This window comes from Aegilops tauschii, chromosome 3 (assembly GCF_002575655.3).
Source record: "Aegilops tauschii subsp. strangulata cultivar AL8/78 chromosome 3, Aet v6.0, whole genome shotgun sequence".
NCBI lineage: Eukaryota > Viridiplantae > Streptophyta > Magnoliopsida > Poales > Poaceae > Aegilops > Aegilops tauschii.
In genome coordinates, this window is record NC_053037.3 from 108,606,856 (window position 1) to 108,678,944 (window position 72,089).

Sequence of the window (72,089 nt, forward strand, 5' to 3'; positions counted from 1 at the left end):
GAGTATCGACTCATCCCCAGTTGATTCATGTATTTCACAATAGTCTTCAAAATACTATTTGATCTTCCGAAAATCCTTAGGAGCCTATTGCTCTTGAAATTCTTGTTTGCTTGCATTATGGTTAATCCCATAAGTCTCGTAATCTTATTGGCATCTCTTGTCATTATCATTTTGAGTCCGTTGATTCAATTTATTGCGAATGCTCGCAATCCTCAATCATATCCTAGAATTCATCCTTCCGGCTCAGACGTCATTTTAAACGTGAGCTGGATCTCGACCTATCAAATTGCCATCGATTGTACCCCTAAGCCTACTCAACTTATCCATCCTAGATCAGAGCGTTGCTTCTGACCCCCTGATTTGGAAATCATAATTCTTTTGCATTTGAACTTTGAGTTAGTCAGTTGTTTCTATAATCAGATCTCCTTGCATTCTTCTTCCTCTGGTTGAGTACCGATGCTCACATCAGATCCCTTGTGGACCATCGGTTCCTTTGTTGGATTTTATCCGACAGTGTCCTTCATATTGAATAACCTTGTGAGCCTTTCCATGGGTATATAATGCCTTTGGTAAATTGTATCATCTGCTTTTGAACAATGCTCTTCTTTCGAGCTTGTGATATTTACTCCGAAGTTTGTGGTATATGTTCCTAAGATGCCCTGATGGGTTGAACCTATGCCTTCCTTAATCTGTGTGAACCCGAAAGTTTTCCAAGGTTCATACTCCTCTGGTAATTCACCAGGTCGGTCTTCGCACTCAAGTTATTTTTAATAGAGCAGTGAATGAAAGGTTATGCATTGCAGAAGTGGGAGTCGACCTTGAAATTTGTGTTCATGCCCATGGACACGATGTAGATCTTATCATTAAAAGCTTCTCTTAAATTAATTATTACCTTGGTATAAGTTCATCTTATATCTGGGATCTTGCCTTTTGCAATCGTGGTTCCGACCATGTTCTCCTTTAAACACCATTTCTCGTGCAAGTTTAAGCACTTGACTTCTGCAGAGCAATACCCAATCCAACCTCTATTTTAATCTGTCGTCGAGTATTACCCCCCTGGTATCTCGAGATTATCACGGAACTGCATAACCTCTTATGAGTTCTCCATCAAGTATTACATTCTCATTGATTCCAATTTTGCACGGGCTCCGAGTTATTAAACACTCAAGGACATCGATAACTGAATCGAGTCCGCATCACGATTAAACAACTCTTAGTAATCTCCTTTGCTTACGAGTTCGTACTCGATCACGACATCCCTAGCCTGCTCGGCTATGTCATTATCGTGCCGATTTTAACTGTGCTACCTAGTCCTTCCCAGCGCACAAATTTCGACAGTGAGCTAATCTTGCGTCGATCTTCCTCGTCATATCACTTCTCCTTGAACAGCAAACTTGATTTCGAGTTTGTGTCCTACCCGTGGTTCCAATAACCTTTCGCTTTCATCATTCCTTTGACTTGATGTCATCGTCGATCAATTACATCTTCTTGAAAACCTCTCGACAAAATTGTCGTGATCATTGTCAACAGTTTGACTTCTTCCAAGTTGTGTGTCGAAATTCAGGATGAGAAATACCATCCTTGCCCCTCGATGAATTGTGTTATCATCGACAACATTCTTGCCTCCCCCCAACACAAACTTGTTCATGTTTTGTGTTATACCTTGAGATCCTTGCTATCCAGCATTTGTTCTTCTTTACTTTGGAGTATTACCATCTTTTATATCAAGAATGTCGTGATAATTTCACCACCTCTTATGACATCTTGATACAGGTGATACTTCTTGCCATATCCATTCATTCCTTGGTCCCCGTGTTGTTCCTAACCGGAAAACCGACAATTGAACTATGGTATGCGACTTCAAAATTTCTAGCAACCTTATTGCTTTGAAGTTAATGGTCAACATTTCATTCTTAGACCATTGGTTATCGAATCGCCATTCTAACATTGTTTGTGCTACCTAAGTCCGTATTTCGGGTGCACCGTCAACCAATGTTCAATCGTGTATGTTTCCTCGAGCATACCTCATTATATCATTTGAACTGACAAAAGTTGTCTCCTTGTACACATAATTGTGGAAATCCATCTTTTGGAAATCTCAATGGAATGTCGCTGAGTCCATCAGCCACCTCCTAACCCTCTCCTAGGTTTAATGATGAACCCTTGTTCGGAACTCGCTTCCATAGTTCATCTCCCGAGAATCTTCGATGTCGTTTCGACAATTTGTGTTGCACCTTTCTTCTCAGGCATCCTGAATCTGAGTTATCCTAACACCGATCAGATCTGAATCTCGGTCAGATATGATGGTTGGAACATATTTCCAAGAGTTATAACGTTGGTCTTTATACAACCCGGTAAGGTGGTGTCTTTGCTTAGCACCCCTAGCCAGAGGACCTTTTGTTATAATTTCCTTTTTAGCAAGGTTAACCATTCTTCCATGAGGAAATTGAAAGACTTATTCTATATGTTGTTCCTGATGAATCCTTTTTGTATCCAAGTCCGACCTTTGCTTGAAGACCATGTCAATGCTATCTCGAAGCATGTCTGTGTTACTCCGATCTTCAATAAAAACATTTGCAGCACAATGCTAAATGTTTCTTGCTCAATTCTCCAAACACCGCTGTATGGGTAATGTCATGAAATTTCCCTCCCCTTACCTAAAGGATTTTCTACATTATATCCTGTCGTGGATATCATGTTCTGCTTGCCCTTGGGAAGGATATACCCCTGAAAGGCATGTTTAAACACATTTTTCTTTCCATTGTTCTGTTTAATTTGATAATCATATTTTCCTTTCCATTGTTTGGTTTAACCTTTCTTGTGGTCTATATGATCTAAGCAGTAATATTCTCCTGCTTATGTAAACACCTCGGTGTACAATTCTGTCAGCAAGCCCCTGTTACTATTGTTGATGAAATTTAGGTAGCCACCGATGGATGAGAACCTTGCCTATTGGTCCACCTCGTTAAACGAGCAGGAAAATGGTTCTCTTTGTCCCTCGCCCTTGGTACCAACGTTGTTGCCAACATAACTGACAGGCTACCCTCTGACATGTCTTGCTATCATGACCGTGTAAGATGCCAACGGCCTTCCTACTTTTAACCACATGGTGGGCCCATAACCCACAGTTCCACAGGATCAAAACCTGACTCTCCTGTACCCCCATGTTGCCAAAGTTATTCCTCGTGCTTGATTTCGTATATAATTCATGGGTCATCTTCCTAGTAATATACTTTGGTATCAGACGCAATACTTATTCTCGTTGCTCTGGACCCCTTCACACTTTGTTCACGCATCGAACAATTGCCTACCCGCTTAAACTTCTCATAGTACCTCCTTACTTTGCTCTCCAAATTTTCTTAATTTTCAGTTCGAGAGTTACTTTCCGCCACCTTCCCTCGATGTTAGCTACCAGGTAGTCAACCTTGCAGAGGTCCGTTCTTCCGGAATAACCACCCTTTATTCTTTCGAAAGTACGATGGAGTTCCCGAAGAAAGGATGACGACTTGATCATGGTGACTTGAAGCAGAGAAATGAAGACATCAACGAAAGGGATCAACCTCTTCGAAAGGGCAACCAAGACCAAGAAGAATCGTTAGAATTTCAAAACCTAGTCTTTCCCCTTTACTCCGCCTCTTAAATCTCGGGACGAGATTTCTTGTAGTGGAGGAGAATTGTGACGCCCGGATAATTAAGCTACAGTGAACCTCTGCTAATGATGCCACGTCACCTCGGTTACTGTTGATAATCTCGCGTTAGTTCAGAACCGGTTTGAATTCAAATTCAAAATTAAGCAAACAATAAAAGTTTTCAAATGTCAAAACTAAGATGTTCGGAGTGAACCAAATAAATCATAAGCAATTATGGTGGAGGACCCATGTCTAAATAAAATATTTAAATACACAATAGTAGATAAAATAGCGGCAAAATAATTATTTAAATGCTTTTAAATACTAAGCAAATATTAAACTAGTTCATTTGGTCACCAAGCTTGTTGAGGTAGTGGCATATGTTATTATGCTAATTTAGGAGTAGGGGTTATATTTTTGTAGAACTATTTGCTAACAAAAAGGAAACACAAAAGAAGAATAAATGAAAACTAACAAAAAATTAAAAAGGAGACAAAGACTCCCCCCCCCCCCACTGGTCCGACCGGCCCAACTGGCAACTAGGCCACCAGGCCGGCCCGCACCGTCGCCCAGCCTACATCCCCCCTCGGTCCACCCCGCAAACCCTAACCCTCCACTCTCCCCACGATCCCCCCACTTCCCCCGATCCCATCTCCATCTCTCGATCTGGATCGGGCCGAACCCGGCGCCCCAACGCGCCGGAGGCGTCCCCGACTCCACGCCGGGCTGCCCCGTCACTGAACCTCCTCCCCGTCGCCGCCCGTCGCTCGATGGACGCCTCGCCTTCCTCCCTGAAGCCCCACTCGCTGGACCGCCTCGTCCCCACCGACGCCGCCCTCGACCTCTTCGTCCCCGACGTCGTTGGTCTCGCTATTGCGGGCTCCGGCCACCCCCAAGCCGCCTCGAGCCCACTGCCCCCTCCCTACAGCTTCGCGGTGAGCCGCCGTGCCGGTTGCGCCTCCCCTCTCCTCCCCCCTCTGTGCTCTCATACTCCGCCGCGGTCACCGCTCGCGCCGTGCGACCCGGCCACGCCCGATGCACGTACCCGCGCACCGCCGTCCTCCCGATAGCAGCGTCCGCCGTGCCCCCCTTGCGCGCCCACCTCTAGCCGCTGTCGCTGCCGTGACCGTTGTTGTCCCCTGCTGCGCCACTCTGCCTGCTGCTTCCGCCGCTGCTGCTCGCCCCACCTGCCGTGCGCGAGCCCCGCCCCGTGCTCTGCTGCACCCTATCCTGCTGGTCGGGGCTACCAACTCCGCCCGCCGTGGCCTTCGCGCCCCGTTGCGGCAAGCCCTGCCGTGGCCGCCGGCCAGCCAGCACGCGCCCGGGTCCGGCGACCCAACGCCCACAGCCCCGTTCGGTTGCCCCAGCCGGGTCCTGGCACCCGAGACCCGCAAAGGCCCCTGGGGCCTATGACAAACGGGGCCCAGCCCAGAACGTTTTAATAAAAAAAGAAAATGAAAATAAAAATGAATTAATTAAATTAATAATTAATTAATTAGTGAATTAATTAAGATAATTAATTCGATTTAATTAATCTAATTAATTAGTTAGTTTGATTAAATAGTAATTAGATTAGCTAAACCCTAATTAACCTAAACAGTATATGACAGGTGGGTCCCGCACGTCAGTTTGACCCAGTCAACGCCCTGTTGACTGCTGACATCATGATGACGTCAGCATACACTATTCTGGATAATGTTGGATTTAAATAAATAATTAAAATCAGAAAATGATTAAATCTTTAGAAAATCATATAAATTAAACCGTAGCTCAGATGAAAATACTTTCTACATGAAAGTTGCTCAGAACAACGAGACGAATCCGGATACGCAGCCCGTTCGCCCGCCACACATACGTAGCATAGCAAACCTGTAACATTTCACCTCCGGTTCACCTGTCCGAAAACGCGAAACACTGGGGATACTTTCCCGGATGTTTCCCCCCTTCGTCGGTATCACCTCCTACCGCGTTAGGGCATACCTAGCACCGCGTTTTGCCTCCTTATGTTTTGTGATGCTTTTTTTGCTCCGTATTTACTGTTTCTTCCCCCTCTCCTTCTCCGATAGACTACGAGACCGACGCTGCTGCTGCCCAGTTCGACTACGGAGTTGACGACCCCTCCTTCTTGCCAGAGCAACCAGGCAAGCCCCCCCCTGATCACCAGATATCGGATATTCTTCTCTATACAGCTTGCATTAGAGTAGTGTAGCATGTTACTGCTTTCGGTTAATCCTATTCTGCTGCATAGCCTGTCATTGTTGCTACAGTTGTTACCCTTACCTGCTACCCTACTGCTTAGTATAGGATGGTAGTGTTCCATCAGTGGCCCTACACTCTTGTCCATCTGCCATGCTATACTATCGGGCCGTGATCACTAGGGAGGTGATCACGGGTATATGCTATATACTTTATATACATGACACATGTGGTGACTAAAGTCGGGTCGGCTCGTTGAGTACCCACAAGTGATTCTGATGAGGGGGCTGAAAGGACAGGTGGCTCCATCCCGGTAGAGGTGGGCTTGGGTTCCTAACGGCCCCCGACTGTTACTTTATGGCAGAGCGACAGGGCAGGTTGAGACCACCTAGGAGAGAGGTGGGCCTGGCCCTGGTCGGCGTTCGCAGATACTTAACACGCTTAACGAGATCTTGGTATTTGATCTGAGTCTGGCCATTTGGTCTATACGCACTAACCAACTACGCGGGAACAGTTATGGGCACTCGACGTCGTGGTATCAGCCGAAGCTCTTCTTGACGTCAGCGACGGAGCGGCGCGCGCTGGATTGGACTGGAATGCCTGCTAGGCTAGGTCTGCTTCCGGCCGCGTACGCAACGTGCAGGTGTGCAATGGGCGATGGGCCCAGACCCCTGCGCGCATAGGATTTAGACCGGCGTGTTGACCTCTCTGTTGAGCCTAGGTGGGGTTGCGTTGTGTTGATCTTCCGCGGCCGGGCATGACCCAGAAAAGTGTGTCCGGCCAAATGGGATCGAGCGTGTTGGGTTATGTGGTGCACCCCTGCAGGGAAGTTTATCTATTCGAATAGCCGTGTCCCTCGGTAAAAGGACGACCCGGAGTTGTACCTTGACCTTATGACAACTAGAACTGGATACTTAATAAAACACACCCTTCCAAGTGCCAGATACAACCCGGTGATCGCTCTCTAACAGGGCGACGAGGAGGGGATCGCCGGGTAGGATTATGCTAGGCGATGCTACTTGGAGGACTTCAATCTACTCTTGTCACGACCGGATTTTCAGGATATAATTTCCCAGAAAAATCGGCCTTTGTGCTCACCAGCCCCAGGATTACTGTTAGCTGATGAGGCACCAACTTGATACAAGAATTCCAAGCAAGGTACAAAAATATGTAGTACAAGACCATTGTGGCCTAGGAGTACAACATTTGGTTTCTAATGGTTGAGGACGGAAGCGGTTGGATACATCTGCGTCTATGGGACTCCATTTCCCACAAGAACAGCTGACCGGGATAACTCCTATCTTCGCATGGCTGCTATCGTCGCTGCGCAAGCACCGGGGCCGTCATCGCGATGCTTATCTCCAAGCAAGGAATCTGGCCAAGACAATAGCCAGGGACAAGCCAATGAGTACGTTTGAATGTACTCGCAAACATTAAGAACACGGGCATAATATAACAGGAGATAATCATACTCCGAAACATTTATGATGGTAAGTCTGCCACGAAAAGTCTGCGCTGCTCGCATGCAGAGATAATATGAACATGCAGTACGTGGGTGAGTACTATGAAAGTACTCGCAAGGTAGTTCGAACATAAGATGTAACAAATGTAAACACGATGCATGAGAACAGATTAACAAGTGCAATCAGACATAGAGATAATGATGCATGGGGAAACAAAAGAGAAATCGGGCGGTAGTCCTCCCGAAATCCCAAAGTAAAATACTGAGGGCCAAGCGAGTGTCTGAATGACTCCTCGAGAGGAAAATGCAAGAGTAACCATGCCGCAGTCGGGCGTCTGAGCGACACCACATAAAGGGCTTATAAAAGATAAATAAACAACAAGCATGCCACAGTCGGGCGTCTGAGCGACACCACATAAAGGGCTTATAAAAGATAAATAAACAACAAGCATACCACAGTCGGGCGTCTGAGAGACACCACATAAAGGGCTTATAAATGAATAATCACAGTGAATATCCAGGAGGTAGAACCATCCCAGGGATACTCAATAAAATACATAATGTAAATGGTTAGTCCATAATAATAACAAAATTAAAACATGATCCTCAGATGTCACAGGTCATAAACACAAATCTAGTCTAGCCGTTTCTCCATCCGAAGACCGTCACTGAGTTCTAGCTAATTCGTTCTCCATCCGAATACCTTTACTATGATCCAGCTAGCCGTGTCTCCATCCGAAAACCATCACTGAGTTCTAGCTAAACCGTTCTCCATCCGAATACCGTTACTAGATTCAACTCAGACTGTGGTCCTTACCTATGAACATGGCTATCCAACGGGATATATCCTCTGCAGAGGGAGTACTACTTTCCCACAAGTAAAGGATTTATTTAGTCCATCGGGACTAATTCCGCCTACGGCCTTTTAATTGAAAACACACCTGACCTGCACACACCAGCTTAACTCACCGATGTCTGGAATCACCCACGACACCTGCCAAGCAAAACTCTAAGTGGGGAGGCTACAACCTCGACGTAGCATGGGATCAAATTTATATTCGCGCGCTCTAAGGGGTGCCCCCCCCTCTCGGTCCCAACCGGAAACACCCATGCCCCCGGACCAAGTGGCATGCCTACCGGAGGCCTCCGGTATCTTCCACTATGGCCTCTCTGTACGGTGTGTGCTATGGTAAGGGGTTGACAACTTACTGAACCATACCCCACCTGCGACAGGGACAAGTGGTGGTACCAACAAATAAGGAAGCTATTGATCAAGACTCGATCTACGACCGACTCAGGAGGTCCAAGCATTCTCCAACAATATTACCATTAACCGAATAAACTCACCACTCATCAAGCCTCACCGTATCATACCGGACATACTCGTCTCAACGAGGAACTAGGGACAAGCTCGTGTCTACCCAAGACCACGACTTTCCCGGCTTCCTTCCGGCATACATGAGAAGCTCACGAGGATGATCCAAAACACTAGCGTATCCATTGCTGACCACAAAATATCTCCATAAAGTACTCATGCACGAGACTTTATCGTTACATAAAGATAACGCATACTCCAAGCCAAATGGTGTTGTAATCGCATCAGACCACAACAAAATATTATGCCAGAGTTCAGAAATGCTTGCCTTCAAGAGTATGCAAAGGATGCACTTTTTGAAAGCTCTCCCTTTTCTCCAAAATCCTATTTTGAGAAATATCCAAATAACAAATATTTCAAACACAGTACAAAAAGTTGTCTCAAATATTTTTGAAATAAATCTTAAAATAAACTAGGTGGAATTTGAGAGAGGTAGGAAAAAGAATCAACTCATTTGGAGTTTTATTTTAAAAGTTATAGCTGGTCAAAGTCTGGTCAAAACTCTGTTTTTAAATAAAACCAGAAAAGAAAACGTTTCGAGGGGAATACGCTTTCGCAGTAGAGGAGACGTACTCGGGACTTATGCGCCTTCACTTAAAACAGAGAAGACGGCGCGCGGGTCACTGACAGTGGGTCCAGAGGGCCCACTGGTCAGGTTTGACCGTTCCTCCCTCTCCCTCCTCTTCTCTGCCCGACGGGAGCGGGACTCCGGCGACGAACGGCGGCTCCTCGAGGGCATCTGAGGGCAGGGATGGACTGGCCAGACCGAGGCGGTCCCCTTGGTGGTCGCTGGGTCGTCGGAGGTGGAAGGAGTCGCCGGCGGCGAGCTCCGCGGCGGAGGGGGCTACGGTGGTGAAGTGGTTTTTGGGCTCCGGTGGTCTCCGATCGAGGTTGGGTAGTTGGGCAGCTCCGCAAGGACAAGGGGAAGTTATTGGTGGCGCTGGTTGGGCAAGAGAGTGGCTGGCTGCGACGTATTACACCGGAGTTCGGCGGCGGCCGAACTGGCCGGAGTTGGTGAAGACGGTCTTCTACTGTCAATCCACTGCTAGGGAAGCTCTACGGGGAGTGTCTGAGGTCGCCTGAGGTCTTGAACGAGTTCGGGGACCCTTTAAATAGGTGCTCGAGGTTGGACCGCGGTGGCTGAGAATAAGATCGCCGGCGACAGCCGTGCTGTAGCTGCAGGGCGACGTGGCGGCGACGAGCGCGTGCCGACGAGCTTCGGGATAAGACCGGGCTGTTCACGGGGGCAGCTGGCGCGCTGGTGTGGTTTGGGCAGCGCCGACCATGGCAGAGGCTCGCTGCCGAAGCCGGCGTGCCGCCAAACGCTCTGCCAGCGGCGCTGTAGGGCGCCAGGGTTGGCGTGGGGAGTGGGCGAGGCTAGTGCGCTGCTCAGCAGGTGAGCAGGGGCCAGGGACGGGTCGCGTCGAGTGCGGCAGTGCGGCGCGGCGGCTCAGTGCGCGCGCGTGCAAAACGTGCGCTCTGGGCGCGCCCAGAGCACACACGGAACCTGCTCGACGAAATGCCAGGGCTGTCTAGAGCGCGAGGGTGGGGTTGGCAATTAACAGGACTAGGATAGAGGCAACTAGGAGTTCAGTGGACAAGGTTGCTGGGTCATTGGAGCAAGTTCATAGTGCAAACTAGAAGACATGCCCCAAGCTGACTGTGCACACCAAGTGCTCGACAGAATGCCAAATGCACTTAGGCAACTCTTGGAGTGGCCAAAGTCTCCAGATCAGGGTCTCTTTAGATGCAGAAGATGGTGGCAAGATTACTTGGGCAAGACCAGAAACTTGTTAGTGCAAGTTTTGCAAAACTCCAGTTTTGTACAGAAAGAAAAAGGGTTTTTTTGCATGCACTTCAAAACCTCCAATGAGTCCACTCTTCTGGACTTAAGGGTTTTGAAGGGAGGGCTACAAGTAGGAAAAAGCTCAGGGTCACTAGAGCAAAATAAAATAAGGTTGCAGTTCAAATCACCAAACTGGGCCAGAATGAAAAAGAGGTTGATCCACTCAAATCTTTCAAAGATCATCATTGGGTTTTTGCATAAAACTTAACTATATGCATCTACTAACATCACCAGACACTTGGAAGAATTTTTAAAGAAATATTTAAATGGGTTGTAGTGCAAAAGTGCCTACTGGACCAGATTGGAAAAGTTGGTGTAGAGCTCAAAATCTCCAATGGCCAAAAGGTATTTTTGCATAAAAGTGATGTGGAAACATCACATGACATCCCCAAATTTTGGTGGAAATTTTAAAGGCATTTATCAAATGGTTGGAGTGCAAAACAGGCTCCAAATTCAAAAGAAATCATTTTAAAAGAATAAAGCTCTGAGAAAACAAATCTGGCAATTAAATCCACTGATAAAGAATTGTTTTTATTATAGAGAGTATTCAAGTCCAACAATACTCTCTGAAGGTTTTTCCACTAGAGGCAAACATCACAAAGGGTAAATCTTGACAAAATGGAAAAGTTTTATTTCCTGGCAAAAAATTTAATAAATAAAACAAGGTCAAAAATTTTGGGAGTGTCACAACTCTCTTCTACATGCTGCAAGATGGAGGTGGCCAGAAGCGTAGTCTTCGACAGGACTAGCTATCCCCCTCTTATTCTGGCATTCTGCAGTTCAGTCCACTGTTATGGCCCTTTACACATATACCCATGCATATGTAGTGTAGCTCCTTGCTTGCGAGTACTTTGGATGAGTACTCACGGTTGCTTCTCTCCCTCTTTTCCCCCTTTCCTTTCTACCTGGTTGTCGCAACCAGATGCTGGAGTCCAGGAGCCAGACGCCACCATCGACGACGACTCCTACGACACTGGAGGTGCCTACTATGACGTGCAGCCCGCTGACGACGACCAGGAGTAGTTAGGAGGATCCCAGGCAGGAGGCCTGCGCCTCTTTCAATCTGTATCCCAGTTTGTGCTAGCCTTCTTAAGGCAAACTTGTTTAACTTATGTCTGTACTCAGATATTGTTGCTTCCGCTGACTCGTCTATGATCGAGCACTTGTATTCGAGCCCTCGAGGCCCCTGGCTTGTATTATGATGCTTGTATGACTTATTTATGTTGTAGAGTTGTGTTGTGATATCTTCCCGTGAGTCCCTGATCTTGATCGTACACATTTGCGTGCATGATTAGTGTACGGTCAAATCGGGGGAGTCACATGCTCCTAGGGGGATACATTGGTAGGAAAAGACCATCGCTCATCCCCGACCGCCACTCATAAGGATGACAATCAAAGAACACCTCATGTTTCAAATTTGGTACACAACGGTTACCATACGTGCATGCTACGGGACTTGCAAACTTCAACACAAGTATTTCTCAAATTCACAACTACTCAACTAGCACAACTTTAATATCACTATCTCCATATCTCAAAACAATCATCAAGTATCAAACTTCTCTTAGTATTCAATGAACTCATATGAAAGTTTTTATTATACCCATCTTGAATGCCTATCATATTAGGACTAGTTTCATAACCAAAGCAAATTACCATGCTGTTTAAGACTCTCAAAATAATATAAGTGAAGCTTGAGAGTTCATCTATTTCTACAAATTAAACCACCACCGTGCTTTAAAAAGATATAAGTGAAGCACTAGAGCAACAACAAACTACTCTGAAAGATATAAGTGAAGATCAATGAGTAGTTGAATAATTATGTAACTATGTGAAGACTCTCTAACATTTAAGAATTTAAGATCTTGGTATTTTATTCAAACAGCAAGCAAAACAAAAGAAATAAAATGACGCTTCAAGCAAAACACATATCATGTGGTGAATAAAAATATAGCTCCAAGTAAAGTTACCGATGAACGAAGACAAAAGAGGGGATGCCATCCAGGGCATCCCCAAACTTAGGCTCTTGGTTGTCCTTGAATATTACCTTGGGGTTCCTTGGGCATCCCCAAGCTTAGGCTCTTGTCACTCCTTATTCCATAGTCCATCGAATCTTTACCTAAAACTTAAAAACTTCACAACACAAAACTTAATAGAAAACTCGTAAGCTCCGTTAGTATAAGAAAATGAATCACCACTTAGGTACTGTTGTGAACTCATTCTTAATTCATATTGGTGTAATATCTACTGTATTCCAACTTCTCTATGGTTCATACCCTCCGATACTACTCATAGATTCATCAAAATAAGCAAACAACACAATGAAAACAGAATCTGTCAAAAACAGAACAGACTGTAGTAATATGTATCAAACGTATACTTATGGAACTCCAAAAATTCTGAAATAAATTGGTGGACCTGAGGAATTTGTCTATTAATCATCTGCAAAAATAATTAACCTAAAATCGCTCTCCAGTAAAAAATGGCAGCACATCTCGTGAGCGCTAATGTTTCTGTTTTTTACAGCATGATCATAAAGACTTCACCCAAGTCTTCCCAAAGGTTCTACTTGGCACAAACATTAATTAAAACATAAAACCACATCTAACCAGAGGCTAGATGAATTATTTATTGCTAAACAGGAGCAAAAAGTAAGGAACAAAAATAAAATTGTGTTGCCTCCCAACAAGCGCTAACGTTTAACGCCCCTAGCTAGGCATGATGATTTCAATGATGCTCACATAAAAGATAGGAATTGAAACATAAAGAGAGCATCATGAAGAATATGACTAGCAGATTTAAGTCTAACCCACTTCCTATGCATAGGGATTTTGTGAGCAAACAACTTATGGGAACAATAATCAACTAGCATAGGAAGGCAAAACAGGCATAACTTCAAAACTTCAAGCACATAGAGAGGAAACTTGATATTATTGCAATATATAGAAGCATATGATCCTCTCTCATAATAATTTTCAGTAGCATCATGAATGAATTCAACCATATAACCAGCACATAAAGCATTCTTTTCATGTTCTACTTGCATAGAAATTTTACTACTCTCCACATAAGCAAATTTATTTTCATCAACAATAGTGGGAGCAAACTCAACAAAATAACTATCATGTGAAGCATAATCCAACTGAAAATTAAAATCATGATGACAAGTTTCATGGTTATCTTTATTCTTTATAGCATACATGTCATCACAATAATGATCATAAATAGGAGGCATGCTTTCATCATAATAAATTTGCTCATCAAAACTTGGGGGACTAAACATATCATCTTCATCAAACATAGCATCCCCAAGCTTGTGGCTTTGCATATCATTACCATCATGGGTATTCAAAGAATTCATACTAATAACATTGCAATCATGCTCATTATTCACATATTTTGTGCCAAGCATTCTATGTAATTCTTCTTCTAGTACTTGAGCACAATTTTCCTTCCCATCATTTTCACGAAAGAAATTAAAAAGATGAAGCATATGAGGCAACCTTAATTCCATTTTGTTGTTGTTTTCTTGTATACAATAAACTAGTGATAAAACAAGAAACAAAAAGATTCGATTGCAAGATCTAAAGATATACCTTCAAGCACTCACCTCCCAGGCAACGGCGCCAGAAACTGCTTGATGTCTACTACGCAACCTTCTTCTTGTAGACGTTGTTGGGCCTCCAAGTGCAGAGGTTTGTAGGACAGTAGCAAATTTTCCTCAAGTGGATGACCTAAGGTTTATCAATCCGTGGGAGGCGTAGGATGAAGATGGTCTCCCTCAAGCAACCCTGCAACCAAATAACAAAGAGTCTCTTGTGTCCCCAACACACCCAATACAATGGTAAATTGCATAGGTGCACTAGTTCAGCGAATAGATGGTGATACAAGTGCAATATGGATGGTAGATATAGGTTTTTGTAATCTGAAAATATAAAAACAGCAAGGTAACTAATGATAAAAGTGAGCAAAAACGGTATTGCAATGCTAGGAAACAAGGCCTAGGGTTCATACTTTCACTAGTGCAAGTTCTCTCAACAATAATAACATAATTGGATCATATAACTATCCCTCAACATGCAACAAAGAGTCACTCCAAAGTCACTAATAGCGGAGAACAAACGAAGAGATTATGGTAGGTACGAAACCACCTCAAAGTTATCCTTTCTGATTCATCTATTCAAGAGTCCGTAGTAATATAACACGAAGCTATTCTTTCCGTTCGATCTATCATAGAGTTCGTACTAGAATAACACCTTAAGACACAAATCAACCAAAACCTAATGTCACCTAGATACTCCATTGTCACCACAAGTATACATGGGTATGATTATACGATATGCATCACACAATCTCAGATTCATCTATTCAAACCAACACAAAGTACTTCAAAGAGTGCCCCAAAGTTTCTACCGGAGAGTCAAGACAAAAACGTGTGCCAACCCCTATGCTTAGATTCCCAAGGTCACGGAACCCACAAATTGATCACCAAAACATACATCAAGTGAATCAATAGAATACCCCATTGTCACCACGGGTATCCCACGCAAGACATACATCAAGTGTTCTCAAATCCTTAAATACTCAATCTGATAAGATAACTTTGAAGGGAAAACTCAATCCATTACAAGAGAGTAGAGGGGGAGAAACATCATAAGATCCAACTATAATAGCAAAGCTCGCGATACATCAAGATCGTGCCAAATCAAGAACGCGCGAGAGAGAGAGAGAGAGAGATCAAACACATAGCTAATGGTACATACCCTCAGCCCCAAGGGTGAACTACTCCCTCCTCGTCATGGAGAGCGCCGGGATGATGAAGATGGCCACCGGTGAGGGATCCCCCCTTCGGCAGGGTCCCGGAACAGGGTCCCGATTGGTTTTTGGTGGCTACAGAGGCTTGCGGCGGCGGAACTCCCGATCTAGGTTATGTTCTGGGGGTTTCTGTATATATAAGAGGTTTTGGCGTCGGGAACAAGTCAGGGGGGTCTCCGAGGCGGCCACGAGGTAGGGGCGCGCCCAGGGGGTAGGGCGCACCCCCCACCCTCGTGGGTGCCTCGGGACTCTTCTGGCCCATCTCCGATACTCCGTGGGCTTCTTCTGGTCCAAAAATAATCTCCTTCAAGTTTCAGGTCAATTAGACTCCGTTTGGTTTTCCTTTTCTGTGATACTCAAAAACAAGGAAAAAACATAAACTGGCACTGGCACTGGGCTCTGGGTTAATAGGTTAGTCCCAAAAATCATATAAAATAGCATATAAATGCATATAAAACATCCTAGATGGATAATATAATAGCATGGAACAATAAATATTATAGATACGTTGGAGACGTATTAGCAGGCCACATGTGCCCCTCTAAGGTGGGCACCTACACACTATGGGGCCCACTATCGGTTGGGTCTTGGCCCTCTGGTCCTCTCCCGGCACGAAATTCTAGAACCAATGTTTGTTTATCTTTTCTCGGACTTATTATGTGGTATTTTCCTAAAATTCCAAAAACACCTAAAACATGATATGTCACTGTGCACTGCATTAATATATTAGTCCAATTAAAAGTATTCCAAAACTGTAGGTAACTAATATTAATGTAGCATAAATCATACAAAAATTGCATATATGTTGGAGACATATCAACCTCCCCAAGCGGTGAGCATGACCCCTCTAGTAACAGAAAATGAAATAGCATTGTATTGTGTTGTTGCCACTATGGACAAAAGGATGATTGCGTAGTTGTCCTTTGAATCCAGGGTGAAAATAATATATCATCTACTTCATGTCATCATATTTAATGCAATACTCTGTTTTATGACTTAATACTTTAATATGCATGCTGGATAGTGGTCTTTAGTAGAGTATTAGTTATATATACAGTTGGATAACAATATAGATGTTTGGACATGATGCTCATATGTAGTTATCCCATGTATAATCATAGTTATGAAAACTACACTTTAATCGATGTGCATTTGTAATTTGTTTACCACACCATGCTATCTTTTGGAGAGAACCCTAGTGAATCTATGGATCCCAATCTGTTATTATTCCTATTTCTTCCAACCTTGATCATTGCTTTTTTACAAATTTTTTGCTTTTACCTTTTTGTTGTAATAAATATCCCATACACACTTGCATTTAATCTTTGTATCTAGCAAGGCTAGTGAAACAGACAATCTCGCTAGTTTCGGTTGGTGCCAAGGCAGTTTTGTATTTATGTGTGCTTTGCAAACTCCTACTGGTTTAATAAACCTTAAGGTCATGCACTTTGAGGGGGGAAATGTTGCTTACTACAAACCTTCCACTTGGGGCGGGGGGGGGGGGGGGGGCTTCCTAGTTGAGAGGTAACACAAACCATCACTTTCCACCTCGTCTGAGCTCTCCACGAGAGCCCATAAATTCCCCCAGACACAGCCAGAGCGGCCCTCTGGAGCCTCATGGAGTGCCAACTACGCCAACTCAAGGAAGTGACAGTTGGGTGGATCTTTATACCTCTTGTTGCTAGAACCGGCCCATATTCGTGGCCGCCCCATGGCCTTGCCCAAGTTGCTAAAGAGAGTGTTTCCAACATTCATTTCTGCTGAGTGGATCTTTATACCTCTTGTTGTGAAGGTGTAATAACCTCAAAGGGAATAATGGGTTGCATAAAGTTGTCGACCTCAAAATGTGAGAACATAGCATCATTGAATGCACACACCTGCGCGAGGCAAGTTTTTTAGCCATTGCATCTTTTCTAGGCTACTAAAAAATAATACAGAGAGATGAAAGAAAAAATAGGGAAAACATAAAAGAAATCCAAAACACTAGTGGCTTCATAGTAAGCTACAGCGACCACATGACAAGAATGGCGTCAGTAGACCTATACCCCGTACAATATAGCCTTCACTTTATTGACCTCACCGCCGCCAAAGACACACAAACCTAACGTAGAAGGTACCTAAAGTGCACACTAAACATTTTTGCGGGGTTCCCTCTACCTCAAAATATTATATCAGCTGCCAAAGGCAAGGGATCAACAAAGATGTCCACGAAGAAAAACTTGGATTGACGGCTGTCTCAAAGAAGGGATACCAAGGGTGTAAACCACATATTAACATAGCTGTTAGTAAAGTGTCTTTCCATGTCAACAACACAAGGGAAGCAAAGCTGTATAGAGAGGCACAAGTGGGTTGTGGATACTCGAGCTGTAAATCATGAAGGACGGCACTAACATATGTGATGTCACCATGCCTGAGACCAAGGCCAGAGCGAGGTGGCGATTGGTGGTGCCAACCGGGTTGTGCATAGAGGGAGGCGACCGGGTCAAGATCGTTACCTAGGGGTTGTTCAGATTGATGCCTTGAGATGTCAAGCCAAAATGTTGGTGTCGACCCAACCTTGGGTACTCATTTGGATGGACACTGATTATTTTGGTCTGCCCAAGCCTCCATAGCACTGTAGTTCAATTTTGTGCCAACTGTTTGAAGAGGTGTGGGTGACGAAATCGTCCGCCATTTATTTGGCATGCCCAACATCGACACAATCCAAGCAGCCCCCTAGAGGATAGAACACAAGGTGGCAACGACCTCAGTGATATAGATCGCTCACTAAGAGCTTTAAGATGGCGATCACGAACTATGGCGATCTCCTGAGCTGACCCACTCAGCGGCCTTTTGAAGAAAATCAAAGCGAACATAACGCACCGGCTTTCGGAACTTTCTAGAAGAACATTCCTGAACCATTTTATTTTTCCTAGTTCTGGATTTCCTGGTTTTCTTTTTGGTTAGTTTTTCACTTTTTTTCTTTTCTTTTTCTATGTTCGTTTTTGTTTTTTCCATCAATTTCAATAATGTTCAAAATATTTAAAAAAATCAAATTTCGAAAAAAATCATGTTATCAATTTTTTTTGTTCTTTTTCAAAAAATGATTGAAATTTCAAAATTGTTCGCAATTTTGAAAAAAAATCAAAATTTTAAAATGTGTTCAAATTTCAATCAATTGCTCATAGATTTTAAAAATTGTTCACATTTTTCAAATAATTCTGGAATTTCAATCATTGTTCGGGATCAAAAAAAATTGTTCTTGAATTCATGAATAATTTTTTAATTCACGAATAATTATGAATGAATTCGCGAATATTTTTTAATTCGTAAAAAATTATTATTCATGAACATTTTAATAAATTATTTTTCTGAAATTTGTGAACATTTTTAAATTCTCTGTGAACATTTTTCTAAATTTGTGAACATCTTTTGAAATCGTGATGATTTTCTAAAATTCATGAATAATATATAAATTCTTGAACATTTTTCAAATTCATGATCATTTTTAAAATTTATGAGCAAAAATTGTGAACATTATTTCTTATTCATGAAGCTTTGTTTAGTTCTTGATTTTTGTTGGCATTTGCAAAACAATTTTCTGAAATTTATGCAAGTTTTTTTGTATTCATGAATTTTGTTAGGTTTATTTATACGGTGGGAAAAAATGAAATAAAAAACACATATCCATGTTGCGCTACGCTACAGAGCGGTCAGAGCTAATGGGTCGACCCACCCCATTGCAGCAACCTGAGCGATCAATGGCGACGTGAGCGGCGCGGGGCGCACGTATTGCTTGAAGCCATACATAGCAGTCGCCGGAGAGAGTTTTTTAGGGGAATCCCTGGAGAGAGAGATGGATATATGTTTTAGGGATGGGAGATGGATATGTTTTTAGGAATTTGCCGAATCTATATTGATACCAGAGAAATATTTAGAGGTATACAAACAGGGTCATGAGGTGAAATAACCCACAGATGGCAACCTGGATCAGGCAAGTGTGAAATTTGGCAAGGTTATGAGCTTCATGATTTGGTGCTCGGCCTTCAAAGACAAAGCTACAAATCTCGAATATATGAGAGATGGGATTGCTTTGGGCTTTTGGACATGGCCCGCCAGATATATTTGTGGCGGGCTGAAAAAAGAGCTTGCCTAAGATGTGTATTGGTATCACTAGCGGGCCGAAACACCTATAATTTGTAGGATAGACTAAAAAACTATAATTTGTAGCTTGCCGCTGAGAGTTACCTATCTTAGACGGTTCGCATAAAAAGTCTTCCAATAAATAAAAAGCACCACAAATATTTTCACATTAAAGACAATTGATCCACTGAGACCCATGTGTGTGGTTCTCTATTAACAATTTAAGAGGGTTTTGTATCTCGGGGGCTCTTTACAAGCACCAAAGATGTGCTGTATGTGATGGTTTATTCAACATTAGTGATACTATAATACTCCCTTCTCTCCTTTTTGTTCCACATATAAGATTTGTCTAAAGACAAGCTTCATAAAGTTTGACCAACTTTATAGAAAAAGTATCAACATTCATAATATGAAATCAATATCATTAGTTGCGTCATGAATTTAATTTTCTTATTGTATAGCTTTAGTATTGTAGATGTTGATATATTTTCATATAAATATGGTCAAATTTTACGAAGTTTGACTTCAGACAAGTCTTATATGCGGAGTAAAAATGACCGGGGGGAGTAATGTTTATTGTCTTGTTCCCTAGAGACCGATTTAAGAATGTCAATTAATTGGAGAAAATAACAAATGATTTCACGACCAAGTTCCGAAACATGTTATAGCATTTATTTTCTTACAATAATTACACACATAACGTTCTATATTGCCCACGTGCATCAAAGGAATGCATCACGTGCATACACACAATATGTTTGTATGCATGAAAGTCTATGAAACTGTCTACAGAAAGTGTATGGCGTAGGCTACGTTCACATCGATGCCACAGAGTAGCACTACATAGTCGATGTCCTTTTTTAGTAAGCTTATTACTTACTCGACACTCCTGCTAATTTTTTTAACACGATACTCCTAGATGGATGTCTTTTTTTAGTAAATACGAGTAGAAATCATTAAACCCGGCTGGCCAGGTGAGGCTGTGGGCCGTGGCCTCATCGGGACTGCTCTCCGGACGGCCCGTTGATCACGTCCGCCAGGAACCGCGGGTCGCAGCTGACCGACCTCGCGAGCGCCACCGCCCTGGACGCCGCCGTGCGCAGGTGGCGGTCCTGGCACGACGTCGACGTCGTCGTCTTTCTCCGGTCGAAGCTCTTGCGTGCGATGCCCCGCATGGATCCGGCGAGCGACAGCGTCGGGTTCAACCTCGTGACGTTGAAGTCCCGGCACTCGGCCTCGTGGGACACCAGCGCCGCCTCCACGCCGCCGGACGGGTCCCGCTCCATCCGCTCCTTCACGGCCTCCCCGCATAGCCCGCACAGCCAGTCGCCGCAGAAGGCCGCGCGGACCCCGCCGACGTACGCCGCCGTGCATTCCTCGGCCACGGCGCAGCACGCGCACCGCACCGTCTCCACCTCCGACACGTCGGCGCCGTCGTCAGGGCATGGGTTGCTGCTGCTGCTGCTTGCGACGACAAGCTTCTCCATGTTGCTCGCCATTTCCGAGTAGGCTCGCCGGAGCTCTTGCTCCTCCTTCTGAAACACGGATGAGAATTGAGTCGACATACGTACACACATGAGTATGTAAATTGCTTAATTAATAATGATTCATTTGGGTAGAGAATTTGATGTGCAATTACCTTGGGAGGAAGCCTGCTTGCAGTAACAGATTGCGGTGCTGTCGATTTGCTTTGGATCGTCGCCATGTCCTGCTGCACCTCAAGTAGTCCCAAGTTCTGCCGTTCGTAATGTAATTAAGTACGTCGAAGGGAATATGATGCCGCGTGATGATCAAATCTTCTATTTATAGGCGGATCGAGAGAGTGACTGATGATGATTGGTAGTTTTCTGCTCAAAGTGTGAACCGTTTAACTGCTAAAGTTAAAAAGGAAGTGCAACTTGAACCGCTTTTCTCTCCAACTAGCTTACGAAAAGGTGCAGCCATTGGTGATAGTCTGATGGATATGTACTCTTAAATGCAGAACAGTGCATCATCTTAAATTGAGTTGAGGATAGGAGGAGCTATGTTCAAATTAACTAGGTTTTTTGTAGGGAATTCAAATTTAATAGGTGGTGGCCTCGAACTTGGCTGTTTAGCCCACCAGCTTGTGGTGTTTCTTCTTTGACATAGTATAATCGAAGTCGATCACGTACATAAGCATACACTCACCCATGAACGCAGTCGCCACACACGTCTCCCTTCACTAAACGCATATTGCCAGAAGGCCTGGAATAAATCCAGAAAATCCAAGCATCAATGTCAAGTCTGTGACTTGAATTCTGGTGGGCAGAAGATACCACTCTTGTTTTAACCATCCAGCCACAAATTGGTTCGCACCAACTTGTGGTGTTAACCAATAAGATTGTAGGCCTTTTTCATAACAGTGCGTCATCTTATTTGTGAAAGAGAAACTTATGGCGTGAGATTGTGATATCATATAGCAAGTGTTTATGCAATGTAAGGTCGAGAAGGATGCAAAGGGAAACATTGTGTGACTTTTCCCCCTACGTGACCGTGGCACCTAGCGCACTTGTCGCCTCCAGGCTTCGTCGACTAGCCCATGGATTTGCCTCACCTCTGCCTGCCGGTCAGGTGGCCAGTGGCAGAGACGGGGACCTCGATGCCTCGGCCCTGGCTAATAATTTAGGTTTAGGATTTTTTTTCTCACGGGGACAACGCTCGGGCGGATGGCGACACTGCATCTTCGAGCTAGACTTCCGGGCTCCAATCCTCCTCGAGTCCATCCGTTGCGACGTGGCCGATGGAGTTTCGGTGGATATTCATGGCATCTCCTTTGGGCGACGAGGTTAGGGTTCTCTTCATGCATACGAAACGACAAGATTTGTTGTAAGACGCTTCAGATCAACTCAAGGGTTGCAGCTTTACGGCGTTGGTCCTTAGGGGCACCTGTATGAAGACTTTCTGGCTGTCATCGACAAGGTCAGGCCGGCTCCAATAGGGGGGCAGCAGCGCGTCGACAGCTTGTTCTAGCGGCGATAGTGGTCGTTCCGTAGTCCAAGATCTTAAGCATATATATTTCTTTTGACTGGGAAATAACTTTTCATTGCTCAAATAGCAGTAAATCGTTTACAAGCTTATGCTGAATAAACATAGATGGTTCGCCTGACCAGATTGAATGATCAACAACATGCCTAGCTAAAAAATCTGCAACCTCGTTAGCCTCCCGAGGGCAGTAAGCATAAGGGCATGTACAATGAAGGCTATACCATAGTGCTGCCCCATGATCCACGTACTTAGAATTGTACGAAGCACTTGCTAAAATTTTCATTCGCCCAATGCATCCATTGCCTCACCGGGCCCACACTTTTCCTCAACCCATTTTTTCTTCAATCTCCCGTACGCACCCATCTTCTTGCTTTCTCCTACCTTTTGTGCTTTTGCCAGGGAAAAACCCGCTTCCCCTGCAAGATCCCACTTTACTTTTAGAGCAGCAAGTTGAGCTGATTCGGCGCATCAAAGCTGACGTAGAGGGCTGGGGCAGCCGTCCAGGCTGGAGCATCGCCCTAAGTTACCTCGGCTATCTCCTTGGCGAGCACCACACAATCAGCAAATATTGGTGCTGCCGCTGAGTAAGCATCTCCTCCGTTCTACATAGTTTGTATCACAACCTTTTTTTAGGGAAAGTCTATTGGCACTTTATTGCAAAACTGAAAGGTTTACATCCTTAGAGCATCTCTAGCAGACCCCGCAAAAAGCCGACCCGCAAAACGCGTTTGCAGTTCGCGGAAAAACGGCTTTGCGGGCCGGTGCGGACGGCCGCAGAGGCAGACCCCGCAAAACGGACCCGTATAGAAGGATATTCATGGAATATGCTCCTTTACGGGTCGGCTTTGCGGGGTCTGGTCTGGCCCCACTCCCGCCGGCCCGCAAATCCTAAATTTGCACCTCAATTTGACACAAGATAATGCATTTCTTTGCTTTTTCAACAACATTGGATACATAGGACATCACCAAATCTTTACTAGATTAGTAAGACCAATGAAAACAAGAACCACAATTATGCATTTTAGAAGATTTCCAACTCCCACTAGTTGGACCAATATCTTCTTCATGCATTCATTGTTGATCTGTGGATTCTTGATTTTGCATTATTCATCTTCTTCTTTGGTTCTAAAAAAGTAGACATTGCTTCCCCTCTAGTTGCACATGCAGCCGCTTCATTGCCTTCGATTCTACTAAGGAGTGCACGAACATCTATTAAGTTTCTTTCTATCAATAAATCAATGTATTCGCCTTCCCAAAACCAAAATGAGCATCCATCTTCCTACACACATGATGATGTTTGAAATGAGCTATCGCAATTGAACCAAAGAATGCGGTGCCAAAGCCAAATGAAAACAACACGTACCCCGTCGTTTTCGCATTTGAATAACACCCATCCGGGGTGCTTCGGCGTGTCCGAAGTTAGCCGCGGCACTGTCCGCGTGCAGTCGTCGCACTGTATGAGCGGCATCGGCGAGCCACAGAGGCTCTGCGCGAGCGCCGAGCCCGGCGGACGGCCGGCCGAATCCATGCCGGCAAACCGGCGGCGGCGGCGACAGGACGAACATGTACATGCATGCAGCGATGGGACTTTGTCGGGGCCGCGCGAGGTGCTCCCCGACCATTCCATCGCTTGGCGCAGCCACCGGCGGCCGGAAAAGCCAAATCCAGCCGCCCGCGACGAAGGACCGCAGATCTGCAACTTTCCGGCCCGCCGACGCAGGAGGGGGCGGAGGGCAACCTCGTGCCTTTGGCGGCCTTTCGGCGGGATCCCGCCGGCTACTTTCGCCGGAATCATGGGCGGCGGCGGGGCGAGGGGAGGTGGTAGGTGGGGAAAAGCGCGGGCTGAAATGTCCTCCCCACCAACTGTCCGCTATATGCAGGGCACCGACGGGCGCGGGGGGGGGGGGGGGGGCGCGTATTCGCGGGTTGGGGTCAAGATTTTGCCGCGCCCCTCAAAAAAATTTGCGGGGTCTGTTCAGGCGGGATTTTCCGCGTCGACCGGCATTTTGGTGGTTATTTTGCGGGTCGGGGCTTTTTGCGGGGTCTGCTAGAGACGCTCTTAGTTACATGCGGGAGAAGAAAGCCTGGAGGCTCATCCTCCCAGGAGAACTGGAATTGCATATTGTACGCATGTCTACCTGCCCAGGAGGCTGAAACTGCACGTTAACACAACTTGGTCCTCAGCATATTTTTTGTTACGTTTAGAGTGCTTTATTTATGTCTCGGTAAACCTCTATTATGTATCTGAGTCCTTTAAATAAAAGAGGAACTTGAAAAATACCAGCATGGCACTGTCTAGCATAGGCCCAACTAGGAGCCGCAAAGCAGGCCTAGATCCTAGGAAAACGAATGCTTCTAGGCTTGGAACATGCATGCATCCCATGCAAACGATAGCGCCGTGTGCAGTTTATGGGTTCGATCAGTGGCTAGTATCATAAGCAATCATGCATCATGCAAATTGCAAAAAAGGTGTAGAAAGAGAGATCCAGTGAAGGCGATGTCATGGATTACGAAATGGATGTGAGCGACACCTTTTTGTATTTAGTTCACAAATACCTATATCCTAGGGGGCGGTAAGGTCCTAGCATGCACAAAATTTGTGGGCATCAGACCATACACGATGCATGACAGATCTTGTATGTCTTTACAACATGGAGTACTAAGCTTCCTAGAAAGGGAGCCCTCTTATGCATCGTGGTTGGGTACCACATGGCGTCCAGTTGTCAGCTCTTGACCTGGGTCCACCTGCAGTGACACGCGGCATGCATGTAGTTTTGTGTGGATCATGTGCGTGTGTGATTGTGTTATGTGCACGGTTGAGATTGACGCGGGAGAGGTAATTAGACTTGTGGTCGGCTCTTTCTTTTGCTTGTTATTGTATTGGTTGTTGCATTCATTGTCGTCTAGGGTTGGGCCATGAGATATTGTGGGCCTTAGTTGTCCTGGTGGTGTTTAGGCAGCCCGATGTACAGTCGTTGGTACGAATGATAATGGTTCTGTTTGTCTGAAAGTGTGCATCCATGCCGTATTTGCTCATCATGTGGGATAGGCTACCTTTTGGGGGGCCAATGTTGGTGATAGTCGTTGTATGTAGGTGTAAATCGGTGCTAGGTTTGTTTGTTTTGCATTGGAATTCGAAAAAGAGGTTTCTAAATTTAAGTGCCTAGCATAGTAAAGGATGTAGCCATCATAAGAAAAAAATCAAGCTCGGGACAGCTAAAAGCCTACAAAGACACAAACAAGCCATCACACAATGTCTAGGAAACATCGACAATATAATCACTTAAAAGAAGAACAAAGTGAATCCCACAACTAAAGGCGAGGCGACAAGGCATGCAGCCGCTTCTTGTCTAATTTAACTTGATCCACTGTACAAACCATGGAGAGCTCCAAGTACACCATGTGTAGGTTCACGCTCTCCGGCTGGCGAAAACTCAACTCTACACCTACTTGGACGTACAAGAACCATCGTGATCATTGATTCCATCAAGATTCGTGCCAGTGCGGGATAGTTTGCAACATATTTCAATGAGATTCCATGTATGAAACATGAATATTTGAAGTAATAATATAAGAGCTAGAACTGAAAATACATATGACTTATTGTGTTTGATTATTGAATAGTTGTATAATATTTATTAAATATAAATATCACAATAGAATGGAAATTTCCATGCATATTTGCAGTTGTGGTGAGTCTTTTCCAATGCATGTTGCATGATGTGCATGCTTGCATGTTTAGAGAAATAGGTTAGTGGGGATGGGCCTTTTTCCATGTATGTTGTGTGATGAGGTGGCATACTTGCATGTTGAGAGAAATAAATTAATGGGGGCTAGCTATTTAGATATAGAAGATAACCCTTGAATGCATATCTCGGATTTCCCTTCAAGGCCCTCGCGTTTTAAAAAATACACCTAAAACATTAGCTTCTATATATGGCAGATTGAAGCCATTCTTCACCTCTTAAAACGTGAGCCCCCCCCCCCCCCCCCCCCCCCCCCCCCCCCCCCCCGCGGGCGGAAGACATGCGGGTACTTGGTTGCGCTAGGTAGGTAGAAGACAAAGATGATGAGCGTTTATACAACGAATGCCACCATGAAGGCAGCATACTGCATCAAGTTTGTGATGGCGTTGAAGATGGCGATGTTGGGGTATCGGCCAAACTTCTAGTCAATGAATAAGCCGCAGATGATGCTGATGAGGTATAAGGCAGCGTGGAGGTAGTTCATAAGGTTGGTAGACGTGGGCGCTGGGAGGTGGTAAATGATATTTTGGACACCGATATGGTTTTCAAAAATATAGCTTGTACCACTTTGTAGTATATGCACGATGCTAATAAGGCTATACTAGTATTTCAAAACCAATTTATCTTATTATTTTTCAAGTATTCAACCTAAATATTCAAATTATATTATCAGCAAGATTTGACCAAAATTGTATTCAAATCGTCATTTTTTGTGAATTGTACAATGTCCAGCATGGGCACAAGTTTGGCAAGAATGGTCACCTCCTCCACCATGAGCAAGCCCGCCTGGAGCTGCACATACCGGTATTTGACAGTGTCGTCCGGGAGCAAGGTGGTGAAGATGATCGTGGCGACGGGTAAATACAATGAACCCTAAGATGGTGATGCATGTCGAGCCAATGGCATGCGACTCGATAAATTTTGAGCAATTGAGTTATTGCAGACTTCCTATTGCATCCAAATTTTTCGTGTCCAACCATAGGTTTCATAATATGCAATTTGTTTTACTTGGTTAGAAATAATAGTCTCTCTAGCGACTAAGAAATAACAAAAACAACTGTCCTTTCTTTTTTTTTAGAGATAAACTTTGGATCTATTCGTCAATGCAGCGTGTGGGATCGACCACAGTCTAAGCCATCTGAGTCCAGGTTCGTATATACATATGCATCATATCCACTCGATCGTGTTCGTTCGCACCATTTCCCTATCATCACGAGCCCTTTTTACCTGCCAACCAATCATCGCCGTCTAAGTGATCAATGAAGTGCTCAAGTTGCTCAATGAGGCCCGTCCGCTCAGAAAAGCCACAGGAATGCACGATGCGCTCGTGCGAGCTCGGGGCTACGAAGATGGCCACCCTAGCTAGTGTACTAGTACTACATACCAAGTACTATTATATGCGTAACAGAAGCTATGACAACCTCGAACCAAGTAGCCAAGAGAGGCGGCCGGTTAGCAGCAATCGTCCCCGTGATCACCTCAACTAACCATGAGAATGAGAGAACCTAGCCTAGTGGCACAAATCTTGCGTGCCCATCCAGCCTAGTGGCATGAACCTTGCATTGCATGCGCATCAGAGAGATCAGGCAGATCCTAGCCCTAGCATAATGTCTTGGCTAAGCTCGTGACAACAGTGCAAGGCCGGAGTTGAAGTCGATGCGGAGCTGCAATGCAGGTGAAGCCGAGCCCGGTGATTCGATTCGACAAAGCTATTAGATGTTACGGTCGGTGGATCGGTGCCGCGGAGCAGGTAGACAAGGAGAAGGCGGTCCGGTTTAGAAACACGATGCAGAATCTGAGGATAGAGGTCCTGATGGAGTATGAGTGAGGACATAGCTAGTACTTCATCTGATTTAGGAGCACCAAAAATGTCTTGTAATTTGGTATGGAGGTAGTAGTATAAATCAATGTTAACAATCGTAACTCCCTCATCATCAAAGGAAAATTGTTAACAATCGCAACTGTCGGCCATTTCTAACCCACATGTACTATTAAGTTATGATGGAGGCTAAAACGTGATGGGCAGTGAGAGATAAACCTTTCCTGGGCATGAGTCGAACTCAGCTGCCATCTGCCCATCACGACATCAAATCCTCTTCAGATAATCATCATGAGTGCGTCTCTGAATGTAACTGGTGGTTGGAAAGCAGAAAGGTTATTAAGTGCAAAAGCGCCAAAGTTTGCACATCCTGCTACATCTCGCGAGGTCGACCAAGATGATCATCTCGACTATCATATTCATCATTAATCTCAAAAAAAGACCATGAGCGTGATGGCCTTTTCCCAACATCATCACATCTGCAAAGCTATATTTGGTCACGGTATGTGAGCGCAACACATTGATCTCCAAAGTTTCTGCATGAAATGCACTGTTGCTGCCATCTACTCCCTCCATTCCTAAATATAAATCTTTTTAGAGATTTGAATATAGACTACATACGGATGAATATGGACGTATTTTAAGTGTAGATTCACTCATTTTGCTCCATATGTACTCCTAGTCCATATTATAGAATCTCTAAAAGGACTTGCATTTAGGAACGGAGGGAGTAGGTTACACGTCCACTAGGAACACAACAGTGATAGAATTACTCAATACAGCAAAAAATTTACTCAGATTGTGCTGAGTAGGCCATAGCCGCCATATGAACATCAAGGCACTAGGAGTATTCGCCAAGATAAAAATATTAGCAACATTACACAGCGTGTAAAGTGTATTAATTTCCAACAAAATTTTCCTCTGCCTGTTCTCACTCTAAAACTCCACTAGGACCACGCTAGAGGAAGAGAAAAATTTGGCGGAGTGGAGCAATTTAGCAGGCAGTTACAATTAGCACAATAAGAACGAAAGCCGGATGAACAGCCAGGCAGGCCGGATGAACAATTAGCAATCAGGACGGTATTAGTGCAACTATCTTTAAGAATCTCACCGACGGTGGACTATTTATCTGCTTTTGTCAACGTTGGATGCTACAAGATGTCAACAGAACAGACAGCCAGTGCTCAAGGCTTCATACATTGCTCCAGATATTTGTCCCAACCTAATTCCTCGAGCAATCTTGCTTTGACCAACACACTGTCTTCCAGATTTTGCTGGTATTCATTTACCCTGCAAGATATAAACACAAATCAGAATGATATTGTGCAACGATCTTAAAAGCACTAGGCACACATAACTACGCCTAGTGATCATGGAACAAGGTATTGTCAGGGAAGTGCCCTTCATGTTAACTAATGCAATTATACATAATATCATTACAATGAAAAAACCATAAATAAACAATGATTTTAAACACAACTAAATAGTTCAATGGAAAAATGTTCAATAGCAAATAACCAAGTCACCAGCAAAAGCAGCTAGCATGAAACAGTCTAACACAAAGAACCAGTCCAAAATTTGACAAAAACTGTAAATGAATTGAATAATGGTGATGCCATGGAGATGGCAAAACATTGTCGTCCATGAAAATCCTCTTCAGATAACCATATCTGCAACATTCCACTATCCCAGCCCACACAAGGCAGATCACCAACACAGTTCAACTCCTCTGCTCACCCTCAATCACAACATCCAGTTCCAGCCTGCAACCAACTCCACCCCCACCCACCCACCCACACACCCCAACTGCTGGCCTCCGTGAGCGATGGGGTGTCCGAACATGGCATGAAAAGAACCTGTGAATCTTCTGCCTCTGTATGACTATCCACACCGAACTCAGATCCCCACTCTGCATGCAACTGTGCAATGCCTCGCTCTGGCCAGTTGTTGATGGGTCTTGTGGCAGTGGCTGCCTCCCTAGTTTAACGAGTCCTGACGAACTAGCTTATTATCCACCCTAATTGCAGGCTATGATTGAGTATAGACATCAATGTTGGTGTACCAGATTACTGGAGACTTCCTGCTACAATCAGATACACGATACAAACCATATGTATATCATTTTTTCACAGAAGCTACCGGCAAAGCGCATTCCAAGCTAGGATTGTCGGTTCAAGCCACTCTGTTAACAGTGTCTTTTCGCACCAAACAAAAAGGGTTGGCTATGAAAGCCATAAATTCCATTTATGATTTTGACTGGCTGAAATTCTCAAATAATTCTAAAAAAAATCTTGACTGTAAAGAGTTTATTAGTATATTTATAAATAAACTGGTCCATTTTATTGATATCATTGACTAGCTCTGTTTCTCTGTTGGCAACTTTACCCATTACGGGAATCTGCATCTACCACCAACCTTCCAGTGACGACCAGTTATCAGTTTGAAACCAGTGGCTGACCATACAAATCACACGCAGGGTACCAAGCTGAATTTGAAATTTGCAAGAGAATAACATCGGAAATGAACCATACCTGTCCGACAACTCAGTATCTCTTGAGGCAAGCATCCGAACTGCCAACAAGCCTGCATTTTCAGCATTTCCAATTGCAACAGTAGCAACAGGAATACCTTTCGGCATCTGTAAAATTGTTGAGAATAAACAACACAAGAATCAACTTCGTCCATAAGTAATCGATTAGAAATTACTCCCTCCGTTCCTAAATATAAGTCTTTTTAGAATTTGAATATGGACTACATATGGATGAATATAGACGTATTTTAGAGTGTAAATTCACTCATTTTGCTCCGTATGTAGTCTATATTAGAATCTCTAAAAAGACTATATTTAGGAACGGAGGGAGTAGAAGGCATCTGATGATGCAAGAAGAGAGGGCATTGATACATAGCTACAATCAACGATTATGTGATGTTTATCACAGTATCATTCTGCTTTTGAATGGTATTAAAAAGAAGACTTAAGCCCTCACCTGCACAATAGATAGGAGAGAATCCGTTCCCTGTAATGACTTAGTCCAGATGGGGACTCCAATTACAGGGAGAGTAGTCAATGAAGCCACCATGCCTGCAACAAACAGTTACAAGATTGTACTTCGTTAATCATAAAAAAATCATGAACAAATCGTTCATTAGACTTCAGGCATACGGGCTTTGTTAACAGTGTCAATGTTGTGTGCATTTGATCGAGAAACACTACTTTATTTCATAAACTCCAACATACTATAACAGACACTTGATAGAATAGATAATAACACATTACCGCTCCCCGACATTACTTGCTTTGAAAGAATAGGGTATAACAGAATACACATAATTCCACCCTAATATCTATGTTTAGAAAACAGTATGGTGAATTTAGGAGCATGTTTTTTCCCGTAAACTGACACTTGCCTGGTAAGTGAGCTGCTCCACCTGCGCCTGCAATAATGACCTCTAAGCCCCTTTCCTTAGCAGACAATGCATAAGCGTACATCCTCTCTGGTGTACGATGTGCCGAAACAATTGTAAGCTGAAAAAATGAACAATCCATGAAGCTGCAGACTGGCCATGCCAACAACCCGTAGCTTGTCTACAGAAAGGTTTTACAAATCAAACCTCAAAAGGTATGTTGAATTTCTCCAGTATTGCTGCAGCATCTTTCATTATGGGAAGATCAGAATCCGAGCCCATTATAACCGCAGCACGAGGTCTAACTGTAATTAACAAAGCATTCTAGACCTCCTCAGCAAATGGAATGAATAGAATGAGAAGACTTTCATCACCAAGAAAGGAATTAAGTAAAAGTGATTGGCAGGTGGCATAATAAAAGCCTGAATAATTTCACCATGGAAATACAAAGGCATCACGAGGGTGTAACAAGTTTCAATCACTAGAATTTAGACAGACCAGATAACTTACATGCATTGAGCCATTGCCATTATTTGCCCCAGTAGTATAATTATTTGTTTTAAACTGGTTATTCACTGTTCAAATTTCATCTGCCACCTATACTCTCTTTCCGGCATCCTAATACACTGTTGTTTCATTCTTTCTAAAGTATATGAATAAAGTTTAAAAGTCATCCAAGTTAGAAAACTATTGTCCCCTTTAATAAATAAATACACAGTGAAAATCTATAGTTGACAGAGATATCAAACAGAATAATCTAAGTCATGCAACCATAAAGTACAGTACTACCTAAAGGCATTACATCCACCAACAGCAAGTTGAAGATAGAACAATGGTATGATATGAATAAATCTAACCTTTCTTTGGGCCATCTGTGTCTCTTTGCAGCAACCTGTCCAAATGTGCTTTTACATCGAACATAGAAGGCCCCACAATTGTAATATGACCCATCTTTCTTTGCTTCCGAATCTCTGGAAGAACAATTCTTTAAGTAATATTTTATGGCATGGGAAAGCAAAGCAGAATTGTCAACTTTCTGCAACAACAGCTAAGTGTGTGGGCTGAACCAACCTGGCTTTGCATACCAATGGACTGATGCACCTGGAATATTTAACGCCCTCTTAATCAGCTGATGGGCTAAAACAAATCCCGAATCGCCCTGTAGCAATTGGTGCTCAACATTATATAGGTAACCAGAATAATAACATGGTGACCTAAACAATAATCAGTAACTAACATAATCTAGCAGCTATTGACCTAACTATCAATGTTTAACATAGCAAAAAATGGAGGGCAAATCAACACGAAACCAAATATATATATACCTCATCCTCGCCCAGGATGTTGTACATTATTGCTGCGGGTGCTTTCATTGCAGGATCACCAAGAGGAAGTCCAAGAATAGCACGTAAATGTTGCTCATATTGTGAAGTGTAACATGCCTCGATTGTATGGTGTCCACTATTGTGAGGTCTAGGGGCTACTTCGTTCAATAAAGCCTAGTAAAATTATGAACATGAGAAAGATCCAACATCACCATAGGAGGATTCAATTATATAAGACATGCATAAATGTTCGAACAAACCTGATTGTCATTTGTTAAAAATAGTTCGACAGCGAAAACACCAGCACCTTCTAACGATTTGATAGCTTTTTCAGCTACACTGGTAGCTAACTTCTTCATTTTCTCAGGTATCTGAGCAGGAGCTTCAACAACATGGCAGATGTTATCCCTGAATGTTCCAGACAAAGGCTTCATGTTTGACAAATTTGGAGAACAGAGCAAAGCATAAATGATGATATGCAGGACCAAAAAATAATAATCATAACAAAAGGAATTTCTTACTTATGAATGGTTTCAACGACAGGATAACAGACTGTACAACCATCTCTGCTCCTTGCCACAATTACAGATAGCTCCTGAACGAAAGAACGACAAATAACAGAAATTCATAAGCAAAAAAACAAAAGTTGTAATACTTGTAACCCATGACAATATGATAGGTATTCAAGCAATCTGCTCTGTTATATTACTCCTATCATGGTATTCTGTAATAAACTCTACAAAAGAACAAACAGATATCTTGCAATAAACTTGCAGAACTTATCATATATTCATCTCGAGCTTGCATGTATGACACTGCCGGACGCAGCTTCGGTGCCTTAAAGGCACCTGCCTTTGGGTCACTGACATGTGGGTCAGTCACCTGTTGTGCCCACATGTCATAGACACAAAGGCAGGTGCCTTAGGCACCGAAGCATTGTCCGACACTGCCAGATGCAAGTGCACAAAGAACAAATAGTAGTATGTGCATGCAGCCAAAAATTATAAATGGTGACTACACAATATGTGACTGACTACTGCGGATCATTTGCAATGTCAACCACAAGGTTAACTGGGGTTAACTTGGAAACCCCAAAATGCAGTTCCTTAACATTCAGAAAGATACAAATTACAGAAAATATATATAATTTACAAACACTTTTTTTGCGTGTATATAATTTACAAACACTTAAAAAATACTGCAGGGCATAAAAAAGATAGTTGAGAGTTTGACCAATTTTAATGGGATTTAATTTCTTAGAAAAATATAATCAAATAAAACTAACCTTCGCAAAAGGTGTCCACCGCTCAACATACAGGCCATGCTCAAATCCACCCAGTGCTGCAGCAATAAAGAATCAATGAAAATTAGTTTCATCATCAGTTGATTATTTTACACGTGATTGGGCCAGTTCAGACTATGTTAAGAAACATGGGCCTCGAAATAATAGCTTAAAAAGTTTAAATGCTAGCTCGCCTTATAGCTGATTCAGCAAATCATAGAACAGCTTCTGGTTTTAGGAATTCAATTAGAAAGAAATGTGCTAAATCAGTGTTTATCAGGACACTGCTGCGGGTTTTTTTTTATTGATTTTTAAAAATAACACGAATGCGTAACAACTTACAAGAAACAACAGAAGATAGCTCCTCTTTATTGTGAGCAACAGCATTCCCACGACCATCATATGCCAATCTTTTGCTTTTAACCATTAAGGGATAGCCAAACATTTCCCCAGCATTCTCTATGCTACTTAAAGTATCAACCTGCAAAACACCACTACAAATTTATATCAAAACAATTACAGCTCCAATAATTTCACTAGAAGTAAACAGATAGTGGATTACTTCAACAAAGTCAGCTATCGGAATTCCAAATTTTGAGAAATGGCCTTTCTGCCTGTACTTGTCCTGCAGTAGAACAGAGTATCAATACATCAAGCATAGCATATAAGGTGGAAATGCCTGTGCCGTGAATAGCCCATTCGATGCTAGTAGTTGTAGTATGAAGTTGTCCAAACAGTAGGACGGTTGGCACGAGAAGGGAAAGATTACCTGAATAATCGCGATGGTAGAGGCTTTGGGTTCACAAACAACACCCTGTTTTTCAAGCTTCTCAAGTGCCACAGCATCCACATGCTCAATTTCCACAGTTAGAACATCACACCTAACACCATACAAAGGATTTGTCAAAGCAGATTGAGAAGTGAGAACGATAATGCACAGGGATGCCAGCCCCTCGAATCAACCAAGCGGGGTCACAGTTTCGCCTACCTCTTCGCGAACTCACGGACCGCGTCACCATCATTAAAGCTCCCCACGACATGCTCGTGACAGACGGAGTTTGCGGGGCAGTCCTTGAGGGGGTCCAGGATGGCCACTTTGATCCCCATCTGACTGGCCGCCTGGCACAGCATCTTCCCCAACTGGCCGCCCCCCAGCACCCCAACGACCCTATCGGCCACGCCGTGCACAGTCGGGTCGCTCTGCCTGAAACGCCGCACACGCAGAAGCAGACCAATCAGGTGAAAACTCTGCAACAACGCCCAGGGAACACGGAAATCGCCAGGAATTCACCGACCGGCGGGAACCAAGCGCGGCAATCGGCACGAATCGACACTCCTCGAATAGCTTACCCCTCCGTCGAAGCGGGCTCCATGGATGCGCCGGCGCGCAACAGCGAGAGAGGCGGCGGCGAGGCGGAGCTCCGGCTTGGCGGCCGCGGCTTCCAGGACGCGCGGCACGGGTGGCGGCCGGCGGAGGGGAAGGACGAGGAGGAGGTGCAGGCGGAGGCGCGGGACGGAGCGCCGAGCAGCCTGGCGTGCATGCTCCCCGGAGGCGGTGGCTAGGGTTCAACCAGGGGTTTAGAGGAGGGTGAGGCGCGAGAGGTCGGAGGAGACGGCCTGGCGGCGGAAGCGGAAAGCGATGTGTCTGTAGGCTGTAGCTCGGCCGCGCCTCCTGCTACGCACTACGCAGTTGGAATCTCTCCTTTTCAGTTTATCGCCATTTTGTTTATTTATTTTATTTTATTGAACGGCCAATTTTCGTTCCCACTTGAATGTAGAATCTTTCCGACAAAAAAAATGCAGAATCTATTCTTTTATTATTTTTCAAACACAGTACAAACGTAGACGCTTATACATACGCACATACATTTATCCGTATGAACGCACGCACGCAACCTCCGAGCGACTGAGCCGGCACATCATTTTAAGATTGACGAAGTCACCATAGACGCCTTCGTAGTCGACGGGAACGTCTCCTCCCACTGAATGCACATCGCTGAAAGGCCTGAAATAAATCCAGAAAAATGTGAGCATCAATGTCAAGTTTGGGACATGAACTCTGATGGACAAGAGATACCACTGTTCTCCTAACCATCCGACAAATGCATAATCTAATTTTAATCTGTTAATACATCACAATAATTCTTGATAGAAAATGTTTTAGAAAAGAAACAACCTCACTCAAAAAGGGGGAAAGCAGATAACCTAATCTTAAATACGCTAGCTTTTGAGGATACAAACACATTAAGTTCAATAATGTTTAAACAGAAACAACATGCACATATATATGAGAATCGAACCAGCTATGCATTTGTTCCTGACAAATACAAGCATAACAAATGTATGAATGAACTTGTACACAAATAAAAGAGGTAAATACACCAGCGGTGCTTTAACTTGCCATGGACGTTCACTTTAGTGTCTGAACTTGAAAAATACGTCAAACTGGTTCTAAAACTTGGCACGAACATGCTAATCAGGGCCGGCCCATAGGCCGGGCAAACGGGGAGCCCGCCCTGGGCCTCCGGAAGGCAGGGGCCCCAGCCCAGGTATTATTGCCTCTAGTAGTCGGTCCATCTTTCCTGTTCAGCGAGAGTAAAGAGGGCCCGTTCAGCGTCAGTCAATCTTTCCCGTGCTCCTCATTTCCTCTTCCCCAAATCGAGACTCCCAAAACAGCGCCACGCCGCCACCGTTCCCGTGTCGTATCCGATTCCAAGATCGCCGCCGGCCATTAATGGAGACTAAAGGCGCCAATCTACTCCCCAATCGACTCCCCTTCGTTCTTCAGCGTTCTGCTTGTTCCCCATCAGCTGGACATTGGAGAGGAGACGGTGCGTGTTCTTCTTTTCTTCCCCTCCATAACCCCGTTCCTCCTTTCAGTTAAATAGAGGTGCCCTCCCCCTCTGACGACTCCACATCTTTCTTCTTATCTTCTGCTCTTCAGACTTCAGCGGATCTAAGTTTGAGTGCTTGGGAGAACTGCTGAACTGGAGAAGGAGGGGTGTTGTGTTCTCGTTCGTGCTGACTGCAACCTGCGGATCTACTGATTTGGCCACCTACATCCACATTCAGGTGCATTTGTTCCCTGTTTTAATCTTTTTATGCTGCTTGTTCTTGTTTAGTGAGATGTCCTCTAGAAAGCATTTATCTGGTAGTGCCAAAAGGAAGAGAAAGAAGGAAAAAGATGAAGAGGTAAAATCCCTAAAAGGATCACTTAGGAATTTTTTCAGACCTGCTAGTTCTTCTAGAGATCCCCTGGAATTGGCCATAGTATGTGTTGAAGAACAACCAGCTGAAAATACAAATTCTATTGATGATGATATGAATGGCGGTAATAGCAATTCCAGTGAGCAAGAAAATGTAACTCATTCACCAAATTCTAAATCACCGGGTGTTGATAAACAACAACCATTCACTGTTGATATTTTTGATCCACGAAACTGGGATAATCTGGATGATAAGGCTAGAGATATTTTAGTTGAGAAGGGTCCCGTAAGAAATGATGATATTGTGTTCCCTCCAGATAGTAACTCTAGACATTTTTCAAAATCTTATTATTCGAGAAAGTTGAGCAATGGAGAGGTACATGACAGGAAATGGTTGGTTTACTCTGAACATGCTAACAAAGTGTACTGCTTTTGTTGCAAGCTTTTCAAATCCCATAGCAACAAGAGTGCATTAGCAGGTAATGGATTGAGTGATTGGAAGCATCTTAGCGAGAGGCTTAAAGAACATGAAAATGGTGTAGAGCATATTAAAACCATGAACACTTGGAATGAGTTAAAAGTTAGACTAGCCAAAAATAAAACCATTGATAAGGATTTGCAGCAGCAAATCAATAAGGAGAAAGAACGTTTGAGACAAGTGTTAGTGAGATTAGTAGCCATTGTTAAATATCTTGGTAAACGTAACTTGGCTTTTCGTGGATCTAGTGAGAAACTTTACCAACACAATAATGGTAATTTTTTGGCATGTGTAGAGATGATTGCTGAATTTGATCCAATAATGCAAGAACATCTTAGACGAATTCAAAATGATGAAATTTATCATCACTATCTCAGCCACAAAATTCAGAATGAGTTGATTTCTCTATTGGCCTCTAGTGTTACTAGTTCTATCTTACAAATTATTAAAGAGGCTAAATATTTCTCCATAATTCTTGATTGTACTCCCGATGTTAGCCATCAAGAACAAATGACCCTAATTATTCGATGTGTTAACATGTCAAATAAGAAAATAAAAATAGAAGAATTTTTTATGGAATCTTTGACAGTGGATGACACTTCTGGTTTGGGTCTTTTTAATGTACTTCTTGACGCAATAGATTCTTATGGCTTAAATATTGATAATGTAAGGGGCCAAGGCTACGATAATGGTTCCAACATGAAAGGAAATAAACAAGGGGTACAAAGTCGTTTACTTGAAAAAAAATCCAAGATCTCTATATATGCCGTGTGTGTGTCATAGCCTCAATCTTACTTTGTGTGATATGGCAAATTCTTGCAGTAAAGCTATATCCTTCTTTGGAATTGTGCAACGAATTTATATTTTATTTTCAAGTTCCACTAAAAGATGGAAAGTTTTACTTGATCATATTCCTAGTTTAACTGTGAAAGGTTTGTCTAATACTCGGTGGGAGAGTCGAATCAAAAGTGTGAAAGCTATTAGATATCAAGCTCCATAATTAAGGCTAGCTTTGTCTGAGTTATGTAAAATTTGTGATGATGCCAAGTCAAAGAGCGACGCAAATAATTTATTTGATGCACTTGGTAGTTTTGAGTTTTTACTTGGCATGGTTATTTGGCATGATATATTATTTGCTGTAAACATGGTGAGTAAGAAGTTGCAGTCCGCATCTATGTGTGTCGACTCTACCTTGCAGCAAATTGAAGGCGTAATGCAGTTTTTTGATAAGTACAGAGATGAAGGATTTGCATCTTGTTTGACTATCGCCAAAGGTCTTGCAGTTGATATGGGCATAGAACCATCATTTCCAATAAACCGTAATGTAACTAGGAAGAAACAATTTGATGAACCTAATAACGATGAAGAAGTTCTAAAAGCTGAGAAGGCGTTCGAAGTTAATTACTTCTTAGTTCTGGTTGATATTGCAAATGTCTCTGTGAGAACTAGATTCAAAGAACTCAAAGTGTTCAAAAGTATATTTGGTTTCTTACTTAGCTCAAAAGACATGAAGTTATTGGATGATGTTGAACTACGCAAATGTTGTGCTAAGTTCGTAGAAACATTTTCACGAAATGGTTCATGCGATGTTGAGTTAGATGATCTTTTTTCCGAATTAAGACTGCTGCAAATGACCTTACCAGAATCAGGTTTGCCATTGCATGCTATGGAGATTTTTGAGTTTGTTAGAGATATTGACTGTTTTCCAAATGTTTTAATTGCTTATCGAATTCTGTTCACTGTACCAATGACCGTAGCATCAGCAGAGCGTAGCTTTTCAAAGTTGAAATTGTTAAAGAACTATTTGAGGTCAACAATGTCACAAGAAAGATTAAATGGTCTTGCTACTTTATGTATTGAGAAAGATAAGTTGGATGAAATAAATGTTGATGCAATAATCGATGACTTTGCTTCTAGAAGTGTTAGACGGATTTCCAAGTTCTAGTATAGACGTGAATTGCTCAGTTTGCTTTACTATGCCTTGAGCAGGAATGTTTGGAAGAAATGAGTCCGGTTGAAGATTTTTGGAGTGAAGAACATGGCCAATTGGGGAGAGGATCTAGAAACAAATGTAAGATCGTGCCTAACTTTTTATCTCATGCTAACACAAAAGATCTAAGTAGCAACCTGTTTTGACAACAATTTTTGTTTTGCAGGGCAAAATAAAGTCTCCATTAAAATTTAGAAATGCAAGCTTTTGTGGAAAGCGAGCTTTTGTCGAACTACATCATTTTATTACTATCATGGTGTAGTTCGCTTATCAATAAATAATTTGTACTGTCAGTTTTGGAGTACAAATTAAGATCATCAAACTATGCTATGTACTGGATATTACTTTGCTTTTGAAATATTATTCTGAGCTTTGGAGTAAACACAAGGGCCCCTTATTGCTGTCTTGCCCGTGGGCCCCGTATATCTATGGGCCGGCCCTGGTGCTAATCCGGTCTATAGACGTAAAGTGCGTCGATATGGCATCGTATATGGCTGATGTGGCACTGACATGGCATGGGGCCCACTTATATTTGCAAAACAAAATTACTTGAATACTATATGTCTCTATGATTAGCGGGCCTGCCAGTTAGTACGTTAGCGGAATGGACTTGAACCGGCAACCTGCCGCTTATGAGCTGGTCGCACTAGCCACAACATAGAATATGATTTGCTAACTAAGATGGCCTCTCATTCTTCATGTATTTTAACTCGAACTCTTCTGTCCATAAATGGGCTGCAGCCAATGGCTCATTTTACACACGTTATTTTTTTAAAAGTAAATAATAATCATAATAAGAAAAGTTAGAATCAAATATTCATGTGTTATTAATAATTACCTCATGCCACACAAATACTAGTGTGCACACAATATAATATCTAGAGGTATACAATAAAATAACTTATTAAAACTGTACTTTTTTGAAATATTACTGACAGGCGGGCCCACTAATCATAGAGACTTAGATTACTAAGTTATTCTTTTTCATAGCTACAAGTGGGCCATTTGCCATGTCAGTGCCACGTCAGCCACATATGATGCTATGTCGACGTACTTTATGTCTACGGATAGGATTAGCACCGTATATGCACGTTCGTGCCAAGTTTTAGAACCAGTTTGGCGTATTTTTCAAGTTCAGTCACTAAAGTGAACATCCACGGCAAGTTCAAACACCACGGGTGTATTTACCTCCAAATAAAATGTCATAGTTACTCTCTCGCAGCTCATATTTTCACTTTATGTATGGGCTGGCCCAAAAGCCTGTCTGAGCAAGCCTTGGGCTATTGTTTCCCATCTAAAGCATGGCCCTCAAGCAAGAAACACTTACGAAAATGCTAAAAGTCTAACGTCGGATTTCTAAGCATGGCAAATCGGACGGTTTTTTATGTCAAATTACATGCCGCAAGCATGGAAAATTATGGCAATAATATTGAACATGCCAAGATTTGCCATGCTTTTGAAGGGATTTGCTAGGCTCACGACACGTAATTCGCCATAAAAAGTTCAATTTTCCATGTTTAAAAATCTAACATTGGATTTGTAGAGTGGTCCAAAAATGTGAAATTATTTAAAATATAAGAGCTAAAACTTTAAGTACATAACTACTAGCCTTTGGGGGGGGGGAGGGGGTGTTTCAGGCTCGAGCCTTGACTTGGCATTTTCGAGTTGGGATTTGTGAAACATGGCTTACGATATCGCACAGGTGTGCCGAAAGACTTTTACCTCCCTCCTATTCTATTTTTAGAATCTAGAATCTTTTTATGGGTTGGAATTGCTACACTTTGTTAAAAAGGTCTCAAGACACTCTGAGGCTACCTCTTTGCTCACACATGTCGGCGATACCTGGAACCAAGTTCCTTCACCACATCCACCATATGCCCATTAGCAGGGAGATCCCTCGTCGATGCGTTTATCTTGAAGACAACAGTTTTTGAGTCTGTTTCCAGTCGTCCGCTAGTTGAAGAGTGCGTCTGCACGCCATGAGCTCCGTTAGCTCGGGATCTGAAATGGAAGGGGGGAATGGCGTGCTCCCGCTCGGAAAGCTCCATGATGGTCTCTCGGGACCGCCCTTCCACCAACGAAGTCACTCGCCTTTGACATGGCATTTGTCTGTGTTTGTTTAATCCATCCTTCATTTGACGACCACCAACGCTCAGCAACTCGGACCTTCAGTGAGTGAGTGTCATCATGGATAGTGTTCCACTCTTCCATCAGCCATAGAACCCTGTCCTTTATCATATGAAGATCATCTAGTCTGTGTGTACTTTAGCATCTCATTGGAACCCTTTTTTATTATTATGGTCCCTTGTAATAGCTTGATTGAGTAACCTTAAAAACATCATGAAGGGAGCCCCCCATCCCTCCCAAGGGAGCCCCCCTCCCAATACCCCATGACTCACCTTTCTTGATGACGATAAGACCATGTGTGGAGCTCTTGTGCCTTTTACTGACTTTGACAAAGTCGTAAGCTACTTTCCATAATAGATTGTTTATGGCTTTCACAAGATCTCATGGGCTAACATGATGTAATTTTCATGTATATTGTAGCATCTAATCAAGAGGGAAACTATCATTGCATTTTAGACCAACAACTTTTTAGTAAGCTCTCGATGTTTAGTTTTCATCTAATTTGGGGAATCTGATAGCCTTGAAATAAGAAGTGCCCAACCCTCAAGTACCATCTCTCTAATAACTACTTGTTTTTTCTTGGGGTTTGTACCTTTTGAAATGGTCCAACTAGAAAGCCAGACAAAATATGCCTACTATTGCCCATGCATTGGCATATGGTGCTAAACATGTGCTCTATGCTACATTGTAGACACCTAGCATTCTACCACCGAATGGCTTGGGTGGTGAGAAATACGAGAATGATACGTTATGGGTGACTATCTTGCCTGACATGGGCTCGACCCTAGGGTAGGGCGAGCGGAGCGACTCCCTTGGGGTGCTCTTATGGCAAGGGCACCGACCAAGTATTATCATTATAGATGTACTAGTACCAACTTAAGGTCCAAAGCAAAAAATATCTTAAGCTCACAACGGTAGGCCACAAACCCCTAATGTACACTGCCTTTGTTCCTTCCCCTTCCCCTTACCCAGGTCGCCGCCATCAACGAAGAAGGTAGGATTTGCAATTTCATATGCTAACACTAGTAGAAAAAGGGTCAAATGTTCAGCTCATTAGTCCCGGTTTGAATTTGAGCCGGCACGAATGTGACCATCAGTGCCGGTTCCAACGGCTAGGCGGGCCGCTCTCATTAGTACCGGTTCGTGCCAAACTTTTAGCACCGGTTCGTGCCACGAGCCGGTACTAAAGAGAGTGGTGCCACGATGTTGTCAGTCTGGGGCCCCTCCAGCACCTTTAGTACCGGTTCGTGCCTCGAACCGGTACTAAAGGTCATCCTATATAAACCCTTCGTCCACTCGCGCTCTGTTCTCCCCCCTTTCCCCTCTCCTCTCTGTTCTTCCCTTCTTCCTCTCGAGCTCATCACATATTTTGCCCAAATTTTGTCAAGATTTGAAGGCCCCCATCCATTCAAATGATCACAAAGGTTAGCAACTTTGTCCTTTCATCTCTCATTGCTAGATTAGCTCTTGCAATGGTTTATATAGTGATTAATTTGTGCATTTTAGTAATTTTGGAGGAATTATATATATGGGGTAGTATTTGATTTATATGCAATTTGAGGTCAAAATAACACTTAGTTTGCATATGTAGGTGTGGTTTACTTAGTGCCTTCTAAATCTCCGTCGTAACCACCGTCGATCGCCCGCACCGTCCCGTCGCCGGCACCACCTTGTGGTGAGCCTCTTGTTCTTATCTTTTTTATATAAGAAATTCATGTTTGTGTGATTTGGATATATAGTTACTCGTATAATTATCTTACCCGTACGTTGTTTGTTATACATAGTGCCATAGTTTTGATATCCGTCCCCGTCGGCCCTCGTCCGTGTTATGATTCGGATGTGGTATATTCTCTTTTAAAATTATTTGTTGCATTTCGTGTTTATGACAAATTATGCCCATCAAGTTGACATAGATATTTTTATCTAGGAGGTATGTGAACCGGAAATTCCAACCGACCCTATTGTCGATAGGTTAAATTTAGTTGAAAGAGAAAACGAGTATTTGAAAGAAAAATTGAAAAGAATTGAGGGGGAGAATATGGAATTGGAGTTGCATGTTGCCGATGTCGTCGATGATCACAAGATCAAGATGGAGAAAATGCGCTTGAAGATTAGAAAGATTAGAAAATATGCCATTGATAGTGAGGCTTGGTATCATTATGCTGTTGGATCAATTGTTACCTTAGTTGCGATCTTGATCGCATTTGTTGTTGCATTTAAATGCTTTAGCTAGAGAGTTATTTGTTTGTTGCATTTAAGTGTTGTATGAACTTTATGTGTGAACTTTATGTATGAACTTGTATTAATTTGGTCTTTTCGGTGTTGTGTAATGAAGATGAGCTGACAATGGATGTACGATGACCGATGCTCTCCCGAGTTCATTAATGGCATGCATGCTTTTCTGCTTGCGGCTGAGGCAAACAAGCGGGCGGATGGTTTTATGCCTTGTCCATGTGCTGGTTGTAAGAATGATCACAATTACTCTAACTCAAGAACCATTCACATCCACCTGTTTGAGTCCGGTTTCATGCCCCACTATAATGTTTGGACCAAGCACGGAGAAAGAGGGGTTATGATGGAAGACAATGAAGAAGAAGAGGATGACGACAGCTATCCTGACCATGGGTTCCCTGAATACGATGATACAACAATGGGGGAAGAAGCTGAGCCGGCAATGCGGGAAGAAGCTGAAGAAGAGGCATCAGATGAGCCCGCTGATGATCTAGGTCGGGCCATTGCCGATGCAAAGAGAAACTGCGCAAGTGATTTGGAGAAGAAGAAGTTGCAGCGCATGTTAGAGGATCACAAGAAATTATTGTACCCGAATTGCGAAGCTGACAATAAAAAGTTGGGCACCACACTGGAATTGCTGCAATGGAATGCAGAGAATGGTGTATCTGACAAGGGATTTGGAAAGTTGCTGGTAATGATAAAGAATATGCTTCCAAAGGACAATGAATTGCCCGAGAGTACGTACGAAGCAAAGAAGGTTGTCTGCCCTCTAGGGTTAGAGGTGCAGAAGATACATGCATGCCCTAATGACTGCATCCTCTACCGCGGTGAGTACGAGGATTTGAACGTGTGCCCGGTATGCAGTGCATTGCGCTATAAGATCAGCCGCGATGACCTTGGTGATGTCGAGGGCGAGCGCCCCAGGAAAAAGATTCCTGCCAAGGTGATGTGGTATGCTCCTATAATACCATGGTTGAAACGTTTCTTCCAAAACAAAGAGCATGCCAAGGTGATGCGATGGCACAGAGAAGACCATAAGAAAGACGGAAAGTTGAGAGTACCCGCTGATGGGTCGCAGTGGAGAAAAATCGAGAGAAAGTACAGGGAGGAGTTTGCAGGTGAAGCAAGGAACGTATGGTTTGGTCTAAGCGCAGATGGCATTAATCCTTTTGGGGAGCAGAGCAGCAACCATAGTACATGGCCTGTGACTCTATGTATGTATAACCTTCCTCCTTGGTTGTGCATGAAGCGGAAGTTCATTATGATGCGAGTGCTCATCCAAGGCCCTAAGCAACCCGGCAACAACATTGATGTGTACCTAAGGCCATTAGTTGAAGAACTCTTACAGTTGTGGAATGGAACAGGTGTACGTGCGTGGGATGAGCACGGACAGGAATAATTTGACCTAAAGGCGTTGCTGTTCGTGACCATCAATCATTGGCCTGCTCTTAGTAACCTTTCAGGACAGACAAACAAGGGATACCGCGCATGCACGCACTGTTTGGATGATACCGACAGTATATATTTGGATAATTGTAGGAAGAATGTGTACCTGGGACATCGTCGATTTCTTCCGAGCAGGCATCCTGTAAGAAAGAAAGGCAAGCATTTCAAAGGCGAGGCGGAACACCGGACGAAGCCTCGCCACCGTACTGGTGTTGATGTACATGATATGGTCAAGGATTTGAAGGTAGTCTTTGGAAAGGGTCCTGGCGGACAACCTGTTCCGAATGACGCTAACGGACGCGCACCCATGTGGAAGAAGAAATCTATATTTTGGGACCTGCCCTATTGGAAAGACCTAGAGGTCCGCTCCGCAATCGACGTGATGCACATGACAAAGAATCTTTGCGTGACCCTGCTTGGCTTCTTGGGTGTGTATGGGAAGACAAAAGATACACCGGAGGCACCGGAGGACCAGCAACGTATGCACGGAAAAGACGGCATACATCAGGGTCATGCCAGCTATGCTCTTACCAAAGAAGAGAAGGAAATCTTCTTTGAATGCCTGCTCAGTATTAAGGTACCGTCTGGCTTCTCGTCGAATATAAAGGGAATAATAAATATGGTAGAGAAAAAGTTCCAGAACTAAAGTCTCATGACTGCCACGTGATTATGACGCAACTGCTTCCAGTTGCATTGAGGGGGCTTCTACCGGAAAACGTTTGATTAGCCATTGTGAAGCTATGTGCATTCCTCAATGCAATCTCTCAGAAGGTAATCGATCCAGAAATAATACCAAGGTTAGAGAATGATTTGGTGCAATGTCTTGTCAGTTTGGAGTTGGTGTTCCCACCATCCTTCTTCAGCATCATGACGCACGTCCTAGTTCACCTATGCGAAGAGATTAACGTTTTGGGTCCTGTATTTCTACACAATATGTTCCCCTTTGAGAGGTTCATGGGAGTTTTAAAGAAATATGTTCATAACCATGCTAGGCCAGAAGGAAGCATCTCCAAGGGCCATGAAAATGAGGAGGTCATTGAGTTTTGTATTGACTTTATTCCTGACCTTAAGCCGATTGGTGTTCCTGAATCGCGGCATAAGGGCAGACTGGATGGAAAAGGCACGCTGGGAGGGGATCAAATAATATGTATGGACGGGCATTCTCTCACTCAAGCACACTACACAATTCTACAGAATTCCGCCTTGGTGGCTCCGTATATGGACGAACACAAGAATTTTCTACGCTCCAAACACCCGGAGCGGTCTGATGACTGGATTACACGTGAACAAACGGGGACTTTCGCCGGCTGGTTGCAGACATGTGCCATGCATGACGCCGCTATTGAAGATGACCTGTACTTGCTGTCCCAGTTACCATCTTCGAATATAATGACTTTCAAAGGGTACGAGATAAATGGGAATACATTTTACACGATCGCCCAAGATAAGAAGAGCACCAACCAACACAGTGGTGTCCGCTTTGATGCAGCAACCAAGACAGGAAAGGAAACATATTATGGTTATATAGAGGACATATGGGAACTTGACTATGGACGTGGTTTGAAGGTCCCTTTGTTTCGGTGCAAATGGATCAATATGACACGAGGCGGGGTAACGGAAGACGCGCAGTACGGAATGACAACAGTGGATCTCAACAATCTTGCGTATGCAGATGAACCATTCGTCCTAGCCAATGATGTGGCACAGGTTTTCTATGTGAAGGACATGTCTACCAAGCCGAGAAAAAGAAAAAGATAAGGAAGCGAATGCATCATACGATGAGCCAAAGCGCCACATAGTTCTTTCTGGGAAGAGAAACATCGTGGGAGTGGATGACAAGACAGACATGTCAGAAGATTATGAAAAGTTTGATGAAATTGCTCCATTCATAGTGAATATTGACCCGAGCATTGATACGTCTCCAACGTATCTATAATTTTTGATTGTTCCATGCTATTATACTATCAATCGTGGATGTTTTATATGCATTTATATGCTATTTTATATGATTTTTGAGACTAACCTATTAACCTAGAGCCCAGTGCCAGTTTCTGTTTTTTCCTTGTTTTTGAGTATCAGCAGAAAAGGAAAACCAAACGGAGTCCAATTGACCTGAAAATTGACGGAGATTATTTTTGGACCAGAAGAAGCCCACGGAGCATTGGAGATGGACCAGAAGAGTCCCGAGGCACCCACGAGGGTGGGGGCGCACCCTACCCCCCTGGGCGTGCCCCCTACCTCGTGGCCGCCTCGGAGACCCCCCTGACTTGTTCCCAACGCCAAAACCTCTTATATATACAGAAACCCCAGAACATAACCTTGATTGGGAGTTCCGCTGCCGCAAGCCTCTGTAGCCACCGGAAACCAATCTAGACCCGTTCCGGCACCCTTCCGGAGGGAGGATCCCTCACCGGTGGCCATCTTCATCATCCCGGTGCTCTCCATGACGAGGAGGGAGTAGTTCACCCTCGGGGCTGAGGGTATGTACCAGTAGCTATGTGTTTGATCTCTCTCTCTCTCTCTTGTGTTCTTGATTTGGCATGATCTTGATGTATCGCGAGCTTTGCTACTATAGTTGGATCTTATGATGTTTCTCCCCCTCTACTCTCTTGTAATGGATTGAGTTTTCCCTTTGAAGTTATCTTATCGGATTGAGTCTTTGAGGATTTGAGAACACTTGATGTATGTCTTGCATGTGCTTATCTGTGGTGACAATGGGATATTCACGTGATCTACTTGATGTATGTTTTGGTGATCAACTTGCGGGTTCCGTAACATTGTGAACTTATGCATAGGGGTTGGCATACGTTTTCGTCTTGACTCTCCGGTAGAAACTTTGGGGCACTCTTTAAAGTTCTTTATGTTGGTTGAATAGATGAATCTGAGATTGTGTGATGCATATCGTATAATCATACCCATGGATACTTGAGGTGACATTGGAGTATCTAGGTGACATTAGGGTTTTGGTTGATTTGTGTCTTAAGGTGTTATTCTAGTACGAACTGTATGATAGATCGAACGGAAAGAATAGCTTCGTGTTATTTTACTACGGACTCTTGAATAGATTGATCAGAAAGAATAACTTTGAGGTGGTTTCGTACCCTACCATAATCTCTTCGTTTGTTCTCCGCTATTAGTGACTTTGGAGTGACTCTTTGTTGCATATTGAGGGATAGTTATATGATCCAATTATGTTATTATTGTTGAGAGAACTTGCACTAGTGAAAGTATGAACCCTAGGCCTTGTTTCAACGCATTGCAATACCGTTTGTGCTCAAGTTTATCATTAGTTACCTTGCTGTTTTTATATTTTCAGATTACAAATACTCATATCTATCATCCATATTGCACTTGTATCACCATCTCTTCGCCGAACTAGTGCACCTATACAATTTACCATTGTATTGGGTGTGTTGGGGACACAAGAGACTCTTTGTTATTTGGTTGCAGGGTTGCTTGAGAGAGACCATCTTCATCCTACGCCTCCCACGGATTGATAAACCTTAGGTCATCCACTTGAGGGAAATTTGCTACTGTCCTACAAACCTCTGCACTTGGAGGCCCAACAACGTCTACAAGAAGAAGGTTGCGTAGTAGACATCAAGCTCTTTTCTGGCGCCGTTGCCAGGGAGGTGAGTGCTTGAAGGTATATCTTTAGATCTTGCAATCGAATCTTTTAGTTTCTTGTTTTATCACTAGTTTAGTTTATAAAAGAAAACTACAAAAAATGGAATCAAGGGTGCCTCATATGCTTCATCTTTTTAATGTATTTCGTGAAAATGATGGGAAGGAAAATTGTGCTCAAGTACTAGAAGAAGAATTACATAGAATGCTTGGCATAAAATATTTGAATGATGAGCATGATTACAATGTTGTTAGTATGAATTTTTTGAATACCCGTGATGCTAATGATATGCAAAACCACAAGCTTGGGGATGCTATGTTTGATGAAGATGATATTTTTAGTCCCCCAAGTTTTGATGTGCAATCCAATAATTTAAAAAATGTTACATTTGCATATAGTATTTGTTTTTGACGATGCCCCGCATCCTCGCCGTCGACCCGTTCGCTACGACGTCCTGCTTCAGAGGACCCATGTCCGGGACTGGGCTCTGCCGGGCTGGCACTGGGAGGTGCTACCTTCAAGGGCGCGCCGCTTGGTGAGGAACCCGGCCCCGGGTACCGTCGTCGACCCTGATCTCCTTTGGTGGCGTTCGCGTGGGCCACGTTCGGTGCGGAGGGAGCCGGCCCCGCCGGAGGTGGTGCGTCGTCGTGTGATGACCCACAAGTATAGGGGATCTATCATAGTCCTTTCGATAAGTAAGAGTGTCGAACCCAACGAGGAGCAGAAGGAAATGATAAGCGGTTTTCAACAAGATATTCTCTGCAAGCACTGAAATTATCGGTAACAGATAGTTTTGTGATAAGATAAATTGTAACGGGTAGCAAGTAACAAGTGTAAATAAAGTGCAGCAAGATGGCCCAATCCTTTTTGTAGCAAAAGACAAGCCTGGACAAACTCTTATATGAAAGAAAACGCTCCCGAGGACACATGGGAATTATCCTCAAGCTAGTTTTCATCACGCTCATATGATTCGCGTTCGGTACTTTGATAATTTGTTATGTGGGTGGACCGGTGCTTGGGTGCTGTCCTTACTTGGACAAGCATCCCACTTATGATTAACTCCTATTGCAAGCATCCGCAACTAAAAAAGAGGTATTAAGGTAAACCTAACCATAGCATGAAACATATGGATCCAAATCAGCCCCTTACGAAGCAACGCATAAACTAGGGTTTAAGCTTCTGTCACTCTAGCAACCCATCATCTACTTATTACTTCCCAATGCCTTCCTGTAGGCCCAAATAATGGTGAAGTGTCATGTAGTCGACGTTCACATAACACCACTAGAGGAGAGACAACATACATCTCATCAAAATATCGAACGAATACCAAATTCACATGACTACTAATAGCAAGACTTCTCCCATGTCCTCAGGAACAAACGTAACTACTCACAAAGCATATTCATGTTCATAATCAGAGGGGTATTAATATGCATAATGGATCTGAACATATGATCTTCCACCAAATAAACCAACTAGCATCAAGTACAAGGAGTAATCAACACTACTAGCAACCTAGAGGTACCAATCTTAGGCTATGAGACAAAGATTGGATACAAGAGATGAACTAGGGTTTGAGAGGAGATGGTGTTGGTGAAGATGTTGATGAAGATTGACCCCCTCCCGATGAGAGGATCGTTGGTGATGGTGATGGCGATGATTTCCCCCTCCCGGAGGGAAGTTTCCCCGGCAGAACAGCTCCGCCGGAGCCCTAAATTGGTTCCGCCAAGGTTCCGCCTCGTGGCGGCGGAGTTTCGTCCTGTAAGCTTGCTTATGATTTTTTCTCGGACGAAAGACTTCATATAGCAGAAGATGGGCACCAGAGGGCCACCAGGAGGCCCACTAGGCAGGGGGCGCGCCCAGGGGGGTAGGGCGCGCCCCCCACCCTCGTGGCCAGTGTGTGGGCCCCCTCTGGTATTTTCTTCGCTCAGTATTTTTTATTATTTCCAAAAATAACTTCCGTGGAGTTTCAGGACTTTTGGAGTTGTGCAGAATAGGTCTCTAATATTTGCTCCTTTTCCAGCCCAGAATTCCAGCTGCCGGCATTCTCCCTCTTTATGTAAACCTTGTAAAATAAGAGAGAATAGGCATAAGTATTGTGACATAATGTGTAATAACAGCCCATAATGCAATAAATATCAATATAAAAGCATGATGCAAAATGGACGTATCAACTCCCCCAAGCTTAGACCTCGCTTGTCCTCAAGCGGAAGCCGATAACGATAAATATGTCCACATGTTTAGAGGTAGAGGTGTCGATAAAATAAAATACGGACACGAGGGCATCATGATCATTCTTATAACAGCAACATATATGGATATTGTCACATATGATTTCTTATGCTCAAGTAACAATCTATTCACAATGTAAAGTATGAATCGGAAATTTCATTGAGAACTAACAAACTATAATCTCAGTCATTGAGGCAATTGCAATTTATCATAACATCAGAAAGAGTCAATATAAGAGCTTTTCAGCAAGTCCACATACTCAACTATCATTTAGTCTTTCACAATTGCTAGCTAACACTCACGCAATACTTGTGGTTACGGAGTTTTAATCGGACACAGAGAAAGATAGGGGCTTATAGTTTCGCCTCCCAACCTTTTACCTCAAGGGTAATGTCAACAATAATAGTTTATGCTAACTTACATCCAATTGGATATATATATATATATCAGGATCTTTCCAACACAATGTGCTTGCCAAAGGATAAAATGTAAAAAGGAAGGGTGAAGATCACCGTGACTCTTGCATAAGGGTAAGAGATAAAAGTAAAAGATAGGCCCTTCGCAGAGGGAAGCAGAGGTTGCCATGCGCTTTCATGGTTGGATGCACGAAATCTTAATGCAAAAGAACGTCACTTTATATTGCCACTTGTGATATGGACCTTTATTATGCAGTCTGTCGCTTTTATTTCTTCCACATCACAATATCGTATAAAGCTTATTTTCTCCACACTAATAAATCATACATATTTAAAGAGCATTTTTTATTGCTTGCATCGATGACAACTTACTTGAAGGATCTTACTCAATCCATAGGTAGGTATGGTGGACTCTCATGGCAAAACTGGTTTTAAGGGTATTTGGAAGCACAAGTAGTATTTCTACTTGGTGCAGAGAATTGGCTAGCATGAGGGAGAAAGGCAAGCTCAATATGTTGGATGATCCATGACAATATACTTTATTTCAGATATAAGAAAACATAACCCATTACGTTGTCTTCCTTGTCCAACATCAACTCTTTAGCATGTCATATTTTAATGAGTGCTCACAATCATAAAAGATGTCCAAGATAGTATATTTATATGTGAAACCTCTCTTTCTTTATTACTTCCTATTAATTGCAACGATGACCAAAACTATGTTTGTCAACTCTCAACAACTTTTAATCATCATACTCTTTATATGTGAAGTCATTACTCTCCATAAGATCAATATGATCTCTTTGTTTCTTTTTATTCTTTCTTTTTTTATTCACTCAAGATCATAGCAAAATAATCAAGCCCTTGACTCAACACTAATCTTTATTATATAGCTCACGGACTCAATTACATAGAAGGATCATAAAGCAAAACTCAAAGCTCAAAGCTAAATCATACTAAAACTTTTATTCTACTAGATCAAGATATTACCAAAAGGATCGAACTAAGAAAAACGGTAAAGATAGGAGTGTGATGGTGATACGATACCGGGGCACCTCCCCCAAGCTTGGCAGTTGCCAAGGGGAGTGGCCATACCCATATGATTATGTCTCCCTTGCTGGTGAAGAAGATGGTGGTGATGATGGGTGGTCGCACATCGAGCGTAAGAGATCCTCCAACTTGCGGATAATGCCCTTGAGTACGACAATATGCTCCTTCAACAAAATATTTTCACGTGTGAGATACTTGTTTTGTATACGAGCTAACTCAATCATCTTGAAAGCTTCGATCTCAGTTGGGGTAAGAAGATTGTGATCAAGTTGAAGGATGTCTTCTATTGCCGGAACTTGGTCCTCCATGGCCTTCTTGATCCCTTCATCCTTGTTGATCTCCATGGGTTCTTCCCTCTTCAGCTCTATCTTCATTAGCCAAGCATCGTTGTCACCATTGTTGGAGGAGGGGGACGACATGATGCCTGGCCTTGACAACCCTGACAGAAAACAGCTCGAAACAAGAACAGAGGATAATTGCGTGATACGGTGGTCAAAACCTTCGGGAGACTATATAATGAATTTTTACCGACCGAAAGAAGTATCGTGCAAGAAAACGGAGTCCGGAGAGTACACGAGGTGCCCACGAGGCAGGGGGCGCGCCCAGGGGGTAGGGCACGCCTCCCACCCTCGTGGAAGCCTCGTGTCCTTCCCGGACTGCTTCTTATTTTCCTATTTTTCTAAATATTCCAAAACGGAGAAAAATTGCCATTAGAACTGTTTTGGAGTCGGTTTACTTACCGTACCACATATCTATTCCTTTTCGGAGTCTGAAACATTCTGGAAAGTGTCTCTTATGTATTCCTCTGGTGTTACGGTTTCAATAACATTAGTTTCAACATTTATAGAGTTACCTGAGATATAATGTTTGATTCTTTGACTGTTCACCACCTTCGGATTTGTGCCTTCAAAGTTGTTGATTTTTATGGCACCGGAACGATAGACCTCCTCGATAACGTAAGGACCTTCCCATTTAGAGAGAATTTTTCCTGCAAAAAAATCTTAAACGAGAGTTGTATAACAATACATAATCACCTACATTAAACTCACGCTTTTGTATCCTTTTGTCATGCCATCTTTTAACTTTTTCTTTAAACAACTTGGCATTCTCATAGGCTTGGGTTCTCCATTCATCAAGTGAGCTAATGTCAAATAGCCTCTTCTCACCGGCAAGTTTGAAATCATAATTGAGCTCTTTAATGGCCCAATATGCCTTATGTTCTAGTTCGAGAGGTAAGTGACATGCTTTTCAATAAACCATTTTATACGGAGACATACCCATAGGATTTTTGTATGCAGTTCTATAGGCCCATAATGCATCATCAAGTTTCTTGGACCAATTCTTTCTAGATCTATTAACAGTCTCTTGCAGAATTAATTTAAGCTCTCTGTTACTCAATTCTACTTGACCACTAGACCATGGGTGATAAGGGGATGCAATTCTATGATTAACATCATACTTAGCAAGCATTTTACGAAAAGCACCATGAATAAAATGTGAACCACCATCAGTCATTAAATATCTAGGGACTCCAAACCTCGGAAAAATAATTTCTTTAAGCATCTTAATAGAAGTGTTATGATCAACACTACTAGTTGGAATAGCTTCTACCCACTTAGTAACGTAATCAACAGCAACTAAAATATGAGTATACCCATTAGAGGAAGGAAACGGTCCCATATAATCAAAGCCCCAAACATCAAGTGGTTCAATAACAAGTGAATAATTCATAGGCATTTCCTGACGTCTACTAATATTACCAATTCTTTGGCATTCATCACAAGACAAGACAAACTTACGGGCATCCTTGAAGAGAGTAGGCCAATAAAAACCGGATTGCAATACCTTATGTGCAGTTCTATCTCCAGTGTGGTGTCCTCCATAAGCTTCGGAGTGACACTTGCGTAGGATCTGTTCCTGTTCATGCTCAGGTACACAACGTTTAATAACACCATCTACCCCTTCTTTATAAAGATGTGGGTCATCCCAAAAGTAATGTCTCAAATCATAGAAAAACTTTTTCTTTTGCTGGTATGTGAAACTAGGTGGTATAAATTTAGCAACAATGTAATTAGCATAATCAGCATACCATGGAGCAGTACGAGAAGCATTTATAACAGCTAATTGTTCATCAGGAAAGCTATCATCAATAGGCAGTGGGTCATCAAGAACATTTTCTAACCTAGACAAGTTGTCTGCAACGGGGTTCTCAGCTCCCTTTCTATCTATAATATGCAAATCAAATTCTTGTAGCAAGAGAACCCATCTAATAAGTCTAGGTTTAGCATCTTTCTTTTCCACAAGATATTTAATAGCAGCATGATCAGTGTGAATAGTCACTTTAGAATCAACAATATAAGGTCTGAACTTATCACAAGCAAATACAACTGCTAAGAATTCTTTTTCGGCAGTAGCATAATTTCTCTGGGCATTGTCTAGAATTTTACTAGCATATTGAATAACATTTAATTTCTTATCAACTCTTTGCCCTAGAACAACACCTACAGCATAATCACTAGCATCACACATAATTTCAAAGGGTAAATTCCAATCAGGTGGCTGAACAATAGGTGCAGAAATTAATGCTTTCTTAAGTATTTCAAATGCTTCTACACAATCATCATCAAAGACAAAAGGTATATATTTTGTAATAGATTAGTCAGAGGCCGAGAAATTTTTGAGAAGTCCTTAATGAACCTCCTATAAAAACCGGCATGACCAAGGAAACTTCTTATACCTTTGATGTCCTTGGGACATGGCATCTTTTCAATAGCATCAACTTTAGCTTTATCAACTTCAATACCTCTTTCAGAAATCTTATGCCCCAAGACAATGCCTTCATTAACCATAAAGTGGCACTTCTCCCAATTCAAGACAAGATTAGTTTCTTCACATCTCTGCAAAACTCGATCAAGGTTGCTCAAGCAATCATCAAAAGAGGATCCATAAACGGAGAAATCATCCATGAAAACCTCACAAATCTTTTCACAAAAATCAGAGAATATAGCCATCATGCATCTTTGAAAGGTAGCAGGTGCATTGCATAAACCAAAAGGCATACATCTATAAGCAAAAGTACCGAAAGGGCAACTAAAAGTGGTCTTTGCTTGATCATCAGCTGACACAGGTATTTGAGAGAAACCAAAATAACCATCTAGAAAGCAAAAATGTGTATGTTTGGATAATCTTTCTAGCATTTGATCTATAAATGGCAAGGGGTAATGATCCTTTTTAGTAGCTTTATTTAATTTACGGAAATCAATTACCATCCTATAACCTGTAATAATTCTTTGCGGGATCAATTCATCTTTATCATTAGGAACGACAGTAATACCTCCCTTCTTAGGGACGCAATGGATAGGACTTACCCACTGACTATCAGCAACGGGATAAATTATACCTGCCTCAAGGAGCTTTAATATTTCCTTTCTTACCACTTCTTTCATCCTAGGATTTAGCCGTCATTGGTGATCAATAACTGGTTTGGCGTCTTTCTCCAAATTAATTTTGTGTTGACATAGAGTGGGACTAATGCCCTTAAGATCATCAAGAGTATATCCAATAGCAGCACAGTGCTTCTTCAGAGTTTTCAATAATTTCTCTTCCTCATGCTTTGAAAGGTTAGCACTAATAATAACAGGATATATCTTCTTTTCATCAAGATAAGCATATTTAAGAGTATCAGGTAATGATTTAAGCTCAAACACGGGATCACCCTTGGGTGGAGGAGGATCCCCTAGGATTTCAACAGGCAAGTTGTGTTTCAGAATAGGTCCCTGTTAAAGAATACTTCATCTATTTCCCTCCTTTCATTCATAAACATATCATTCTCATGGTCTAGCAAGTATTGTTCTAAAGGATCACTAGGAGGCACGACAATAGAAGCAAGACCAATAATTTCATCTTTACTAGGCAATTCTTCATCACGGGGTTGTCTACGAAATTTAGAAAAATTAAACTCATGAGACATATCATCCAAACCAATAGTAACAACATCCTTTTCGCAGTCTATCTTAGCATTAATAGTGTTCAAGAAGGGTCTACCAAATATAATGGGACAAAAGCTATCTTGTGGGGAACCAAGAACAAGAAAGTCAGCAGGATATTTAGCTTTCCCACACAAGACCTCAACATCTCTAACAATCCCAATCGGTGAAATAGTATCTCTATTAGCAAGCTTAATAGCTGGTGCAATATCATGCATAATTTCTTTGTATAAGGAAATAGGTACTGCACTAGCACTAGCACCCATATCACACAAGCCATGATAATAATGATCTCCTATTTTAACAGAAATAACATGCATGCCTACCACAGGTCCATGTTTATCTTTAGCACCAGGTTTGGCAATTCTAGCAGTCTCATCACAGAAATAAATAACATGCCCATCGATATTATCAGTCAAGAGATCTTTAACAATAACAATATTAGGTTCAACTTTAACTTGCTCAGGAGGTGTATAAGTTCTAATATTACTTTTACGAACCACAGTTGAAGCTTTAGCATGATCCTTTATCCTAACAGGAAAAGGTGGTTTCTCAACATAAGTAGCAAGAACAATAGGATCATTATAAGTGATAGTCTTTTCTTCAACTTTAATAGGTTCAACTACTTTTACTTCTATGGGAGGATGATATTTAAACCACTTCTCCTTAGGGAGATCAACATGAGTCGCAAAGGATTCACAAAAAGAAGCTACTATCTCAGAGTCAAGTCCATATTTAGTGCTAAATTTACGGAAAACATCGGTATCCATAAAAGATTTAACACAATCAAACTTAGGTGTTATACCTGACTCCTTACCTTCGTCGAGATCCCAATCTTCAAAGTTGCGTTTAATTCTTTCCAATAAATTCCATCAGAATTCATAGTCTTCATCATAAAAGAACCAGTACAAGAAGTATCGAGCATGGAGCGATTGTTGTCAGAAAGCCGAGCATAAAAATTTTGAATAATAATTTCTCTTGAGAGCTCATAATTGGGGCATGAATATAACATTGACTTAAGCCTCCCCCAAGCTTGAGCGATGCTTTCTCCTTCGCGAGGCCAAAAATTATATATATATAATTGCGATCACGATGAACAAGATGCATATGATAAAACTTCTGATGAAATTCCAATTTCAATCGTTTGTAGTCCCATGATCCCATATCATCACATAGCCTATACCATATCAATCCGTCTCCCTTCAAAGATAAAGGGAAGACCTTCTTCTTGATAACATCATCGGGCATACCTGCAAGCTTAAATAATCCACAAACTTCATCCACATAGATTAAGTGTAAATCGGGATGCAATGTTCCTTCTCCTGCAAAAGGATTAGCTAGCAGTTTCTCTACCATACCCGAAGGAATTTCAAAGTAAACATTTTCAGTAGGTTCAGTAGGTTGAGGAGCAACTATTTGCTCTGCTGGTCGGGGTGAAGATACCCCGAACAAGCCCCTTAAAGTATTACTTTCCATAGTAACAAGTGACAGTAAATTTCAGCACACTATATAAATTTTTCCTTACCAAATTCCACCTACCAAAGGCGCTTCACTCCCCGACAGCGGCAGCAGAAAAGAGTCTTGATGACCCACAAGTATAGGGGATCTATGGTAGTCCTTTCGATAGGTAAGAGTGTCGAACCCAACGAGGAGTAGAAGGAAATGATAAGCGATTTTTAGCAAGGTATTCTCCGCAAGCACTGAAATTATCGTTAACAGATAGTTTTGTGATAAGATAAATTGTAACGGGTAGCAAGTAACAAGTGTAAAGAAAGTGCAGCAAGATGGCCCAATCCTTTTTGTAGCAAAGGACAAGCCTGGACAAACTCTTATATGAAGGAAAACGCTCCCGAGGACACATGTGAATTATCGTCAAGCTAGTTTTCATCACGCTCATATGATTCGCGTTTGGTACTTTGATAATTTGATATGTGGGTGGACCGGTGCTTGGGTGCTGTCCTTACTTGGACAAGCATCCCACTTATGATTAGCTCCTATTGCAAGCATCCGCAACTACAAAAGAAGTATTAAGGTAAACCTAACCATAGCATGAAACATATGGATCCAAATCAGCCCCTTACGAAGCAACGCATAAACTAGGGTTTAAGCTTCTGTCACTCTAGCAACTCATTGATACATCTCCAACGTATCTATAATTTTTGATTGCTCCATGCTATATTATCTTCTGTTTTGGACATTATTGGGCTTTATTATACACTTTTATATTTTTTTGAGACTAACCTATTAACCGGAGGCCCAGCCCAGAATTGCTGTTTTTTTGCCTATTTCAGAGTTTCGCAGAAAAAGAATATCAAACGGAGTCCAAACGGAATGAAACCTTCGGGAACGTGATTTTCGGAACGAATGTGATCCAGAGGACTTGGACCCTACGTCAAGAAAGCTACCAGGAAGCCATGAGGTAGGGGGCGCGCCTACCCCCCTGGGCGCGCCCTCCACCCTCGTGGGCCCCACGTTGCTCCACCGACGTACTCCTTCCTCCTATATATACCTACGTACCCCCAAACTACCAGATACGGAGCCGAAAACCTAATTCCACTGCCGCAACCTTCTGTACCCATGAGATCCCATCTTGGGGCCTGTTCCGGAGCTCCGCCGGAGGGGGCATCGATCACGGAGGGCTTCTACATCAACACGATAGCCTCTCCAATGATGTGTGAGTAGTTTACCTCAGACCTTCGGGTCCATAGTTATTAGCTAGATGGCTTCCTCTCTCTTTTTGGATCTCAATATAATGTTCTCCCCCTCTCTCGTGGAGATCTATTCGATGTAATCTTCTTTTGCGGTGTGTTTGTTGAGACCGATTAATTGTGGGTTTATGACCAAGTTTATCTATGAACAATATTTGAATCTTCTGAATTCTTTTACGTATGATTGGTTATCTTTGCAAGTCTCTTCTAATTATCTGTTTGGTTTGGCCTACTAGATTGATCTTTCTTGCAATGGGAGAAGTGCTTAGCTTTGGGTTCAATCTTGTGGTGTCCTTTCCGAGTGACAGTAGGGGCAGCAAGACACGTATGTATTGTTGTCATCGAGGATAACAAGATGGGGTTTATATCATAGTGCATGAGTTTATCCCTCTACATCATGTCATCTTGCTTAAAGCATTACTCTGTTCTTATGAACTTAATACTCTAGATGCATGCTGGATAGCGCTCGATGTGTGGAGTAATAGTAGTAGATGCAGGCAGGAGTCGGTCTACTTGTCTCGGACGTGATGCCTATATACATGACCATACCTAGATATTCTCATAACTATGCTCAATTCTGTCAATTGCTCAACAATAATTTGTTCACCCACCGTAAATACTTATGCTCTCGAGAGAAGCCACTAGTGAAACATATGGCCCCCGGGTCTATTTTCCATCATATTAATCTCCCGACAACAAGCTATTTCTTTTGCCGTTTTTATTTTGTTTTCTTTACTTTGCATCTTTATCACAAAAATACCAAAAATATTATCTTATCATATCTCACTCTCGTAAGTGACCGTGTAGGGATTGACAACCCCTTATCGCGTTGGTTGCGAGGATTTATTTGTTTGTGTAGGTGCGAGGGACTCATGCGTGGCCTCCTACTGGATTGATACCTTGGTTCTCAAAAAACTGAGGGAAATACTTACGCTACTTTGCTGCATCACCCTTTCCTCTTCAAGGGAAAACAACCACAGTGCTCAAGAGGTAGCAAGAAGGATTTCTGGCGCCGTTGCCGGGGAGGCTTACGCAAGGTCAAGTAAAGAGTTGGACTCCCGACAACGAGCCATTTCTGGCGTCGTTGCCAGGGAGGTCTATGCAAAAGTCAACATACCAAGTACCAATCACAAACCCTTATCTCCCGCATTACATTATTTGCCATTTGCCTCTCGTTTTCCTCTCCCCCACTTCACCCTTGCCATTTTATTCGCCCTCTCTTTTCCGTTCGCCTCTTTTTCGCTTGCTTCTTGTTTGCTCGTGCGTTGGATTGCTTGTTGGTCACGATGGCTCAAGATAATACCAAATTATGTGACTTTACCAATACCAACAACAATGATTTCCTTAGCACTCCAATTTCTCCTCTTACAGATACTGAATCTTGTGAAATCAATGCTGCTTTGTTGAATCTTGTCATGAAAGATCAATTTGCCGGCCTTCCTAGTGAAGATGCCGCTACCATCTAAATAGCTTCATTGATTTGTGTGATATGCAAAAGAAGAGAGATGTTGACAATGATATTGTTAAATTGAAGCTATTTCCTTTTTCGCTTAGAGATCGTGCTAAAGCTTGGTTTTCGTCTTTGCCTAAAAATAGTATTGATTCTTGGAATAAGTGCAAAGATGCTTTTATCTCTAAGTATTTTCCTCCCGCTAAGGTTATCTCTCTTAGAAATGATATTATGAATTTTAAGCAACTTGATCATGAACATGTTGCACAAGCTTGGGAGAGGATGAAATTAATGATACGTAATTGCCCTACGCATGGTTTGAATTTGTGGATGATTATACAAAAAATTTATGCCGAATTGAATTTTGCTTCTAGAAATATTTTAGATTCGACTGCGGGAGGCACTTCTATGGAAATCACTTTAGGAGAAGCTACTAAACTCCTAGATAATATTATGGTTAATTATTCTCAATGGCACACTGAAAGATCTACTAGTAAAAAGTGCATGCAATAGAAGAAATTAATGTTTTGAGTGGAAAGATGGATGAACTTATGAAATTATTTGCTACTAAGAGTGTTTCTTCTGATCCTAATGATATGCTTTTGTCTACTTTTATTGAGAATAATAATGAATCCATGAATGTGAATTTTGTTGGTAGGAATAATTTTGGTAACAACGCGTATAGAGGAAACTTTAATCCTAGGCCTTATCCTAGTAATTCCTCTAATAATTATGGTAATTCCTACAACAATTCTTATGGAAATTTTAAGATGCCCTCTGAATTTGAAACTAGTGTTAAGGAATTTATGAATTCACAAAAGAATTTCAATGCTTTGCTTGAAGAAAAATTGCTTAAAGTTGATGAATTGGCTAGGAACGTTGATAGAATTTCTCTTGACGTTGATTCCTTGAAACTTAGATCTATTCCACCTAAGCATGATATCAATAAGTCTCTCAAAGCCATGAGAATTTCCATTCATGAGTGCAAAGAAAGAACCGCTAGGATGCGTCCTAAGAAAGATTGCTTTATAAAAGCGTGTTCTTCTAATTTGTATGAAAACAAAGATGAACATATAAAAGTTATTGATGTGTCCCCTATTAAATCTTTGTTTTGCAATATGAATCTTGATAAAGATGGGACTGAATATAATCCACCTTTACCTAGAAGGCGTTCCAGAAATTCGGAGTTTTTAGATCTTGATGCTAAAATTGATAAAAGTGGGATTGAAGAGATAAAACATTAGATATTAATGAACCCACTATTTTGGATTTCAAGGAATTTAATTATGATAGCTGCTCTTTGATAGATTGTATTTCCTTGTTGCAATCCTTGCTAAATTCTCCTCATGCTTATAGCCAAAATAAAGCCTTTACCAAACATATCGTTGATGCTTTGATGCAATCTTATGAAGAAAAACTTGAGTTGGAAGTTTCTATCCCTAGAAAACTTTATGATGAGTGGGAACCTACTATTAAAATTAAGATTAAAGATCATGAATGCTATGCTTTGTGTGATTTGGATGCTAGTATTTCCACGATTCCAAAAACTTTGTGCGATTTGCTAGGTTTCCGTGATTTTGATGATTGCTCTTTAAACTTGCACCTTGCCGATTCCACTATTAAGAAACCTATGGGAATAATTAATGACGTTCTTATTGTTGCAAATAGGAACTATGTGCCCGTAGATTTTATCGTCTTGACATAGATTGCAATCCTTTCATGTCCTATTATTCTTGGTAGACCTTTCCTTAGAACGATTGGTGCAATTATTGATATGAAGGAAGGGAATATTAGATTCCAATTTCCATTAAAGAAAGGCATGAAACACTTCCCTAGAAATAAAATAAAATTACCATATGAATCTATCATGAGAGCCACTTATGGATTGCCTACCAAAGATGGCAATACCTAGATCTATCCTTGCTTTTATGCCTAGCTAGGGGCGTTAAACGATAGCGCTTCTTGGGAGGCAACCCAATTTTATTTTTAGTTTTTTGCTTTTTGCTTCTGTTTAGGAATAAATATTTGTTCTAGCCTCTGGGTAGATGTGTTTTTATGTTTTAATTAGTGTTTGTGTCAAGTCAAACCTATAGGATCTTCTTGGATGATAGTTATTTGCTCTTGCAGAAAATTCCAGAAACTTTCTGTTCACGAAAATAATTGTTAAAAATCACCAAAACGTGATAAAATATGATTCCAATTGCTTCTGATTAATAAACAAATTTTCTAGGTCGTCCTATTTTGGCTTATTTTTTGGAGTTCCAGAAGTTTGCGTTAGTTACAGATTACTACAGACTGTTCTGTTTTTGACAGATTCTGTTTTTCGTGTGTTGTTTGCTTATTTTGATGAATCTATGGCTAGTAAAATTGTTTATAAACCATAGAGAAGTTGGAATACAGTAGGTTTAACACCAATATAAATAAAGAATGAGTTCATTACAGTACATTGAAGTGGTCTTTTGTTTTCTTTCGCTAACGGAGCTCACGAGATTTTCTGCTGAGTTTTGTGTTGTGAATTTTTCAAGTTTTGGGTGAAAGATTTGATGGATTATGGAACAAGGAGTGGAAAGAGCCTAAGCTTGGGGATGCCCATGGCACCCCCAAGATAATCTAAGGACACCTAAAAGCCAAAGCTTGGGTATGCCCCGGAAGGCATCCCCTCTTTCGTGTACTTCCATCGGTAACTTTACTTGGAGCTATATTTTTATTCACCACATGATATGTGTTTTGCTTGGAGCGTCTTGTATTATTTGAGTCTTTATTTTTTTAGTTTACCACTTTCATCCTTGCTGTACACACCTTTTGAGAGAGACACACATGATTCAGAAATTATTAGAATACTCTATGTGCTTCACTTATATCTTTTGAGTTATATCGTTTCTGCTCTAGTACTTCACTTATATTTTTTAGAGCACGGTGGTGGTTTTGTTTTATAGAAATTATTTATCTCTCATGCTTCACTTAGATTATTTTGAGAGTCTTAAATAGCATGGTAATTTGCTTAAATAATCCTAATATGCTAGGTATTCAAGATTAGTAAAAACTATCTTATGAGTGTGTTGAATACTAAGAGAAGTTTGATGCTTGATGATTGTTTTGTGACATGGAGGTAGTGATATTAAAGTTGTGCTAGTTGAGTAGTTGTGAATTTGAGAAATACTTGTGTTGATGTTTGCAAGTCCCGTAGCATGCACGTATGGTAAACGTTATATAACAAATTTGAAACATGAGGTGCTCTTTGATTGTCCTCCTTATGAGTGGCGGTCGGGGACGAGCGATGGTCTTTTCCTACCAATCTATTGTTGGTAATCGTAGCATAATTTTAAAATTTTCCTACGTTCACCAAGATGCATCTATGGAGTCTACTAGCAACGAGGGGAAAGGAGTGCATCTACATACCCTTGTAGATCGCGAGCGGAAGCGTTCCAATGAACGTGGATGACGGAGTCGTACTCGCCGTGATCCAAATCACCGATGACCGAGTGCCGAACGGACGGCACCTCCGTGTTCAACACACGTACGGTGCAGCGACGTCTCCTCCTTCTTGATCCAGCAAGGGGAAAGGAGAGGTTGATGGAGATCCAGCAGCACGACGGCGTGGTGGTGGATGTAGCGGGTCTCCGGCAGGGCTTCGCAAGCTTCTGCGAGAGAGAGAGAGGTGTTGCAGGGGAGGAGGGAGGCGCCCAAGGCTGTTGTATGCTGCCCTCCCTCCCCCCTTTATATAGGCCCCCTGGGGGGGCGCCGGCCCCAAGAGATGGGATCTCAAGGGGGGGCGGCGGCCACAAGGGGGGGAAGGGGTGCCTTGCCCCCCAAGGCAAGGGGGAACTCCCCCCTAGGGTTCCCAACCCTAGGCGCATGGGGGGAGGCCCAAGGGGGGCGCCCCAGCCCACTAAGGGCTGGTTCCCTTCCACTTTCAGCCCACGGGGCCCTCCGGGATAGGTGGCCCCACCCGGTGGACCCCCGGGACCCTTCCGGTGGTCCCGGTACAATACCGGTAACCCCCGAAACTTTCCCGGTGGCCGAAACTGGACTTCCTATATATAATTCTTCACCTCCGGACCATTCCGGAACCTCTCGTGACGTCCGGGATCTCATCCGGGACTCCGAACAACTTTCGGGTTTCCACATACATATATCTCTACAACCCTAGCGTCACCGGACCTTAAGTGTGTAGACCCTACGGGTTCGGGAGACATGCAGACATGACCGAGACGCCTCTCCGGTCAATAACCAACAGCGGGATCTGGATACCCATGTTGGCTCCCACATGTTCCACGATGATCTCATCGGATGAACCACGGTGTCGAGGATTCAGTCAATCCCGTATGCAATTCCCTTTGTCAATCGGTATGTTACTTGCCCGAGATTCGATCGTCGGTATCCCAATACCTTGTTCAATCTCGTTACCGGCAAGTCTCTTTACTCGTACCGCAATGCATGATCCCGTGACTAACTCCTTAGTCACATTGAGCTCATTATGATGATGCATCACCGAGTGGGCCCAGAGATACCTCTCCGTCACACGGAGTGACAAATCCCAGTCTCGATCCGTGCCAACCCAACAGACACTTTCGGAGATACCCGTAGTGCACCTTTATAGTCACCCAGTTACGTTGTGACGTTTGGCACACCCAAAGCACTCCTACGGTGTCCGGGAGTTGCACGATCTCATGGTCTAAGGAAAAGATACTTGACATTGGAAAAGCTCTAGCAAATGAATCTACACGATCTTTTATGCTATGCTTAGGATTGGGTCTTGTCCATCACATCATTCTCCTAATGATGTGATCCCGTTATCAATGACATCCAATGTCCATAGTCAGGAAACCATGACTATCTGTTGATCAACGAGCTAGTCAACTAGAGGCTTACTAGGGACACGTTGTGGTCTATGTATTCACACATGTATTACGATTTCCGGACAATACAATTATAGCATGAACAATAGACGATTATCATGAACAAAGAAATATAATAATAACCTTTTATTATTGCCTCTAGGGCATATTTCCAACAGTCTCCCACTTGCACTAGAGTCAATAATCTATTTACATTGTGATGAATCGAACACCCATTGCGTCCTGGTGTTGATCATGTTTTGCCCTAGGGAGAGGTTTAGTCAACGGATCTGCTACATTCAGGTCCGTATGTACTTTACAAATATCTATGTCTCCATTTTGAACACTTTCACGAATGGAGTTGAAGCGACGCTTGATATGCCTGGTCTTCCTGTGAAACCTGGGCTCCTTCGCAAGGGCAATAGCTCCAGTGTTGTCACAGAAGAGAGTCATTGGGCCCGACGCATTGGGAATCACCCCTAGGTCGGTAATGAACTCCTTCATCCAGACTGCTTCCTGTGCTGCCTCCGAGGCTGCCATGTACTCCGCTTCACATGTAGATCCCGCCACGACGCTTTGCTTGCAACTGCACCAGCTTACTGCTCCTCCATTCAAAATATACACGTATCCGGTCTGTGACTTCGAGTCATCCAGATCTGTGTCGAAGCTAGCGTCGACGTAACCCTTTACGACGAGCTCTTCGTCACCTCCATAAACGAGAAACATGTCCTTAGTCCTCTTCAGGTACTTCAGGATATTCTTGACCGCTGTCCAGTGTTCCTTGCCGGGATTACTTTGGTACCTTCCTACCAAACTTACGGCAAGGTTTATATCAGGTCTGGTACACAACATGGCATACATAATAGACCCTATGGCCGAGGCATAGGGGATGACACTCATCTTTTCTCTATCTTCTCCCGTGGTCGGGCATTGAGCCGTGCTCAATTGCACACCTTGCAATACAGGCAAGAACCCCTTCTTGGACTGATCCATATTGAACTTCTTCAATATCTTGTCAAGGTATGTACTCTGTGAAAGACCAATGAGGCGTCTTGATCTATCCCTATAGATCTTGATGCCTAATATATAAGCAGCTTCTCCAAGGTCCTTCATTGAAAAACACTTATTCAAATAGGCCTTTATACTTTCCAAGAATTCTATATCATTTCCCATCAATAATATGTCATCCACATATAATATGAGAAATGCTACAGAGCTCCTACTCACTTTCTTGTAAACACAGACTTCTCCATAAGTCTGTGTAAACCCAAACGCTTTGATCATCTCATCAAAGCGAATGTTCCAACTCCGAGATGCTTGCACCAGCCCATAAATTGAGCGCTGGAGCTTGCATACTTTGTTAGCATTCTTAGGATCAACAAAACCTTCCGGCTGCATCATATACAACTCTTCCTTAAGGAAGCCGTTAAGGAATGCCGTTTTGACATCCATCTACCATATCTCATAATCATAGTATGCGGCAATTGCTAACATGATTCGGACGGACTTCAGCTTCGCTACGGGTGAGAAAGTCTCACCGTAGTCAACCCCTTGAACTTGTCGATAACCCTTAGCGACAAGTCGAGCTTTGTAGATGGTCACATTACCATCTGCGTCCGTCTTCTTCTTAAAGATCCATTTGTTTTCTATGGCTCGCCGCTCATCGGGCAAGTCAGTCAAAGTCCATACTTTGTTTTCATACATGGATTCTATCTCGGATTTCATGGCTTCTAGCCATTTGTCGGAATCCGGGCCAGCCATCGCTTCTTCATAGTTCGAAGGTTCACCGTTGTCTAACAACATGATTTCCAGGACAGGGTTGCCGTACCACTCTGGTGCGGAACGTGTCCTTGTGGACCTACGAAGTTCAGTAACTTGATCCGAAGTTTCATGATCATCATCATTAACTTCTTCCCCAGTCGGTGTAGGCACCACAGGAACATTTTCGCGCGCTGCGCTACTTTCCGGTTCGGAAGGGGTGACTATCACCTCATCAAGTTCCACTTTCCTCCCACTCAATTCTTTCGAGAGAAACTCCTTCTCCAGAAAGGACCCGTTCTTGGCAACGAAGATCTTGCCTTCGGATCTGAGGTAGAAGGTATACCCAATAGTTTCCTTAGGGTATCTTATGAAGACGCATTTTTCCGATTTGGGTTCGAGCTTTTCAGGTTGAAGTTTCTTGACATAAGCATCGCATCCCCAAACTTTTAGAAACGATAGCTTAGGTTTCTTCCCAAACCATAATTCATACGGTGTCGTCTCAACGGATTTCGACGGAGCCCTATTTAAAGTGAATGCGGCAGTCTCTAAAGCATAACCCCAAAATGAGAGCGGTAAATCGGTAAGAGACATCATAGATCGCACCATATCCAATAGAGTGCGATTACGACGTTCGGACACACCATTTCTCTGAGGTGTTCCAGGCGGTGTGAGTTGTGAAACTATTCCACATTTCCTTAAGTGTGCACCAAACTCATGACTTAAATATTCTCCACCACGATCTGATCGTAAGAATTTTATTTTCCTGTCACGTTGATTCTCAACTTCACTCTGAAATTCCTTGAACTTTTCAAAGGTTTCAGACTTGTGTTTCATTAGGTAGACATACCCATATCTACTTAAATCATCAGTGAGAGTGAGAACATAACGATATCCTCCGCGAGCCTCAACACTCATTGGACCGCACACATCGGTATGTATGATTTCCAATAAGTTGGTTGCTCGCTCCATTGTTCCGGAGAACGGAGTCTTGGTCATCTTACCCATGAGGCATGGTTCGCACGTGTCAAATGATTCATAATCAAGAGACTCCAAAAGTCCATCTGCATGGAGCTTCTTCACGCGCTTGACACCAATGTGACCAAGGCGGCAGTGCCACAAGTATGTGGGACTATCGTTATCAACTTTACATCTTTTGGTATTCACACTATGAACATGTGTAACATCACGTTCGAGATTCATCAAAAATAAACCATTGACCAGCGGGGCATGACCATAAAACATATCTCTCAAATAAATAGAACAACCATTATTCTCGGATTTAAATGAGTAGCCATCTCGAATTAAACGAGATCCAGATACAATGTTCATGCTCAAAGCTGGCACTAAATAACAATTATTGAGGTTTAAAACTAATCCCGTAGGTAGATGCAGAGGTAGCGTGCCGACGGCGATCACATCGACCTTGGAACCATTCCCGACACGCATCGTCACCTCGTCCTTCGCCAGTCTCCGTTTATTCCGTAGTTCATGTTTTGAGTTACAAATATGAGCAACCGCACCGGTATCAAATACCCAGGAGCTACTACGAGTACTGGTAAGGTACACATCAATTACTTGTATATCACATATACCTTGGGTGTTGCCGGCCTTCTTCTTGTCCGCTAAATATTTGGGGCAGTTCCGCTTCCAGTGACCACTTCCCTTGCAATAAAAGCACTCAGTCTCGGGCTTGGGTCCATTCTTTGACTTCTTCCCAGTAACTGGTTTACCGAGCGCGGCAACTCCCTTGCCGTCCTTCTTGAAGTTCTTCTTACCCTTGCCCTTCTTGAACTTAGTGGTTTTATTCACCATCAACACTTGATGTTCTTTTCTGATCTCTCCTTCCGCTGATTTCAGCATTGAATATACCTCGGGAATGGTCTTTTCCATCCCCTGCATATTGTAGTTCATCACAAAGCTCTTGTAGCTTGGTGGAAGCGACTGGAGGATTCTGTCAATGACCGCGTCATCCGGGAGATTAACTCCCAGCTGAGACAAGCGGTTGTGCAACCCAGACATTCTCAGTATGTGCTCACTAACATAACTGTTCTCCTCCATTTTACAGCTGAAGAACTTGTCGGAGACTTCATATCTCTCGACCCGGGCATGAGCTTGAAAAACCAGTTTCAGCTCCTCGAACATCTCGTATGCTCCATGTTTCTCAAAACGCTTTTGGAGACCCAGTTCTAAGCTGTAAAGCATGCCGCACTAAACGAGGGAGTAATCATCAGCACGCTGCTGCCAAGCGTTCATAACGTCTTGGTTTTCTGGGATTGGTGCTTCACCTAGCGGTGCTTCTAAGACATAATCTTTCTTGGCTACTATGAGGATGATCCTCAGGTTCCGGACCCAGTCCGTATAGTTGCTGCCATCATCTTTCAGCTTGGTTTTCTCTAGGAACGCGTTGAAATTGAGGACAACGTTGGCCATTTGATCTACAATACATAGTGTAAAGATTTTAGACTAAGTTCATGATAATTGAGTTCCTCTAATCAAATTATTTAATGAACTCCCACTCAGATAGACATCCCTCTAGTCATCTAAGTGAAACATGATCCGAATTCAACTAGGCCGTGTCCGATCATCACGTGAGACGGACTAGTCAAGATCGGTGAACATCTCCATGTTGATCGTATCTTCTATACGACTCATGCTCGACCTTTCGGTCCTCCGTGTTCCGAGGCCATGTCTGTACATGCTAGGCTCGTCAAGTCAACCTAAGTGTATTGCGTGTGTTCCGAGGCCATGTCTGTACATGCTAGGCTCGTCAACACCCGTTGTATTCGAACGTTAGGATCTATCACACCCGATCATCACGTGGTGCTTCGAAACAACGAACCTTCGCAACGGTGCACAGTTAGGGTGAACACTTTCTTGAAATTATTATAAGGGATCATCTTACTTACTACCATCGTTCTAAGCAAATAAGATGCAAAAACATGATAAACATCACATGCAATCAAATAGTGACATGATATGGCCAATATCATCATGCTCCTTTGATCTCCATCTTCGGGGCACCATGATCATCTTCGTCACCGGCATGACACCATGATCTCCATCATCATGATCTCCATCATTGTGTCTTCATGAAGTCGTCACGCCAACGATTACTTCTACTTGTATGGCTAACGCGTTTAGCAACAAAGTAAAGTAAATTACATGGCGTTATTCAATGACACGCAGGTCATGCAAAATAATAAAGACAACTCCTATGGCTCCTGCCGGTTGTCATACTCATCGACATGCAAGTCGTGATTCCTATTACAAGAATATGATCAATCTCATACATCACATATATCATTCATCACATCTTCTGGCCATATCACATCACATAGCACTTGCTGCAAAAACAAGTTAGACGTCCTCTAATTGTTGTTGCAAGTTTTTTTTACGTGGTTTGTAGGTTTCTAGCAAGAACGTTTTCTTACCTACGTATGACCACAACGTGATTTGCCAATTTCTATTTACCCTTCATAAGGACCCTTTTCATCGAATCCGTTCCGACTAAAGTAGGAGAGACAGACACCCGCTAGCCACCTTATGCAACTAGTGCATGTCAGTCGGTGGGACCTGTCTCACGTAAGCGTACGTGTAAGGTCGGTCCGGGCCGCTTCATCCTACAATGCCGCCGAAACAAGAAACGACTAGTAGCGGCAAGAAGAATTGGCAACATCAACGCCCACAACTTCTTTGTGTTCTACTCGTGCATAGTAACTACGCATAGCCTGGCTCATGATGCCATTGTTGGTAATCGTAGCATAATTATAAAATTTTCCTACGTTCACCAAGATGCATCTATGGAGTCTACTAGCAACGAGGGGAAAGGAGTGCATCTACATACCCTTGTAGATCGCGAGCGGAAGCGTTCCAATGAACGTGGATGACGGAGTCGTACTCGCCGTGATCCAAATCACCGATGACCGAGTGCCGAACGGACGGCACCTCCGCGTTCAACACACGTACGGTGCAGCAACGTCTCCTCCTTCTTGATCCAGCAAGGGGAAAGGAGAGGTTGATGGAGATCCAGCAGCACGACAGCGTGGTGGTGGATGTAGCGGGTCTCCGGCAGGGCTTCGCAAGCTTCTGCGAGAGAGAGAGAGGTGTTGCAGGGGAGGAGGGAGGCGCCCAAGGCTGTTGTATGCTGCCCTCCCTCCCCCCCTTTATATAGGCCCCCTGGGGGGGGGCGCCGGCCCCAAGAGATGGGATCTCAAGGGGGGGGGCGGCGGCCACAAGGGGGGGAAGGGGTGCCTTGCCCCCCAAGGCAAGGGGGAACTCCCCCCCAGGGTTCCCAACCCTAGGCGCATGGGGGGAGGCCCAAGGGGGGTGCCCCAGCCCACTAAGGGCTGGTTCCCTTCCACTTTCAGCCCACGGGGCCCTCCGGGATAGGTGGCCCCACCCGGTGGACCCCCGGGACCTTTCCGGTGGTCCCGGTACAATACCGGTAACCCCCGAAACTTTTCCGGTGGCCGAAACTGGACTTCCTATATATAATTCTTCACCTCCGGACCATTTC

General features: G+C 43.0%; 3 protein-coding genes across 4 annotated transcripts; 1 reads left to right on the forward strand and 2 right to left on the reverse strand.

The window, feature by feature from the left end:
- Positions 1 to 20,026: 20,026 nt before the first annotated feature.
- LOC109769840 (uncharacterized) lies at positions 20,027 to 21,592 on the reverse strand. Its single transcript, XM_020328548.4, has 2 exons — positions 21,085 to 21,592; positions 20,027 to 20,980 (listed from the first exon to the last, which is right to left on the reverse strand). Exons 1-2 carry the CDS (start codon positions 21,148 to 21,150, stop codon positions 20,441 to 20,443), a joined length of 606 nt encoding a protein of 201 aa, XP_020184137.1. The 5' UTR covers positions 21,151 to 21,592; the 3' UTR covers positions 20,027 to 20,440.
- Positions 21,593 to 28,866: 7,274 nt separating this feature from the next.
- Positions 28,867 to 35,741, reverse strand: LOC109769837 (phosphoribosylaminoimidazole carboxylase, chloroplastic). Its single transcript, XM_020328545.4, has 16 exons — positions 35,379 to 35,741; positions 35,017 to 35,232; positions 34,798 to 34,909; positions 34,591 to 34,653; positions 34,371 to 34,509; positions 34,032 to 34,087; positions 33,268 to 33,341; positions 33,007 to 33,154; positions 32,747 to 32,920; positions 32,493 to 32,580; positions 32,279 to 32,392; positions 31,629 to 31,726; positions 31,425 to 31,542; positions 31,004 to 31,098; positions 30,548 to 30,654; positions 28,867 to 29,306 (listed from the first exon to the last, which is right to left on the reverse strand). Exons 1-16 carry the CDS (start codon positions 35,567 to 35,569, stop codon positions 29,201 to 29,203), a joined length of 1,899 nt encoding a protein of 632 aa, XP_020184134.1. The 5' UTR covers positions 35,570 to 35,741; the 3' UTR covers positions 28,867 to 29,200.
- A 901-nt stretch (positions 35,742 to 36,642) lies between these two features.
- LOC109769839 (uncharacterized) lies at positions 36,643 to 40,084 on the forward strand. Of its 2 annotated transcripts, XM_020328547.2 has the most exons (4): positions 36,643 to 36,859; positions 36,973 to 37,100; positions 39,702 to 39,783; positions 39,869 to 40,084. In XM_020328547.2, exons 1-4 carry the CDS (start codon positions 36,763 to 36,765, stop codon positions 39,895 to 39,897), a joined length of 336 nt encoding a protein of 111 aa, XP_020184136.1. In that variant the 5' UTR covers positions 36,643 to 36,762; the 3' UTR covers positions 39,898 to 40,084. The 2 variants fall into 2 exon arrangements, 1 of the variants encoding a protein (XP_020184136.1); XR_005772186.2 differs by having other exon boundaries at positions 36,644 to 36,859; positions 36,973 to 39,783.
- The last annotated feature ends 32,005 nt before the right edge of the window (positions 40,085 to 72,089 follow it).

What these genes read in the sequence shown, in the direction of transcription:
- LOC109769839 (XM_020328547.2), top strand. Translation starts at nt 36,763, where the DNA reads ATGGAGACTAAAGGCGCCAATCTACTCCCCAATCGACTCCCCTTCGTT. An exon ending in TGGACATTGGAGAGGAGACG is followed by an intron (nt 36,860 to 36,972) that starts GTGCGTGTTCTT and finishes TCTGCTCTTCAG; the next exon opens with ACTTCAGCGGATCTAAGTTT. An exon ending in CCACCTACATCCACATTCAG is followed by an intron (nt 37,101 to 39,701) that starts GTGCATTTGTTC and finishes TGCCTTGAGCAG; the next exon opens with GAATGTTTGGAAGAAATGAG.
- LOC109769840 (XM_020328548.4), bottom strand. Translation starts at nt 21,150, where the DNA reads ATGGCGACGATCCAAAGCAAATCGACAGCACCGCAATCTGTTACTGCA. An exon ending in CAAGCAGGCTTCCTCCCAAG is followed by an intron (nt 20,981 to 21,084) that starts GTAATTGCACAT and finishes TCCGTGTTTCAG; the next exon opens with AAGGAGGAGCAAGAGCTCCG.
- LOC109769837 (XM_020328545.4), bottom strand. Translation starts at nt 35,569, where the DNA reads ATGCACGCCAGGCTGCTCGGCGCTCCGTCCCGCGCCTCCGCCTGCACC. An exon ending in TTTTAACAAATGACAATCAG is followed by an intron (nt 32,921 to 33,006) that starts GTTTGTTCGAAC and finishes TAATTTTACTAG; the next exon opens with GCTTTATTGAACGAAGTAGC. An exon ending in ACATCCTGGGCGAGGATGAG is followed by an intron (nt 32,581 to 32,746) that starts GTATATATATAT and finishes CAATTGCTACAG; the next exon opens with GGCGATTCGGGATTTGTTTT.